The sequence below is a fragment of the Dipteris shenzhenensis genome, chromosome 27, assembly GCF_047967505.1.
Source record: "Dipteris shenzhenensis isolate YYH24624 ecotype China chromosome 27, Dip_SZ_1.0, whole genome shotgun sequence".
In the NCBI taxonomy this organism is placed as follows: Eukaryota; Viridiplantae; Streptophyta; class Polypodiopsida; order Gleicheniales; family Dipteridaceae; genus Dipteris; species Dipteris shenzhenensis.
In genome coordinates, this window is record NC_141622.1 from 30,624,378 (window position 1) to 30,686,777 (window position 62,400).

The window sequence follows — 62,400 nt, forward strand, 5'->3', positions numbered from 1 at the left end:
ACCCATTGGAGATTCCATCTGGCAAATGGGAAAGCATCTCTATGGATTTCATTGTGGGACTACCTAGGACACAGAGGGGGCACAACTCTGTAGGGGTAATTGTGGATCGGTTGACCAAGATGACTCATTTTATTCCTGTCGATGAAGATGTTAAAACTCCAGAATTAGCTAGGCTATTTGTGGAGCATATCTATAGACTGTATGGGTTACCCACCGGTATTGTTAGTGACCTGGATAGCAAATTTAACAGCCATTTTTGGAGGGTTGTGTTTAAGAGGTTGGAAACTTCATTGAACATGAGCACCGCGGATCATCCACAGAGTGCTGGTCAAACTGAAAGGGTCAATCAAATCATTGAGGATATGCTTTGAGCATATGTAAGTAAACGGCAAACTAATTGGAAACAGTATTTGCCCATATTAGAATTTGCATATAACAGTGCCAAACATTCAGCTACAAGTTTTAGTCCATTCATGATGATGTATGGATTTCAACCTAGAGCCCCAATGACAGTGGGACTTGAAAAAGAGAAGGTTCAAGCGACCAAAGACTTTCTTGAGGACATGAATCAAATGCTTAAGTTAGCTAAAGATAGCATAAGAAGAGCTCAAGATAGAGCACAAAAATAGGTAAATGTCCGAAGTTATCTCCCAAGTATTGTGGACCATTCACTATACTTAAGAGGATTGGAGAACTTGCTTACAAATTAGCCACCTGAGGGATGTAGAGTACATCCAGTTTTTCATGTTAGTAGGCTAAAAAGAAAATTAGGAGATGATGATAATCTCATTGGAAATGAAGTCCTAGTTGAACTTATTGAACCTGCATCTTTACCACATGAACCAAAAAGAATTTTAGATACACAAGAAAAAAGAACGTGACATACTATATGGAAAGAATATCTGGTTAAGTGGAAAGATAGATCTGAAGAGAGTTCAACATGGGAAAAGGTAAGCAGTCTCCAAAGGAGGTTTCCCAATTTTGTTTTTGAGGATGTAAACAATTCTTAAGGGGGAGGGAATGTTACGTCAACTGTAATACCGTGACATCGATGTAACGGGGAAACCATGAGGGATTGACAATACTTACCTATGTGGCTAATAGGGTCTAGGGGGGAATCCTAGGCCTAGGTAATTAATGAAAGGGTGCATTAGTTGAACCTAAAGAGGGGTTTAATGGTAAGGTCCACTTGGACACATGGCACCATGAGGGATGGCCACTTGGGAGGTATTGGGCTAGGAGGGAGGATTCTAGAGGGAGCCAAAAAAAAGAAAGAAGGTGGAGGAGGCTCCATGAAAAAGGAATCCACAGTTGGGTGGAAAAGGAGGAAAAAGCCCTCGAGTTAAAAAGGTCGTAACACTCTCTCTCTCTCTCTCTCTCTCTCTCTCTCTCTCTCTCTCTCTCTCTCTCTCATGCCTCTCTTAATCTTTCTCTCCCTCCCTCCCTCTCATACTTCTCTCTCTCTCATCCCTCTCTCCTCTTGCCCAAAGGATTTCTCATTCTCTACTCTATCCCTCCCTCTCCACCAAGATTTGTCATTCTCTCTCTCTCTCCCCCCTCTCATGCCTCTCTTAATCTTTCTCTCTTTCCCTCCCTCTCTCCCTCCCTCTCATACCTCTCTCTCTCTCTCTCTCCTCCCTCTCTTCTCTTGGTGGCCATGGTCGCTAGGATTTGTCACTCTCTCTCTCTCTCTCTCTCTCTCTCTCTCTCTCTCTCTCTCTCTCTATCATCTCTCTCTCTCTCTCTCTCTCTCTCTCTCTCTCTCTCTCTCTCTCCCTCTCTCTCTCTCTCTCTCTCTCTCTCTCTCTCTCTCTCTCTCTCTCTCTCTCTCTCTCTCTCTCTCCCCCCCCCTTCCTCCCTTCCTCCCTCACCCCCCCCCCTCTCTCTCTCTCTCTCTCTCTCTCTCTCTCTTCCTCCCTCCCTCTCTAATCTCTCCCTCCCTCTATCCTCTGGGGATCATGGCCCCCAGGATTGGTCGGTCTCTCTTAATCTTTCTTTTTCTCCCTTCTCTCTACTCTCTCCATCCCTCTCTCCTTTGGCTATGGCCATGTAGTTCTCTCTCCTAATCTTTCTTTCTACTCTCTCCCTCCCTCTCTCCTCTAGCCATGGCCATGAAATTCTCTCTCTTAATCTTTTTTTCTACTCTCTCCCTCCCTCTCTCCTCTAGCCATGTAGTTTTCTCTCTTAATCTTTTTCTCTCTCCCTACCTCTCTCCTTCCGGGGGCCATGGCCGCCACGATTTATTATTCTCTCTCTTAATCTCTCTCTCACCTCCTCCCTCTCTACTCTAGCCATGTAGTTCTCTCTCTTAATCTTTCTCTTTCTCTCTCTCTCCCTCCTTCCTCTGATAGCCATGGCCGCCAGGATTTCTTTGTCTCTCTATTCCTCTCTCCCTCCCTCTCTCCTCTAAGGGCCATGGCAGCCAAGATTTGTCTTTCTCTCTCTTAATCTCTCTTAGTCCCTCTCACTCTCTCCTCTCTCTCTCTTTCTCTCCCTTAAACTTCCTCTCTCCTAATCTCTCTCTCTCCCTCTCACTCTCTCCTCTCTCTCTCTCTTTCTCTCCCTTAGACTCCCTCTCTCCCATGCGGCCAAGGCAGCCACTCTCTCCCTCTCCCTCCCTCTCTAGGAGCTATGGTAGCCAGGATTTATCATTCTCTCTCTTAATCTCTCTCTCTCTCTCTCTCTCTCTCTCTCTCTCTCTCTCTCTCTCTCCCTCGCTCCATTTCTACTTTCCTCTCTCTCTCTTTCTCTCCCTGGCGGCCATGGCCCCTACGATTCTCATTCTCTCTTTTAAGCTCTTTCTTACACATCCCAAATAAAGGCTTAAATAAGCATGGAAGTATAATGATAATCCTTTAAACATGTTGCAATGTAGTTATAGAAGTATAATGATAAGGCTTTAAACATGCTGCAATGTACTCATATTTTCAGGTTGTTCCCCAATGGTAGCAATTAGGCGCTATAAATACTCTCACCCTGAAATGCTAGCAGATCAACCTTTGTATATGATTCCATTTTGATTGCTGACTCCAAATCAAAAATCTCACTAAGAAACAACATGCAGTTGTAGGCAACTCTCCACCCACAACTATGCCCATCTTTTTGCTCCACTGGTAGACGTCATTTGAATTCTACTTGCTCTTGTTGCTCCCTATTTGTTCTGACAGCAAATACTAGCTAATATGTAGCACTGTCCATCATGACATATGAAAGATATTAATACATCATGATCATAAGACACAAAATAAGAAAGTAACAAAAATATTAAGAGAGCAGTTACCTTGGGGAGTTGGCATGATAGCCTGCCATTGAATTCACAAACCATAAATGATTGACTTCAAGGTCCCTAGCGATTAGACTCCAATGTGAGCTACATGACCAAATTAAAAACCATTATTGTTTAACACAATCTTGCCAAACAAATAGTAAAAATAAGGTTGGAGTTGATACTATTCCTCATGATACAGCATAAAGATGACTCGCACCCCATCTAAATTTAAAGGGTTTAACAAGGTACAAACATCTTAAATAGTCTTTTGAGGACAGCTAAGTATAGAAGAAAGGAGAGAATCGAGCATGTAGACATGATTCTGCACTGCACTAGGGAACTGAGATATAACTACATACTGCACTAACAAATAAACTGAGAGTGCTCTCAACGGAAGCAAGAACGGAAGAGGGAGAGAGGGAAACAGAGAGCCACACAAGTTTTGGTGGGTGCAAAACCACCCTAATCTTCTTTTTCATTCATTTATATATGTGTTTGAGTATTGTACATAACCGGGGTAAAGGCACAGTGACCTTTAACCCCCACAACCTCCCACTTAAAGGACAATGTGCCTTTAAGGGAGAATAACTAGTGAGCATACTATCCAATGCCCATCAATACATGACAATACTCAAACCGCTAACTAGGTAGACTCTTCTTCAGCATATCTACAGGGTTATCATCTATATGAACCTTGACAAGCTCTATGCGCTTGTCCTCAAGTACCTCCCTGATGAAATGGTACCTAACCTCAATGTGTTTGGTCTTTGCATGAAAGACCGGATTCCATGCTAGCTGAATAGCACTCATGGAATCACTATGCAATGTCGGTACACCTGTATGAATCCCCAAATCTACCACTAGCCGATCAAGTCATATAGCCTCCTTGCAACCCTCTGTGGCTGCAACATACTCAGCCTCTGTGGTAGACAAAGCAATGCACTTCTGTGCACGAGACATCCACGACACTGTACCACCTGCAAAGGTGAACACATAACCAGAAGTGGATCTCCTACTATCCACATTCCCTGCATAGTCTGAATCTGTGTACCCAAGTACATGCATGTCTCCTCTACCAAAGCTGATGCACATCTCCTTGGTACCCTTCATGTACCTCATGATGCACTTAACTGCCTCCCAATGCCTCTTTCCTGGATTAGCCATATATCGGCTAACAACTCCCACTGCAAATGCAATGTCTGGTCTAGTAGCTATCATAGCATACATAAGACTCCCAACTGCTGATGCATAAGGAACCTTGGCCATCATGGCCCTTTCCTCATCTGATTTGGGACTATCTGTATGACTCAGTTTCACATATGGAGGCAATGGAGTACTCACTGCCTTCCCTCCCTCCATATTGAAATGCACATACTCTTTTTGTGAAAGCCAAAGGAGTTTCCTACTCCGATCACACGTGATGCACATACCAAGAATATGACCTGCAAATCCCAAATCCTTCATATCAAAGGCCTCATGCAACTTGGCCTTTAATGCATCTAGCTCATAAGTATTCTTGCTAGCCAATAGCATATCATCCACATATAGTGCCAAGATTATCAGGCTATTATCCTTAGCCCTTTTAGTGTAGAGGCAGTGATCAATTTCACTCCTTCTAAAACCCTGGGACCGAATGAAAGCATCAAACTTCTGATACCATTCTCTAGGCGCTTGCTTAAGACCATAGAGACTCTTCTTCAGCTTGCAAACTAAATGCTCTTTGCCCTTTTCTTCAAAGCCTTCCGGCTGCACCATGTAAATTTCCTCATGCAAATCCCCATGCAAGAAAGCTGTCTTGACATCCATCTGCATAAGCTCCATATCCTCTGTTGCCACTAGTCTAAGCATGCATCTAAGTGTGGTCATGTTCACAACTGGAGAGAATATCTCATCAAAGTCCACACCCTTCTCTTGCTTGAACCCTTTAGCAACCAAACGGGCCTTGTACCTAGGCACATCATCACCTGTGACCTTCATTTTGTAGACCCATTTGCATGGCAATGCTTTCTTTCCATGTGGCAAAGAAACCAAGTCCCAAGTCTTATTCTTCATAAGTGAACTCATCTCTGATTGCATAGCATACTCCCACTTGCGTTGATCTTCATGCATCATAGCCTCTCTGTAGCAAGAAGGCTCCCCGCAATCAGTAAGCATCACATAGTCTACCCCTGGAACAAACTTATCAGGCGGTCTAGACACTCTAGATGATCTTCTCAAAGGCATTTCAGCTTGCTGTCCCACCTGCATATCAGCCACATTTGGCTCATCATTTCCATTAATAGATGATCCATCATCTACCCTTGATTGTATACCTATGGAAGTACTTGCTGGTACCATTTCTTGCACATTTGGTGCATGGACAGCTTGCTGTCTATCAACATATGCAAGTGGATTCACATCTTGGAAAGTGATTCTCCTCATTTCCACATCCCTCATGGGTGCCTTATGCATCTTCTTCTCATTGAAGACTACATCATGGCTGCGTATGATCTTCTTTGCTTCTGGATCCCAGAGACGATAGCCCATCTCTCCACTTTCACCATAACCCAGAAAGATGCATTTCCTAGACTTAGGATCTAGCTTCTTTCGAAGCTCTTTTGGCACATGTACATATGCCTCACACCCAAATATACGCAAATGAGAGTAAGAGGGCTTCTTGCCACTCCATGCCTCTTCAGGAATACCACCATCCAAACTCTTGCTAGGTGATCTATTGATCACATGCACTGCAGTCTTCATTGCCTCAGCCCAAAAACCACCAGAAAGACTTGCATTGGAAAGCATGCATTGCAACCTTTCTTGAATGGTACGGTTCATCTTTTCTTCAACTGGATTTTGCTCTGGAGTACGAGGGGATGTGAGCTCCCTCTTAATCCCACGTGTATCATAGAAATGCTGAAAGTCATGAGAGAGATACTCTTTACCATTGTCACTCCGTAGGCATTTAAGCGTTCTACGTGACTGATTCTCAACCAAGGCCAGCCATTTCTGAAATACCTGGAACACATCACTCTTCCAAGCTATAGCATAAGCCCACACTTTCCTAGTTGCATCATCAATGAATGTCACATAGTATTCAGTCCCGCCTAATGACCGTGTAGGCATGGGACCACATACGTCTGAATGCACCAAATCAAGCTTTTCAAACTCTTTCTTTCCCCTTCTTTTATGGGCTGATTTAGTCTGCTTCCCATAGAGACAATGCTCACAAAATTCAAAATCAAAGAAACTCAAATGCGGTACATAACCCAAACGGCATAAGAGTTTCATTCCTTTCTGGCCCATGTGCCCCAACCTGCAATGCCACAAAGAAGTGCTTGGCTGCTCGGTTATTGCAACAACATGATCCAATAGCCCTGATACATGTAAGGGATACAAAGTCCCACACTTGGCACCCCTGGCCAATAGCATAGAGCCCTTCTGAATTTTCCAACTCTGAAAGCCAAAAGTGGTGTGAAAACCAGCATCATCTAGTTGACCCACTGAAATAAGACTCTTGGTCAGCTTAGGCACATGTCTCACATGTTTCAAAACAACTGCAGATCCATTTGCAAAAGAAAACTTTATGTCACCTGCTCCCACTATGTCACATGCATAGTCATTTCCAAGATGCACACAACCTGTCTTTCCACTGTCATAAGTGGAGAACCATTCCCTATGGGGAGTAACATGGAATGAAGCACCAGAATCCAAAATCCAATCCTGGGAATATGCATCATCTGAAGTGGTAAGCAACTCTGCAGATAAACTAGACATGAAGAGAACATCATTGTCACTATCATGTGTGACTGCATTGATCTCCTCGACCTTCACTTTTCCTTTGTCCTCCCTTGGACTCTCTTCCTTTTGATTTGCACCCCAATTTGCTTTCTTTTTCTTATCCTTTTGCTCTCTTTTCAGCTTGTAGCAATCCTTTTTCATATGGCCCTTCTTGCCACAGTGGTAACACTCAATGTTTCGTGCCCTAGATTTGCTACGAGACTTCCCTCTTTCTTGGGACTTCCCCCTGAACTGTGATCTTCCCCTTTGTACATTTAAGGCTGCATCCTGCTTGTTGCCATCCATAGACTTCCGTCTAATCTCCTCAGCCAATAAGCTACCCACAACATCATCAAATTTCAGTACTCCACTAGGTGCAGAGTTACTGATAGCTGTACGGAAGGTATCCTATGAGGATGGCAATGAACATAAGAGAAATATTACCTTAGTCTCCGCATAAAAATTCATTTTCTAAGCCTAAAGCTGGCTGAAAATAATATTGAATTCATTCAAGTGAGAAGCAATGGAGACCCCTTCCTTCATCTGCAGCTCAAACAACCTCTTCATGAGGTAAACTTTATTAGAGGCAGTTTCCTTCTCATAAGTGGCACACAGTTTCTTCCATAAATCTTCCGTAGTCTTCTCATTTACTACTGTGAAATAAACTGACTCTGCAAGATGAAGTCTAATAGTAGACTTTGCTAATGCATCCAACTCATTCCAATCATCCTCAGACATATTTGCAGGCTTAGCTTCAATCCCTGCCAAGGGTTTAATCTGCTTCTTTTGAATAAGCACATCCCTTATTTGTTCTTTCCACAAAGAAAAGTTTGTCCCATCAAACTTTTTAATGCTGAAAAACTCCTTTTCAGACATGGAAGAGGATGCCATGATGCAAATGAAACAAAATCCCAAATGCTAGTGCCTGCAAGAGAGAATCACACCAAATACCAGGTGCACCCAAATGTGTATGCCACAATTGAGTGAAATATCACCAAAACTCAAAGCTCAAAGCATCAAAAGATGCATCTGACTCATGTGCATATACTATGCATCCATATGAGCAAATCTGGCCCAAAAGAAAATGCCAATAAGTGCCAAATGACTCAAGCATAAACACCGGTCCACTGGCATATGCATCAATAATATCTCATCCAAGAGAGCATAGCACTATCAGTGCATCACCTGCAATGTGTCAAAGCTGTCCCTCAGTATAAAATAGCATTCATGTGCAAAGCGTCCATAAAAATAGCATCCCATATAAGGACCATAATGCATCCAAATGGCCTATAAATCATCCACTGCAACCCAATGCATACCACGAATGAGCGCACACTGCTCAAACTACAACCAGAGTGATCTGCATAAGGTATGCTCAAGAAATCATAGTCCCACGGTAATGACTGCTGCTGAAAAATAGAACCTGAGATGCATCAAAACATGGGCACCATTGCATAATCGGACTCAGCAAGAAAATCTACAAATATCTCTCTTCTACCAGAACTCCAAAATCCCAACCGATGAGTGAGAAATGGGAGTCAACACTTATCCACTGCCATGTGGCATAAATCTAAGGTTTCAAAACCTTATTATGAAAAATGCATAACAGAGAGACGAAATCGAATACACAGAGATCTATAACTCTGAAAATCCTCCACCGAATTGCGCAAGAACTGACAAGTAGGGGTTTTTGGGCGTCCGAAACGCAATGGGATAGACGGTTTTGGAAACCGTGGTCTCAATCACTGGGTCCAACACACGGACTGAAAAATATTTTTGGAAACAGAGCTGTTTGTAAACTCCACCGGAGTGCGAATGATGAGCAACATAGAAGTTTTAGGACCTCCTGAGTCCACCGGAACTGACAGATTTGCAAATGGTTGCTCCAAACTTGAGTTCCAACACCCGGGCAAAAAACGCAGAAACTGACACAGTGAGTCAGAAATCCAATGAAATGATCCCAGATTCAAGAATGAAGGTGTTTCCAAGCTCCTGAAGTGAAGTGGACACCAAAAGCAAGCAATAGCTGCCTCTACAAGTCAATACGGAGTCTCTGTCATCGAATGGAACAGGGAAAAGCTCAAAAAACGACTTTTTCTTTGAAAACACTTAACAGGCTCTCAAAACCACTTTGCAAAACCAAAGTGACTTTTCCAAAGGTTCCTCCAAGGTCTCTGCACACTCGGATGCAAGTAAAGTCACCCACAAAGCTTCCCACAGAGCTTCTCCTTCCTCCCTCAGAGCTACGGAGCTTCAAGCATTCATGCACGCTTAGCTAGATCACCCGAGCTCTGATACCAGTTGAGAGTGCTCTCAACGGAAGCAAGAACAGAAGAGGGAGAGAGAGAAACAGAGAGCCACACAAGTTTTGGTGGGTGCAGAACCACCCTAATCTTCTTTTTCATTCATTTATATATGTGTTTGAGTATTGTACATAACCGGGGTAAAGGCACAGTGACCTTTAACCCCCACATAAACAAACGTTAGCTCATTAGATTTAATTAAAAGATTGAAGTAGCAAAAAAAAAAAGATAGTATCAAACCTGAGGATGGCCAGGATAACATTGTCATTAACGTCTTTTAAAGGGATGGAGAGGATTGAAACCTCCTCTCTACCAAATCTCAAATACTAAGGTTCTTGTTTCAAAATGACCCTAACTTCAAATGAGCTTTCCATTTTATCCAATGTAGCCAAATTTGCAGAATGGGTCTATGTCATAGCTTGTATTCTATGTTTGCGGTTATTCTACTTTTCTATCATGTCTTCAAGGCTCTTCTACTCATGGGATTCTTCAACCAAAGTTAGAGGTGGTTGCACTGTTGAAGTAGGAGGGAGTGCCTCCATATTGACTTCATCTATCTCTTCTCCCTCTATTGCCTACAAACAAACATGAAAGGTTAGATTCATTATCTTTAAATTTAAATCTTATTTAAAATTTGGTATTTAATTTAGAAATAAACAGTTCATACTGCTAAGTATTGTTGTTGTGGCCTTTTTACATAACCTTGTGAGCCATAATTATCATGGAAGGCATCATCATCTTTCTCTCAATCCACAAACCTCTCTCTAATCGGATCATTCAAGTCCATCTCTTCATCATCATCATGTGGCACATTATGATCTTTGAGAATCATCCATGTCATCAGTCTCCTTGTGCTTTACATCTTTTTCATAGCCAGTGGTTAGATCCGCTGTAAGCTGAAAATAGGCCATGAAATGCTTGTTTTCAATAATATTTGTGGAGCTCCCATTTCGAAGGAGATCCTCAAATGAATATCCCATCCCATCCTCCACAAGGTGACCTCCCAACTTGCTGGTAGCGAATTCCGCACAATGATAAGCAAGACACTCTTACTTTTTGAGGGGCTTCCGTTTTTTTTTTTTTAATGTATGGACTTGGGAATATCTTGCTCTTCTAGCATCAATTGCAAATTTTTTTAATTCCCTCTTATGTTCTTTCGTAAGAGGTTGGGACTCTGCATACACAAGAAGAATGATTCAAGAGATTGAATCGCTATGCCACATTCTCTCTTGCCTCTCTTTGCTGCATAAACACCACTATAGATCTTCAAATCTGATGAATATGCTCGCTCTAGAGTAACCTCCATGGCTTCTTTGTCTTGTTTATCAAAACAAAAATGACATTGTTACAAATTGCCACTTTGCTAAGGGTAGTATATACTATTCTATCAATGAAGTTATGGATCTCATCATCACTAGAAACTTCATTGATGAAGAATAGTTGTGGCTTTTCTCATGCCTACTCATTCTTGATGAAGTCATCTTCTGAAATTGACCTATAGTTCATAAGCTTTCCAGACTCTGACGTAACCTCTAAACTAAATTGAAAGCTTTGGAACATATTTGTCAGCATTTGAATCTCGCTGATCAATCTTTCCACATATGCAACCACCTGTTGTGGGATTTCTTTTCTCATGTAAGAGGTACTACTTCTGACCCATCTTCATCCTTTTTTATCTACTTGTTTGCCCATAGCTTTACCTTGGGTGTTGACAAAGACACTATATGCTTGACCACATTATAGTCAATGTTACAGTGACTCAGTGGGATGTCTTTCTTTGTCAACAAATACATAATGGCACTATTCACTACATCACGCCTCACCTATACATTGATGCATTCCTCCAAGCAATGGTCTTTGTCTTTCTTTCCAAAAAAGCATTCTTTCTTTAAAAGTGTCTGTGCTACCATGGATGCATACTTGTAAGGTAGGTACTTTAGAGGCCTCCACATCCTTGTGGTCAACTCCTTATCCATCATCTTTGACTTTTTTGAGATAAACAAAGGAGCTTCGTAAGCCAACTCTCCACGCTCACATGCAATGCACACTTCAAGCATCTCATCGAACACTTCGAGAGGAAAAAAAATGATGGAAGTGTAGTCGGCATATCTGTCTTTCACCACCTTAAGGCTTGTCATATTTTCTTCTCGCTCTTGAGTTCCTTTAGGCACAACTACACTCAATGAAGTATAGAAGCCTGTGAGTCTGTCGGCATCTACTTTTGTGACCTTTCTCTTCAAATCAGGGTTTGGAGAACCAAATGTTGTCCATACAACCCTCGCCTTCTGTAAGACCTCTAATGTTGAGGATATCTTATGTTTTCCATGAACATAACAATTAAGTCTTTTGGACTCAATCAAATACTTGATCTCATGCTTGAATATACAGATGGTTGTAGGATAGCAGTGGAATGAAGATATCTTTGCAAATTTTTCTGACATGAGTTTTTTTGCCTCCTTTGCTTCTTTGGCAATCTGATTACAAGCATAAGCCCAATGTTGACCATCAATGCACTACAATCTGCAATTAAAGAGAAATTTCTTCTTTGCTTCCTTCAACATATTCTCACCTTGTGCCTCTTGGCCCTTTTCATGTGGAATATTTTTAAGAGTGTCATTAAAGAATTGAGTGAAGGTTTCTTAATGTGTAGGCCTAGTAAATGTAACTTGATCCAAAAAACTATTTTTGATTAGACAAAACATCATTAGACACAGGACCATGTTGCTTGCCACAAGTTTCTTTCCATCTCTCAAAGCCTCATATATTTGCAATGCATAGAATTTATCAAGGTTCCTGCTATTAGTAAAGACACTTGCAACTTCCACATCTCTGGCATTCACAAACCATAGCCGTTGACCCCAAATATATCCCACATCATCATATGTTACTGCTTCATTAAGACATAGATTGGAGCTGTTTGTAACTCCATAGGATAGTTGCTCACTGGCTTGGTGGAGCAGAGGAGTGGCAAAGGGGTTGGAATAGTTCAGAATAGAGAACAGACTCAAATCGAATTACGAAAATCAGAAAAGAACCTGGAATGTAGTCTGTCGATGCTCCCGTCTCAGACCAGCACGTAGGCAATATACTGGTTAGATAAACCAGTTTGTGAAGGCCAACTATCCAGACTCTAGAGAGTTTTCGAGCTCCTCGCTTTGTCTACAAGCCATTCTGAAAGGGGGGCAGTCTTCGAAGAGATCAAAATGAGTTGCTAGAAGGGCGAATCGGTCCTCACAGTTCCTTCTTTACTATATCTGCTCACCATTATCAATGCAGTGTCTCAACAATGGCACTTTGCAGTGTCTCACGTTACAGATTATAATGCATGTACATCCATATGTACATGCTCCATCCCCAATAGTCTAAAATGAAATAGAGGGTCTATCAGAGGATCCAAAGTACATATTACTCTTTAAAAGATCCAATGGGTGTATCAAGTTAGTCCATATAGAATGCTCATAAGGTCCCAATAGTTTGCAATGGTCCCCAAGGGTAATTGGCTACTAAAGTATGCCATCCTCGAAAGGAGTGCTGCATTGGATCCTCTCAGGTCAAGCAAAATTGGATTGGCTCCCTCATGGTGAGCTCCCACTTACTGGCCAAAAAATGTATGTGCCCAATGAGTTCACGAGTCCCTCTCAAAATTCAAGGCATTCAACTAAAAGAAAGTGGGGGCAGCTAGGGTCCTTCACGTTCACGGGCAATATACTATGTACTTATATATTACCAATAAATTTCCCTGCGGCGTTGAATGCAATCTATACACTAGTCACTAGTCCCGAGGACAATATGTCCTTAATATCAACACGTGATCTTTGTATATATATGGCCCCCTTCAAAATGATCAATTTTTCATATGGTCAAGGCCATGTTTCTCCATTATTTTACTAGAATAACTCTGTATTAAATCATTGCCAAAAGCAACATTCTCCCATTGAATATAAATGCATCCAATGTTCAAGCATACACATCATCACCCAACCATTAGTTGGAGGAGACCATGATCTCCAAGGGAATGTGTGTGTGTGTGTGTGTGTGTGTGTGTGTGTGTGTGTGTGTGTGTGTGTGTGTGTGTGTGTGTTTCCCTAGAGTCAAGTGAAAAGTGACAACACAGGTGCCACTTAGGTAGCATGATGAAAAGTAGCATATGCATTCATGTTGCCTAAGTAGCACCTGTTCATGGCATATGCACAAGTGCTACTTAGACAACGTTTTAAGAGGTAGGTGAAAAGTGGTAGTGACTATTTGTGGTACATGCACAAGTGTAGGAGCTGCCTAGGTAGCATACATGGTATAGAATGCGTGAAGATGCTAATGTGGATTTGGTATTTAATGGCATGTGGTATGTAGACTACGTTTTAAAGAATCCAATTGTTGCATGTACCCCTTGGGAGTATAGTTTTGGTGCATCTTGATTGTTCGGCTCTATCCTTTGTTCCATAGTATTGGAATCTGTACTTTTGGACCTCTGTATTTCTATACTCGACAAACTATAGGTCTCAAATTTAAAACAAACTTTATACACTTTGTTGGAATTGATTGTTGTAGCTTGTACGCGATTTGTGATCTACTAGCTTGGTGTGGCCTAGTCTCTCAAACTTGGGCTAGTCCTTAGGTAAATTATAGAGTGTTAATTGTAGAAAGGGCATAATACAAGAGACTCATGGCCACATGATGGGATCAACCTAAGCTCTTTAGAGGTGCAACGAGTAGAGCTAGTTTAATCCTTATATCCACAATGACTCTATTTTTTAAATTTATGCTATCACATGCAACATTCTCTCATCTCTGTCCCATTTCCAACAAAATTTACATAAGAATTTGATACCTACATTGCTCCTCAAGCTCATGGGCTTAACTCCTTGTTCACCTTTGGAAAGGTCGCACATTCATGTGGTAAACGTTTCTTCTCTCACAATAGGCCTAGAGTATAGCCTTTGGTCATGTACCAACAGGTCGCACATTCACAAAGCAAATCTATCCTCTCTCCCAATAGCCAAGCGTATAGCCAAGCTTTTATATCACTACAGCCAAAATTTTAGATTTCCTCAAACACAGCGCTACTACTTAATTAAGTAGAAGGAACACAAAAGCACCACAAAAGGATGCCACACCGAACAACTATGTACAATCTCCTCTCTAGCTGAGTGGATCACGCTTCCCCATCTAGAGTATTTGTGATCTTTATATTAAAGCAGATATGGGTATGGCAACTCTAGTCTGACCACCCGCCATTTTATGGAGTTTTAGCGTGGTGAGCTAGAGGCCTATGGGTCGAAGGCAAGTCCCACATGCCTGGGTCCATCAGGGCCCTAGTATCTTCTCTGCTCTCTGGTTTCATGTTTTGCAGAGGATCCACACTTGAGGTGGCACCGAATAAATAAGGCGAGGGGAAACAGTTCTGCATGAGATGTCTGGTGGGTATAAGCGCCTCACACAGAAAAGCCCGCTCTCAAAACAAAACAAATATCTGATTCAAAATTATCCCTTTGTCCACAAGTACAAGGGATATTTTTACATTGCCCAATAGGGCTTAAGTTATCATAAATGCTTTATGTCTTCTCATAACAAACATTCCCCATGGTATTAAATAGCAATGCAAATATAAAACTTGGTTGTGATGCCTCAATTGGCATCTTTGCACGATCTCCAATCCTCATTATGGGTTCCATCACCTATACTCAAGATGACATCATATGTAGTAACTATCGATTAAATGATCACCTATCAATTATTCCCAAGACAATTGTGCTTAGCGTGCAATAATCGAACATAACACCGATAACACTAGTGACATCAATATCAACATGGAATCACCCACATTACAAACCATCTAGCATGGCAACCATAGGCTTAGCTAGGCATCTGAACTAAACCACACCACGTATGCATTTCCATGCAATTCTTCACCATAGTGTTCAAGACTATTATATCCTAAGATGTAATAAAAGAAATAGAATTTACATAGCAAATAGTTTAATATAATTGATAGGTGTACACGTATAAAGACTAATCAATCAACGAAATAGGGGTAGATAGAAAAATTAACCAGTTTAAAGAAAATTAAAACTTCAACAATTGACATGTGTGTCTGTGTGTGTGCATGTGCATGTGTGTGCACATCCATGTAAGCATGGGTGTACATGTACGTGCATGTGTGTGTGTACATGCGTGCACGTGCACGTGCATATGCGCACGAGCGTGTGCATGTGCACGTGTGTATGTGCGCATGCATGCTTGCATGCACACATTATAGTGCACACATGCATTATTACACATATTGGGACATTATAAATTCATATGGTGGTAACTTATGCAAACCTAGAAGCCCAAATGACATATTGAACAAGTGTTAAGGTCGGGCAATATTGAGCTAGGTTTGTAAATTTTCATGTATCTTAGGATCCACATTTGGTATTTCAGCCTTAGTATATTTTTCCTCCTAGTTAATTGCCCCATGGATATTTAAATGCCCACCTAGAACCTAGAGGAAACAAGAATTTGATATTTATATATGACCTCTAGAATTCAAAATCGACCAAGATCACCTTCCACCTAAATACAGTCTAGTAAGTACCAAGCTAAAAGAATCATAATGCTATTAATGTGGCATTAATAGAGAGAGAGAGAGAGAGAGACAGACAGATTTATTAATGTGTGCAGAAGACGAAATGGGTCTATGAGACAAGTACAAACACCAAAAAGTGACTACATCTAGATAGCTGGAGAATTGGGGGAGTGCAAAAGGCTCAACGCCTCCCAAGTTATTATAGGGCATAGATACGTTTTAGTACTATCATAAGGTGGCCTTTGTAACATCAGTTTAAGACCGAGAGTCCTGCAGTTTGAAATTGAAGTCCCTAATCAATGCTTGGCCATCTTGATAGCTACCCATTTGTCTACCTTGCGTGCTTTTTTTACTTTGGTGGGCAAGCTCCTCGAATGTGCAAATCTTTGTACACTTAAGCTTATGTTTTTGTCCGAGGAATCTTAACTCTTGCTAACTTTCCCCTCCTATGCTTGTGTGCCATTTTGACAAATATTACATATATCTTTTCCATTCCATTCGACTTGTGGTACTTCCTTCTTAAAGCATGATTAGGTCATATATGTCTTTCTCCTCATCATCATGAAGATTGCCATCTTTCAATCCCCCAATCTGCGAAGCCATCTTATTGTATGCTCTGGTTTCCTACTCTTTAACTTCCATATAGAGAATTTCTCTATTAACTTTGTTGCTGGCATCATTAACCATTAATGTTTGATTGACCTCAATTGATTGGTAATCACATCCTTAATTGTGGAGACAATTGTCAATCCCAATGGAATGCATTACATTTGTGTATGACCTCCACAATAGTTTCCTACTTTCCATTACTCTCCATATCCTGCATTTTCCTCCCGAGGGCAGCAAGCTAAAGTTTGAGCTCTCTGATTTAGTGTTGCAAAGGATAGATTTGCTCCAGTGCGTACGAGATGATACCCTATCTATATGTCTGCATAGGGGGCTGCAATGCAAGGTACAAGGGGCTTCTTAAAGGTGTCAAGAAAGCAAATGGGAGCTCGATAGTGACTTGCATAGATTTTGAGTGCCCCCTAGTTGGACCTAGCCTCGTGATGGATTCAACCCAACCTAGAGTGATCTAATTGGATTGAAATTGAAATTGAGCCAAAAAAGAGGCCTACAAGCTGAGTGAACTATGACATACAAAGAAGGTGAACGAAATTAGAGTCCGGCAACATCCTGTGATGTCACTTCGCAACAAACTCTAGACATTGGAGCTTGGAGCCGGTGCAACAAATTGTGGCAACTTTTTGAGTACCCATGACACTACAAGTGAGAGACAAAGGGAGGGAGGGAAGGAAGACGACTGAGAGGGAGAGGAGAGTGGCTGAGACATAGGAGGACAAAGTGAGGAAGAAAAAGAGAAGGAAAATGAGAGTGGAGGAGGGGGGGGGGGGGGGGGGAGAGAGAGAGAGATCTACACACACACACACACACACATAAAGAAAGAAAGATATATTAACATTTGCAGAAGACCTCATGGGTTTATGAGAAAGTATTTATGAGAAAGTATAAACACCAAAAAGTGACATCTAAGAGAATTGGGAGTGCACAAAGCTCACCTCAACAGGAGTTATGATAGGGCATAATTACATTCTAATACTATCATAAAGGTGGCCTTTAAAACATCAAGTTAAGATGAGCCTTTAAACTGAACTAAACTAAAGGTGGCTGGCTGAAAGAATAAAAACTCCCAAGTAGAGCTAAACGAAGTGGAGTTGGCACCGAAAAGCGAGTTATAACCTTTGGGGGAGAGAGAGAGAGAGAGAGAGAGAGAGAGAGAGAGAGTTATAACCGAAGTAGAGCTAAACGAAGTGGAGTTGGCGCCGAAAAGCGAGTTATAACCTTTGGGGGGGGGGAGAGAGAGAGAGAGAGAGAGAGAGAGAGAGAGAGAGAAAAGCCAAGAGTGCACGATGCACTCCCTAGAACTGCTGCCATTACCCTCCTGGATGTTCCCAACTTCGAAAATAAAGTTGAGGAGATTTGTGAATCCCAACTTTGTATAGAAAGAGTCTATTCTCAAGGACATCACACTCACATCAGATATACGATTGTTATCTTCTCTTCATACCATGAAATGCATCAAAATTAGTGTCAACAATCTTCTACAACATAGACATGCAAGCTTCAATCATTTACACAATGATCGTTGATAGTTTAAAAGCTTGTTGAATCAAGCACCACCAGATGATTACAAATCATTCTTGACATGCAATTACTACTTAACGCAAGCTCTAAGAAACTGAGTAGTAGGTGCAGGTGTCAGGAAACATGACAATGCCTAAACAAACTGCACAGCAATTCAAGTGGTTCACAGCAACTCAATTGGTTTAAAGAACACTTAAGATAAAAGAATTTAGGAGAGATTATTGTATCGAAGCCACATCAAAGTAGTGCAATACATGCCACATCAAAGCTAAATCAATGTGCCCTGACAATATTGAATATTTATACATTCCCTTGATCTTACACTCTGGAGTCACATCCAATTAAAATCTGGCAAGTGCATATCCTTTTGAGTTGCAAGGCTATTTCCATAAAGTGTCATCTTCACAAAGGTCAACACAATTGCAGGATCCTCAACATTGCTTGCTGATATTTCTTTCCTAATTGGGTGTTTTCATTCTTCCACCTACTGCTATGCGGAATCCTCCCACCAAACTGGCATTGCTTGTTAATATATCTTTACTTAATGGTTGTTTTATTCTCCAACAAGTAATTACTGGAGGAAGGAGAGGAGAGTAAAAAACAAACAAACAAACAAACAGAACCAAAAACAAAACAAACTAAGCACAGTCGAAGTTCACACAATAATCCTCTCAAAAGATTTGGTTTCAGAGTACTGCATCATGCACTTTAAAAGCAATCAAGTAAAGCACCACATATGAATATTATTCAGACTCCAGAGCAAGCAATGTTTCTCTCTCAAAATATAGGCTTTCCAATATTAAAGTCAAAAAACTTTTAATAGCTATGAACAATCTTCCACTTGTACCGAAGACGGCAACAAGTAATTACTGGAGGAAGGAGAGGAGAGTAAAAAACAAACAAACAAACAAACAGAACCAAAAACAAAACAAACTAAGCACAGTCGAAGTTCACACAATAATCCTCTCAAAAGATTTGGTTTCAGAGTACTGCATCATGCACTTAAAAAGCAATCAAGTAAAGCACCACATATGAATATTATTCAGACTCCAGAGCAAGCAATGTTTCTCTCTCAAAATATAGGCTTTCCAATATTAAAGTCAAAAAACTTTTAATAGCTATGAACAATCTTCCACTTGTACCGAAGACGGCAGCTTGTCAGTTTCCAACTCATTAATTGATTCATCTTTGTTGGATGTCTACTATTGTTAGAACACATTGACAGTTGCACTCACCTAATGTATCTCTGCTGATGTTGCATCATCCTGGACAGTGCTTTTTTCCGACTGCAGCAATATATACACTATTGCAATTCCTAATTGCTTCTCAAAAACCTCAATTTTTGAGGCAAGGTTGTGTAACTGCCACAATTGGAGCCACCTCAAATAAGCAGATGATTTTCGAAGTTCTGCTGCATGTATTCACAAGTTCTGGTACATTTTTTGCGGAACAATATCAAAATCCTCCAGGTCGTATCGTGCTCGATCTCTTCCTATCTATAAACCAACACAAAAATAGATATGTCAACAAGTCTGAAAGAGGAACTAAGTACCACCTCACACAAGAACCTCTGCTGAATGTGAATATTCTAAGCCGATTGAAAGCAACTATCCAAATAAACTTGGACACTTTTAAGGCCCAGAAAACTTAGGATCCTCAATTTGAAGTGTAGATTTCCAATCATCAATTATCATGCTGTTAGATCTAACTTCACTCATTTCCTAAAAGATTCCAATAAACTGGCCAAAGAACATAAGACTGGCATTTAGAGACAAACCCTGCTCAAATATGCATAATCACAAGAAATTTGCTCATCCATTGATGTGACCTTTTTCTCAAGTGACATTATCCTGCAAACCAAACAGGCCATAGAATAATTATTTAATGGCTGCTCACACCATAAGAGAGCACTGCTTAATTTGCCCATGGCATCCACTTACTGGCGTATTGTTGTGTCTAATTTTTGAGCCATCTCTCTTGTCTTATACTGCTCAGGGTCTTCTTGGAAACAAACCATACCATCCTTTTGATTTATGGTAGCAAAAATCTCACCATCTTGGATCTGGAAGCAATACCGCAACAACTTGCTCAAACAGTACTCTTACCGTACCTTCTAGTTGTCAAATACACAAAAAAGGAAAGGTGGAGCCAGCCAACGTTTGACAGACAAGGTTTATACCATACGCAAGATATACAGCTCCGCTTCCTTTGAGCCTTCTAACTGCACAGTGTTTGCAATATCTTGAAGTGAAAGTGTCACGAATGTCTGCGTTAGTCTTTGTATGTTCCGTTTATATAATGACGACACAACTTGCTTTACCAAGCCCAAATTGCAGTCCTGAAATATGAAAAACGAATACCAGATTCAGGGATTGCACACACATCCAAACAAATATATGCTCGTGGCAACTACAGAGTAACATTAAAACCTCAAGACAGTAAGTCATGCCTTAGCACTTTTAACTCTCTTAAATGGAAATTCATTTGCTGAGAAAATAATGCAGCCTTCCTCACACGAGGAAAAGAGTTGTAGTATATAATAATCACATGGAGCTTGAGAAGTTAGTGCAGCCTTCCTCACATTAGGGAAAGAGTTGTAGTACATCATAATCACATGGAGCTTTTGCTTTAAGCTAGGCAGCTTATTTAAGTAGAGTAGCCCACCATGCAAGTCAAACATGCCACATAGGCAGAACCTTTAACAAAATTGTACCTGAGTTAATAGGCTAAAAATACAGAGCATGAAAACACCGTACCATCAAACCATAGACACCCCTCTACTTTCACTTCAAAAAAAATTGCATAAAATAGACGCAGAGAAGCACATGTCCATTGTGTTGGTTCATTAAAAAACTGGAGAAAGACAACAGCAAATTCCCAAGATTAATGGGCGTTGAGACTGAAATTCTTATGCCATCATAGACATTACTATTTTTTTAAAAACTCATCATCATTTCTTCAAGAAAGCTATTTGCGACAAACACTCTATGCCTACTGCTGCTCCTACTACATGCTGTCCAATAACCTCAGCGGTCTTGCTACCAAGCTTCCCCAGTATAACTAGGATGAAATTGTGATCAGACATAGTGGTGCTTGTGAGAACATTTAAAAAGCCTCCTTGCAGCATGGTCAAGTCCCCAACATAGAACCTATCCAACCTCCCATCTGTAAAAGATGAAGGAATATCAAAATGTTTCCCCTCTTCGAGAGGGAAAACTTGGTCAAAGGGGAATCTCTATAAAGGCTGCATACCAGACTTTCATGTACAAGCTCTAGGTTGTTGAAATCTCCTCCAACATTACATAATTCCATATTAGATTGGTCAACCGTTTCTAGAATACGATCTACAAACTGGTGCATAAATGTTTGAGACAAGATCCCCACTGAGAGCCCCACCGATATACCCTACCTGCGATGAGCTCACCTTCCTGAAAGAATTGCCTCCTTCCAAGGTGTAGGCTGCATCGCCTACGTGTCTTTTTTGCGAATGCCCTTGGGGCATCGACTATAGAGAGAGAGAGAGAGAATATATATATATATATATATATATATATATATATATATATAGTCAACCCACGCGGACACAGAAGGGCGACAAGATGACCAAATGCTCCTTCCAACCCACAAAGACACAATCCTCATAAACCCAATTATGAAGGTTGTGCATTATGATAACCTCCACTCAAACCTGAGACGGTGTCAAAGATGGCCACGGCCATCGACCGAGGTTCGAGACTGACTTCATGCATAAAGCTCCAATCTTGTTGGCATTTGCCTACTTTTCACCTTTGCATGTGCCATTATATATTTTCATCTAGGCAACGTTTTAAAGGATCATGGCTCTGATCTCCTCGAATGTGATCACCCAGCTCCTTTGACCTCTAGTCAATGTAATAAAAAACCCTTAAGAACTCCAAGGTAGCTTTGCTTAACATAAGCCTCATTAAGTTCTTGATGTCCAAGTTCTCCCCCGTGTTCTCCCCCACCAAGGCTAACTGGTCCCAAACCAATTAAGATTTGTTAAGGAACTCCTCGGCCCCCTCGCTTTCTGCCATCTTCAATGCATAAAGTTGGTTTTGCAAGTTTAAGATCCACGCAGAATTATCAATCTGATATAGGTTCTTTCTTATGATCCAAGTAGCACTATCTACCATGGGATCACATTGTTCTTTGTGATAGTGTATGAGCACTGCAAAAGTGTGTGTAGCTGTTCCTCCCATACCTGCAACAATGTTAGATCTGTTGGTACTGTTGTAACCTAGGGTTTTATTAAGTTCTACCACCTTCCACAATCTCCATGAAGTAAGGAGACTCATGCTATTAACTTCCACAGGGGCTAGTTAGGTTTGTCAAGCTTGCCCTCCCAGAAGTTAGGGATGGGAAGATATTGGTTGATGCCATTCCTGCTCTTCAGCTTGCTACAAACATAAAAACAAAAGGCTAGAAAACTTGCTGTCAAGAAAACAGAGCAAAGCAAACTGCTAAAATGGCTGACTGGATCTGCCCTTCTTTGCTGCAGCTCCTTCTCCAGAACTGCCAACTGATTTGGAGGGGCTTACTAGCTGCAGATCCACTTATGACTTCACTTAGTCAAGCCTTCTTGAAATCGGGGCACTTCCTTGGTTACGTCTTCAACCAAGCTGAAGATGGGCACAATACTTTGGGAATTCCTCAGTTTAGGTATTATTGATGCATATGAAAAGTATCATGCCCATGAGGTATGTACATGTTCGCATAACATACCTCAAAGTGTGTTTTTTAATGGTGTGCATAACACTTGGTAGAAAATGGGGTTTATGGCAACTTCCACAAACCAAATCATATCCTATGCACATGATACTTTGCATGCAACTGAAAATAGGTGGTATTGATGTGTGTGAAAAGTTCTGTGTCCATCTAGTATGAGCACGTTCAAATAGCACACCTTAGATACAATTTTTTGATGGTTGTGCATAACACGGTGAAAAAAGGGTTTGTTGAGACTTCAACCATCCAAATCATATCCAATGGGCATGATACTTCGCACATGTCCAGCTTCCTTCAAGAGTCGAGAGGCATGAAAGGTGAACTTGATCTGTGATTTCTTCAGGTCATCTCTCTCAACTGAACCACTTGGATCAAATACCATGTGAGAGAATTCACCATGCATGTAATCCACAACAACAGAATCAATCTTTCACCAAGTAGGTCATGGAGAAGAGAGAGATAGAAGAAAGAAAGTAGAGCTGTATAAACACAGTTCAATCAGGCTGAAAATAGAGCTCCACCTCATGTACAATTCCTGGAAAGCTTGCACAACTCAGGAATTGGAGGAACCAAGTGCAAGTGTGGACAGTGCACACAACAGCCCCAACTGACCAGCCAGCTGACTGGCTGCTGACATGCCACATCAGCGCATGCTAGCACACCAGAGCCATACCGCCACATCAGCACCATACCAGCCCGTACAGCAGAAACATCCTGCAGGCCACAGCAGCACCTCAGGTGCTGTCCATGGGCCCAGAAATAGCAAGAAATAGCACGTCATCATCTTGGGTGGCTGTGTGCCACCTCTGCATCCTTTTGGATACATAAAGACAATCTGCACAGCCATATGCCCCCTCAATGTGCACACACTGAATATTGTTTTGGTCCAATCATGGTTGTTAAGACACTCGTGTCTTATGATAAGACACTTAAGACACTTAAGACATGTGTCTTATCTTAAGACACCTTTAGACACTCGTGTTTTTTTTTTTTTGTGGGTGGGGAGTAACAACACACATTGAGTTTGACTTAGCCATGCTATCATTGATGGTGACTTTGGATCTAGCAGTGGCAGTGACCCCATAGATTCAGATTAGGATGAATCTTTAGAGATTTGAGTCTTGAGAGTCGAAAGCTTCCTTTCAATTATATGTATCGAGATGCAGTTTTCATTCATGTCACATGTGACAAGATTCAATTGTCAGTTTAAACCTTTTAGTACTCAAAACTTGCGAGCTCTTCAGTCGTGAGTCTTAACTTTAACTTTTAAGTCTTGAGTGACGAGTCTTGACTCTTAACTACATTGTACAAGTGCATTGTTTCTTCTTGCATTATTTAAGTATAGCTTATTGTACTTCTAGAATCTAACAACTAGCTATGCTAGCAAGTTGTACATTTGTATACTTACACATATATTAATTAAATATTTATTATTATAACCACAATGGCGTCTCTTACGTGTCTTATCTTTAAGACACTTTAGACACTCGTGTCTGAAGCGTGTCTAACGTGTCGTGTCTTAACGTGTCTTACAACCATGGGTCCAATGCCGAGAAGCTTCTAAGAATCATCATTGTATATGCCTGATGGTTCCCCTAGATCCTTAGTCTCCGAGATCTCCGTATAATTCTGATGTTCTCGAGTCCCATTCGGAAGTGAAACCTTCTACCAGATAACATGACCCGCTTCAAACAATTCTTTGTTGATGCCAGTTATCTGTATGGAGATAGTTATAGGTGGTACTCTGAATTTGTATATCTGAGATAAATATCAGAGCAGTAGTAGTATATAGTAGAGTGACTTTTTTTAAAAGACCCATAAGGTATTTTTCAGGGAAGAATGAAGATTCTAATAAATTGACACCTTGTTCAAGGAAATGGCCAAGATAGTTGAAGCTGCTAGGTCCCGAAAATAAGGTGTTGCTGTAATGAAGTGGAAGAAACCAACATCGGTAAAGTACTTGAGGAGACCTCATGTTCCTCGTGGATCAGCATACATGTATGAAGAGACACGAGAGTTTTTTCCCAATGGTGGGTACATAATAGCTGAGTATTTTTAGGTAGCACTAGAGTATAAGACAAAAGCAGCATCCTTACCTTTTTATAGGGATTCTGTCCATTGGGTATGAAGGATGAATGGTTATATAAATATTATGATGGTACAATGCCAATTAGGCGTTGTGTCCTGCATTGATGTCGCATACCAATGCTACGGGTGGGGAACTCCTCCTTTATCGATGCCATAAATTATTTATGGTTGTTTTTACCCAAACAAAAGCTCCGGTTCTATGATCAAAGACAGTTTGTTTCCATGATTGGGTTCGAGTAGAAATAAATGCCATGGACTTCCTCCATGAGATGAGAAACTTTTGATATCTTTTTTCACAGAATAAATCAAGAGATTTGCTTTTGAAAAAAACATGTACAATTGTAATTGCTTAGACTCAATATTCTTGGTTAAACTTTGTATGTATACAAAAGATGGTAGAGTAACATCCGAAAGAGAGAGAAATTCTATCTATCCCTTGCTCAATATTAGTTTACTAGACTTCTTCAAACATCTTTTTCTTGAAGAAGAGGAAAAGAAAAAAGAAAGAAAATGCAGAAATCTTTGTTGACATGAATGGCAACCAAGTATCCGCAAAGACCATTCAAAAGGTGATGGAGGAGAATGCTAAACTAAAGGCCATTTTATGAGCAAGACGTGAAGGAACCCAAGGGATGCTAAAAGAAGGCTACTTAGAGAAGAAGTAAATAAAGACGAGAACAGAGATACAAGAAGACTTCTCAAAGGATTTGAAGGGAAGGTGATTTCAGGGGAGGACGTTGAAGCATGAGTAGACCATCTAGAAGGTTATTTTGCAATGGCACAAACTCATGAGGCAATGAAACCTAAAATGGCAAAGGTACATATGACAAGTGAAGCCAAGGTTTGGTGGAAAAACCTATAGGGAGTTCTTAAAGGCGATTTTGACTTGGGAGGATCTAAAGGAATTACTCTCGGAATACTTCAACCCGACAGAGTACCAAGTAGAAAAAAACGCAAGGCAAAGAACACTGAGTGTTGATGAATACTACACCCAATTTAGTAGCCCATTGAAATATGCTCCTAAGCTAACCAAGGCAGAAAGGGTGGCTAGATTCACTAAAGGGTTAGTAAACCAAATAAAGCTTTTGGTCAATAAACCAGAGACAATATATGATGTCTTAGCTCATGCCAAGAATTATGAACTGATTGTTAGCACTTAGTGTTAGAAATTACCCAACAGAGGGTACGCACAGCGGAAGACTGATAGTAATGCCCAAGAGCTCACACATTGTGTGTATGGGATGTGGAATCACAAACTTTTGAACTTATGTGCATAAAATAAATATGCAGACTCATCAATAGACAATGAACCAGCCAGATAGAGAAACCACCAAAATAATATATTTCGGTCCAAAACTATGGACACAATACAAAAGAGAGAGATCCAAAGTCCCACCAATGGTGTGGTCCTCTAATCTTACCACAAGGTACTTCTCCTATCTGCTGGCTATCTCTAGACTCAAGCCGGCGTGCTCCACCTCGAGCGTAAGTAGACTTTCCGTCCAGAACGATCCTCTCCACCTTGCTGTCTGGAAACCAGCCTAGGTGGGCTGCCACTCAAGCTCAGTCTACAGCTCCTTCAGGATCACCTACACCTCCTGTGGATAGGCCCAAGGCTTGCCTTCTTGCTACTCCCATCTGCTGTCAGAGGGCTGCTCCAGAGAATGATGATCACAACACCTTGCTGCCCTAGAAGACAGCCAAGGTCCAGCCTCTAGGGAACTCAGTCTGCAGCACACCTTCAACTCTCCTTCACCCCCAGTGTGAGGCCTAAGGGAGTGGCTCCTGGCTGCTCCTGTCTGCTCCTGCTTTTGCTGAGCTGTTGGATGATAAAATGAGGCCTGAGGCCTCTCCTTTTATAGGCCCTCAAGGGCCTGTTGAAGTAACCGACTGGCAGCCCCTTAGTGGCCAACCAGTCTGCTGAAAACCGACCCATTGTGGGGTCCACTGGCCGACCCAGCAGCCCTCCCCATGGGCTCACAAAACTAGGCCCCTTCAGGGCCATTTGCAGGGCCGACCTGCCACATGGCGTTGCGCCACTGGCCAGAGCCCTACTGCCCTAGATTCAGGGCATTTTGCAAGCCTCACACCTGCCCATAGCTTCTGCCATCTGCCCCGCATGCAGGTGCCTTCCTGCTGCAGCATCCTTGCCTCCTGCCAGGTCTATACCAGCCTAGTACAGCCACGTATGCATTCCATACCTTCTCCGTACTGAAGCGCCATCTGTCCTTGCTGGAAATCCCTCCGCAATCAGGCTGCTGCAGGTCCCTGATGTCCACATGTCTGCCCCGTACATCAGGAGCTCCACGACTTGCTAGGTACCCTTCTTTCTTTGTGTGAGGTGCTGCCCATGTGGCAGCCCCCTCCCTCTTTCTTTTCCTAGGTTCACCCTCCTCGCTTTTTTAGTTCGCTCGCTTTTTTGGTTCGGTCACTTTTCCTTGCTCGCTTTTTGGTAATCCTCGCAAGCGACCACAATGTCAATAAGTTGAGTGCCACAGCAGCCTAGCAACATGCCATGTCAGCATATGCTGGCTCGTCAACATATGCAGCCATGTCAGGTGCTGCCATGTGGCCAAAATGCCACATCATAACCTTGGGTGGCTATGTGCCACCTCTGCATCCTTCTGGATGCATGGAGATGATGTAGACAGCCATATGTTATCTAGAACATCCAGCCCATCTCATTACGATAATGGATGGCTGCATACTGATGCTTATTGATGGTCTGAATACTGATGCTTATGCATCTCATCGTAACCTAAATTACCTACTCTCGATTCTCTTCATTTTGCCTTTCACAAATCAAAATCCCCATAGCAAGCATGACTAACTCAAAATCCCTTGTGATCATCCGTCATGAATTCAACTTGCCCATGAGCAGTCTACATTTATGTCAAATTTCAACAGAGAGAAAATATACCTTTGTAAGACTAGAATAAATCCAATCATACAAATTTAGATTTTTTGTTGTTCTAAAGTCCAAAAATATACACAGAAAATAAAAGAGAAAATGAAAGAGAAGAAAAGGCGGTAACAAAAACTTTTTGAAAAACAAAAGAAAGACATACTTAGCAAGCAAAGCAACACTTATGTCATCATCAGTGCCCAAGCATAAGCAGCTATACTAGGTTTCCAAAGAAGCGAGGAGTCTTTGGGCAAACCCAATGCTTAATTAAATACGTCAAATAAACAAAAGAGAAATAAAACAAGAAATAAAGAAGAAAGGAAGAAGGCGACTAAGCAAAATCTCTCTCTCTCTCTCTCTCTCTCTCTCTCTCTCTCTCTCTCTCTCTCTCTTATTTAAAACATAAAAAACTAAATGGAACCCTTACACTTATGTACCGCTTCCGACTTGTTTCAACAAATTATAGGAATCCCCATGGGCACTAATTGTGCTGTCTTTTTAGCAAACTTTTATCTTTTCACTTATGAATTTGAGTTTATGCAACATCGTATTTCTATTAATATTTGCCCTATCATTTTACATAAGCTTAGCCAAGTTAAGCATTTTATAGATGATTTATTTGTACCAGATGTTTCTGACTTTTAAGACTTTATGTACAAAGAGGCTTGTGCTTTTGGAGAAGGAATCTATTCTCGTGACTCTTGTGAATTGAACTGCTCTTCAAGAGGGGATTCTTGTGCTTTCTTAGATCTTGGACTTTCTCAATCTTTCGTAGGATTAGATGTTGACATATATGGTAAACGTGAACAGCCTGAATATAGTGGTTTACACACTGTAAAAATGCCTTACATTGACTCAAACATTTCTGATTTGGTAAAAAATGTAGTCATTTCTTCCCAATTACATAGATTTTTCCGCCTTTGTGCAACTAATGAGTCTTTCATCACAACTAAGGAGTCTTTCATATGACCTACAGTGATGTAAAGATTATCTAAAAGAAAATCTATCCAAGAGCAAACCTCTTCGACACTTAGGGGCTTATGTCATGGAGGGGAAAAAGGAGGGAAATAATGATGGCTATTTTGGATGCTTTTCCTTGGAAGAGCATAATTTGGATGTTTTTCCTATGATCCATGACATAATGATCCAAGGGAAAATGGACATGCTATAAAGAAAATGTCACATCAATGGTTCTCAAGAGTGTGAGAAATAGCACCTTGAGGTCTAGAGCATGGAGTGCTATTTTCCATGGTCCCAACCCATTTCCCATGATGCATTTGCACAGCATAGTAGAAATAGCTATTTCTTATGTATTTCCCTTCCATGACATAAGGCCCTTACTACTTTTGTGTATCTTTTCTTTTTAGAATCGATGTCATGATCTTTATTATTTAGCCACAGAGAAAAAAGCATACAATGTAGATTGAAACCCTCACTATATTCAGTTACAATAATTCTAGAAACCTCATTCTCTCATCTTGCCTTCCACTAAACATTAGCTGCACTTCTTGTCTGAACATATGGCTACTTATAATTGAAACCCAAGATAGCTATGCAAGCATGACTAACTCAAAATCCCCTGTGATCATCAATCATGAATTCAACTTGCCCATGAGCAGTCTACATTTATGTCAAATTTCAACAGAGAGAAAAGTATACAATGTAGATTGAAACCCTAAGAGCATTCAGTTACAGTAATTCTAGAAAACTGATTTCTCATTCACCAAGGTTAAAAACATACAGATTGCAGTTATGAGACAACGAGGAAACAAAATATTGATATAAAGATACGATAAATGCTGGTATAACCAGAGCATTTAAAATCATGGAGGCTTCTATATTATCATACGATTACCTTTTTAAATAAGTCTTCATGAGTTGCAACACATTGTTTCAATTCAGCTATGTTTCTGCTATTAAAGGAATTTGCAAGGTCGAGGTAATCCTGAAAGTAATAAGTGGTGAAAAGGTAAATATCAATAGGACAGCTTCAGTAAGCCAAACCATGAAGTAAAACAAAGACAGCAATATACACAACTATACCTGAGCACATGTTTTTAGATATCTTTGAGATACAGATGGCGTATACTTTGGGAAGGATGGAACCTGCATAAGTTAAACATCAGCCTTCTCTCTCTCTCTCTCTCTCTCTCTCTCTCTCTCTCTCTCTCTCTCTCTAAGGAGAGGAAAAGCCTTTGGGCTTTCCACTCCACACATGGTTGAGGCAACCCATCTTCGGATGGATATTACCAAAATTTTGTGTTCGATGGATGGAAAGTAGGTTAGCATCCCCCTCAATAAGGACGGGAAAAGCCTTTGGGCTTTCCACTCCACACATGGTTGAGGCAACCCATCTTCGAATGGATCTTACCAAATTTCCCCGCGAGGCCTCCTGCAGACGTTAATAGATCTCTCTCTCTCTCTCTCTCTCTCTCTCGGAAGAGGAAATATAAAAATCTGCAATATTTATAGTATTGCAAACATGAGAACATGAAGGTAATGAAACAGGATTTCATGAAAACATCCATATGGAACACAAAAAAACAACATAGGAGGCCAGAGATTTGGTGGGATAGCATGCTACACCAGCAAGGTCTGGGAGAAAACAGTCAAGATCATAAGGGAGGATCCACATAAACAATATATGTGGTTAGGGAAACATCCGATTGGCAGCATGTTACTTTGAACGTCCGCAATCACCCATCTACAAACAATAGTCACATATCACGAGAAGAACCACGTGCATTTGGGATAAGACAGCACCAGGTTTTCTAAAGACATGCAATTATTATGACAGGAGACTTCAATGCAAGAACTGGCTCATTTGCACTGCATTATCACAATGGAGAGAAGAGACCCCATATGGATGGAAGAAATGAAAGATGATGATGAGGAAAGATGGGGCTGGAGAGGATATCAACAGACATGGAAGACACCCACATGGGGAAACTACTTCTCACACTATCTGGATTTTTTGGGCTGCAAACATGCAATGGCACCGCATTTTTCAAAGACACGGGCAGACTACATGTAAACCCCTCAAGTGTAGTTGACTACGTGATCATAAGGCCGGCTGCAAGACACCTAGTACAGAACATCAAAATTGAAGAGGAGACTTCGTAGCCTACTGCAAAGGAATATTACTAGGCCAGGAATGCGAAACAGCAAATGAAGCTTGGAAAACAGCAGATATAGCTGAGAAAGAGTGCAAAGCTAGCATACAAGCAGGTGGTAAGAAACAACAAAGGAAGTTTTCTCAAGAGCAAACAACATGAAAGTTTTGAGGAGCTTAAACATAATCCCAGAAAGTTTTTCCAAAAGTTGCATGGCAATAAACCTCAAGAGAAGAAAGGATCATAGGAAGACACGATACAATTTGTCAAGAATCTCTCTGAAAGAGCTGGGGAAGAGAGGGTCAACCATAATTTTTCTGGGGAGAGGTCTGAAGAAACGAGCCAATGGGAAGAATAGAAGCCGAAGAAAATGCTCACCAAACTCTAGAGAAAGGATTTCCCTCAGAATGGTAGCTTAACAGGATTGTACTGATCCACAAGGGAAGGAAAATTAAGGTGGCAAAAAACTACTGCACAATCATGGTGAGCAGCCAAATGGCCAGTTTATGGCACTATCATTGTGCAAAATATCAGCAAATGGGCAGAGGCCCACAAGGAGTTAGAGCACCATCCCAGGCACGTTCCATGTAAGAAATCCTAGATTTACTATATTTAGAAATGTGCTAAGGAACAGAAAGGAGACTGAAATAGCAAAGAACAAGGAATAATTGTATTGCTTGAGTGTCTGTAGTGTCTGTAGTGTATCATCCATACAATTGGGCCTCTCTTATATAGAGAGTGAAGAGTCACACATGAAAAGGTGTGTACTCCAAAGTGTATGTGCATGAAGAGGTGTGTACCCCTTGTGAAGGGTGTGACCCTTGATGAGAGGGTACATTACAATAGGAGTGTCTCTTCAATAGAATGTCTCTTGTGAACGGTTGTGCCTCATAGGAAGTGTCCCATCGAAAGGGCATACCCTTCCACAAGTGCCCATTCATCAAACCATCCATAAGTCTAGATATAGAGAAAGGAATACGTCACAGATCATGACGTCCCCTCCCACTCAAAATAAGACCCTGGTGGAGATAATGAACTGATGTAGAAAATATCACGGTAAATTCTGAAAATACTGCTGTAAAATGTCAGGGTACTGCTGTAAGTCTTCATCAGATTGCCAAGTAGCGTCGGAGTAGTCCACATCTCGCCAAAGAACAAGGAATTCTGTGATAAGTCGATGTCGAGTCTCTCGCTGTCGATGGTCCAAAATACGCTCACGAATAAGAAAAACATAATCGTCTTCGATTTTTGGGACATGATCACCTGCAAGAGGAACTGCTTCATCGCCTGGAATGTACGTCTTTAGCCAAGAAATATGAAATGTCGGATGGATTTTACCCCATGATGGTGGTAATTCCAATTTGTAACTTAAAGGTGAGTTTTTCTTGACGATCCGAAAAGGTACATGGTATCTTGGTCGCAACTTAGGAAACACAGACTTAACCGTCTTATAGCGATGTGGGGCTACAAATAATAGCACCATGTCACCAGTGTGAAATTCCAGGTGACGTCTATGTTTGTTGGCAGACCGTTGATACCGCTCTTGCGCTTTTCGCATATGATCCCTGACTTGGAGTAGAATGTCTTGCATTTCTTGAACCAGTTGATCAGCTAGGGCCACTCGATGTTGAAGCACAAAATTCGTTGGTACAATCGGAGTGTGTCCATAAGCTGCTTGGAATGGAGTCATGCTGATGGCACTATGGAAAGAGTTATTATAAGCAAACTCAAGGAGTGGTAGATACTCTTCCCAAGCTGCCAGGCGTGACTGAATATAATGTTGAAGCATTTCTTCCAGAACTTGGCTGACTCTTTCACTCTGGCCATCTGATTCTGGGTGGTAGGCTAAACTGAACAGTAGAGTTGTTCCCAAAGATTCAAACAGTGAAATCCAAAAGTGACTGGTAAACTTAGGATCTCTATCAGATATGATATTCTTGGGCAATCCATGGTTTCGGAAGATGTGTTGTATGAAGAGTTTGGCGATGTTCGGAGCCTGTGCACTGCTTTTGCAAGCAACAAAGTGTGCCATTTTGGACAATCGATCAACAATTACCATAATCTAAGTGTTACCTCTGGAGGATCATGGTAGTGTTGTAATGAAATCCATGGAAATACTTTCCCACCTTTCAGTTGGAACTGGAAGAGGCTGAAGAAGTCCTGCTGGAAGTCGTCGGCTTGCTTTCATTTGTTGACAAGATAAGCAAGATGTAACCATTTTGATGACGTCGCTTTTCATCTGAGGCCAGTAGTATGTTGCACTGAGTAACCTATAAGTCTTATTGATGCCTGGATGGGCAGCATAAGGAACTACATGATGCTCTTTTAACAAAAGACGTCGAACATCCTTGTCATGTGGTACACAGACGCGATCTTGATAATACAAAAGGTCGTCCGTATAAGAATAGGATGAGAAAATCTTCTGTTCGGAAGTCTAAGGTTGATCTTTTGAAAGAACTCGTACTGCTGTGCCGAAGTCTTTATCATTGAAATACTTCCCTTTGAATGAATTCGGAACATCCACATATAACGTAGAGATTACCATAGCTGATGCTAGAGTTAACCTGCTGAGAGCATCTGCAACTACATTGCGTAGTCCTAGAATGTACTCAATGGTCATGTGAAAGTTGGCCAAAAACTCAACCCAACGTGCTTGTCGAGTGTTCATGACTGGCTGGCTGAGTAAAGATATACTTTAAAGAGTGATGGTCTGTCTTGACCACCGAATCGGCTCCCATGAGATAATGTTTCCAAGAGCGATAAGCATGTACAACGACAAGAAACTCCTTATCATAAACCGGGTATTGGGTTTGGATATCAGAATGTTTATGGCTGTCAAAAGCAATAACTTTGCCTTCTTGCATCAAGACTACTCCTGTAGCAATGTCGGAAGCGTCGGTCATGACCTCAAATAGAAGGTTTGGGTCAGCAATAGCCATAACTGGTATGGTAGTGAGTGCTTGCTTGAGTTGTTGGAAACTATACTCTGTTTCGGGAAGCCACTAAAAAACTACTGTGCTTTGCAATAATTCGGACATAGGAGCTGCGATTTCGGAAAACTGATAGACCTTTGTATGGTAGAAGTTTACCAATCCGAGAAAAGAGCGGACATCATGAACATTCTTAGAAGTAGGCCAATTTCGGATTACCTCGACCTTCTTGGGATCCACAGAGATGCCTTGAGCTGAAATAACATGTCCCAAATATTCGAGTTGGGTCTTGAAGAACTCACTCTTCTCAATGTTGATGTAGAGAGAATTTGCGCGGAGAACTTCAAAAACTTGGTGAAGATGTTGTTTGTGCTCATGTAGGGATCTGCTGAAAACGAGGATGTCATCGAGGTAAACGATGACGCACTTAATGAAGAAAGGCCTAAAGATGTCGTTCATTAGTGTCATGAATGTGACCGGGGCATTGTTTAACCCAAAGGCATGACCAAACATTCATAGTGTCCATACTTTGTTCGAAAAGCTGTCTTGTACTCATTGCCTTCTCGTATGCGAATTTGATGATAACCTGAACGAAGATCAATCTTTGAGAATTGTGTTGCGTGTAGAAGTTGATCAAAGAGGTCATCGATGCAAGGCAATGGATACTTGTTTTTAATAGTGAGCTTGTTGAGGGCTCGGTAGTCGATGCAGAGGCGCATTGACTTATTCTTTTTTTCCACAAGTAGCACTGGAGATCCGAAAGGACTGCGACTGAGCCGAATGTGACCTTTGTCGAGTAGTTCGGTCACCTTTCTTTGGATTTCTTCATTTTGAGTGTAAGAAACCCGATAAGGAGGTTTCGACGGTGGATTACTGCCGGGAATAAGTTCGATTGGGTGATCCACTAGTCGTCGAGGTGGTAACTGCTTTGGCAATTCCTATAGAAAAATATCCAAGTAGGGCTGGAAAAAAGGTTGATTGAGGTATTCAGGAGGATCCTTTGTTGGTGTCTTCTCTATTGCCGTAACCAACAGAAGTGAAGTCTTTACTTGACGTTTACGAACCCACTTCTTTACTTGTAGGGCAGAGGCAACTGGGGTTGAAGGAGAGTCCCTAGAACCAGTTAGCTCAATAAGTTTTCCCTAGTGGACAAACTGGATAGTATGGCTGCGAAAGCTGATTGATGGATCATAGTCGTAGAGCCATTGTTGTCCAAGTATGACATCGTACCGAGAAAGAGGCATGATGTCGAAGTTCAACTTGTCCATATAATGTTGGATGCGAAAAGACAAGTTTTTGATCCTGGTGTTGCACAAGAAGGTAGTTCCATTTGCGAGTTTAATTTGATAGTCCATGAGACTAGGACTGGTGGTCAACCGAAGTTTGTCGACCATAGAACTAGCCAAAAAGTTATGAGAGCAGCCACTGTCGATGAGGATAGTGACCGTTGTTCCACGAATCGATCCTTGAACACAAAGTACTTGAGTGGCCAGGGAAGGTTTGGGGTTGCTGGCAAGGCTCAGGTGGATGGTATTTGCCATTCGAACAGCTTTGCCTTTCTTGTCTTGTGTTGGGGTAGCATATTCTATTTGGGAAGTGCTAGGTTCCATATTGAAATTTTGCTTTGGTCGCTTCGGACAATCGAACCATCTATGGTCGCATGTACAGATGGTACAAAGTCCTTTTGTGCTGGAGTTGTTCTTCTTGTCATTGGCCGCACATTTATGTTGGGGATGACGGTGATGACTTTGTGAAGAAGAAGAGGCGCGATCCTTGGAGGAGTGCTTCTATTGGAATCCAGCATATGATTTCTGAGGCTTGTGGGGATCTTGAGACTGTCGCTGACCTTGATTACCCGAGTTTTTTCTAAACCTCGGGTTATCTTGAGGGCGAGCACCTTTGGCCATAGTAGAGTTCTGTGTTCGATTAGCACTCTGCTTCCCTGTGTTTTGGAAATATGTTATGCGCTCTGCATAAGCAATAGCGCCAGCTGTGGTGGTGATGTTTGCTTTGAGGACATCAATGCGTAACGAGGAATTTAGGCCTGAGATGAAAGCATGAAGGCGATCATCCTCAGTTAAACCATCAATCTCCAGCACCAACGTGGTGAACTGAGAGATGTAGGAAGACAAGGAGCCTGTTTGCTCCAACTGTCGGAGTTTTGAACGTGCTTGGAAGTCCGCATTGGCAGGTATGAACTGCTTACGGAGCACGTGTTCAAAACGTTTCCAAGTTAACACACTTTTGCCGTCCTTTAAGCATCTTTGCCACCATAGGAAAGCTGTATCCTTAAGGAGGAAGGCTGCCAAGGCAATCTTTTTGCCTTCCGTGAGGTCAACAGTATCAAAGTACATGCGCAATTTTGCAAGCCATTGGTCAACTGTTCGGCGATTGCGTTGACCAATGTAGGCTTCCGGAAGTTTAATGTCAAGTCTTTTAGTTTTGGAAGCTTGGAGTAAACGGTAGAGGGCACGGAGTTCAATGTTTTCTACCTCTGGTGGGAAGGAGTCCACATAGTCGTCTGGTTGCGTCACGTCATCCTCTGTATGTGTGGTACTACGAGAATCTTGGAGTTGTTGGATTTTCTGAACCAAGTCGGAGATGCTGTCCTGAAGCTGGGAAATTTGAAGTTGAAATAGTGCTTCGCCTTGTAAGTTGACTTCAGGGGTCTTTTTTGGACTTGAGTCGCTTATTTCCGGAGAGGCTGCACGCGAGCGTTGCGACATATCTGAGGTCCCCGTGAGAAAAGCACGAACCTACGCTCTAGTTTGTACCATTCCTGAAAGAAGATTCGGGCTGCTCCCTGAGGTTGCTCATGTTGGAGGGGGCAGAAGAAGCAGGATGGAACCAGCCGTGGAAATCTAGTAAAGGAGGTCCTGTCTGAGGTAACACTAGTGATGCCGAAATGGGTGCTACTCCTCGTGAGAGTACATGGGTAGGTTGCAAAGTCCACGAATCTGAGAAAGGATAAGGAGTTGCTGTCGAAAATGGAGGATATCCAGGAGAAGGAGTGCCTTCAGAGTGTAAATACCGTCTTGGGGAAGGTACAGCCTGTATAGGAGATATCTGGGAGCTGAAGGAAGTAGAGAGTACCCTGGAGATGCTGAAGCTGAGGGGTAAAAGTCTCTCCAAAGATGGACAGCAAACTCGTGAGGAATATCGGGTTCTGGGTATCTTCGTGTCTCGTGGAACACAACCTGGACTGTGCTGAGGAAGTAATGTAACTGAAGTGCCTCACGCAGAAGGTATAGGATGTGGTCCAAATCACTAGGAGGGCACGTGACACAGAAGACCCACGATGCAAAAGCTCCGAAATGGGCTGGTTGTGCAATCTGAACACGATATTGTGTGGTAGATGATGCCTGAGGTGTCCTTGAAGGGACGGGTGAATTACCAGGGGTTTCCATGCTTTAAGGAAGCAGCTTTCATTTGCTGTAATTTGATAATAAGCGTCAAATGACAATATGAAAGAGAATCCTTAGCAATAGAATGGAAAGAATCCACCTGGCATAGATTTAATCTGCCAATTAGTTGCGTAGAAAAGGCCTGCAGATCTCTGTCCGGAGATCCATGTTGCTGTCCTTGCAAATCCGCATGGATGTGTGAACCAGAAATAGGTGCCGGGTAGACTTTCGAGGCAAACAGGGGCATTGGCAGAGGCTGGGTGCAGAAAAGGCAGATTTCCTGCGTTGATTTCAGAGAAAAAGTGCCTCTGGGGTGCGAGGAGCAGATCTCGGCCTGGCTGGTCAGGATTGGAAGGCAGCAACAGGGCGCTTTTCACAGGCTGTCTGCATCGCAATAGAGGGGCAGAACCGCTGCTGAGCAAAAAGGCAGGTATGGTGGCGAAAAAGGGGGCAGGCTGCTTGTTTGTGGCGAAACAGGCTGCGGGCTTCCAAGGCTGAATTGCGGCAGCCAGGGCAGTGATCTGGCGCTGCAGGACTGGCAGGAACCCAGGGCAGCAAACCGGCGGGGAGGGGGGTCTTCGTATGGCGTGAAAAGATGACGAATCCTGCGTGACAAAAATCCATACGGGCAAGGGAGGCGAGCCTGCGTGACAAAAATCCGTACGGCCGTCAATCGTGGATCGTCATGTCTTGTTTGTGGCTGCCTAGGTTGGGTGGTTGCCAAAAATTAAAGTGTGGGTTTAATTAACCTGTGGGTAGTCCAGGGTAAGACCTAAGATATGGGGCTGGGTTTTCCTTTTTAGCCCCTCTAGGTACCCTTTTTATAAGGTGCTTGGTGCCAAAAGGTGTGCCTATTCAAAGGGGTGTGACCCTTGGAATAGGTGTACCTTTTCATAAAGGGGTGTGCCCCTGTTTTCAAAAGGGGTGTCCCCACACGAAGAGGTGTGTCCTTTTTTCCACGATGGGGTGTGTCCCTTGGGTGAGGAGTCAAAATTCTTCATCAAAAGGTGTGTCCGATGGTGGAAAAGGTGCGTCCCTTGGTTTTGGGACAGCCCAAGCACATGAAAAGACACGATTTTTGTCGTGTCCATTCACATTAACTCGTGATGTGTGGGAGATGGAGAGGCCATTAATGACTTTAGGCAGGGTAGGCACTAAAAATTTTTACGCTCATTCTCTCCATCTCTTCCATGCACAACATGCACGGATATCCTTCTAGCGGAAAGAAATGCATCAGATCAGCGCTAGAAGGTGGGAGGCATTTCCTACACGCAGGAGCGAAATTTGCTCTGATACCACTGTAAGAAATCCTAGATTTACTATATTTAGAAATGTGCTAAGGAACAGAAAGGAGACTGAAATAGCAGAGAACAAGGAATAATTGTATTGCTTGAGTGTCTGTAGTGTCTGTAGTGTATCATCCATACAATTGGGCCTCTCTTACATAGAGAGTGAAGAGTCACACATGAAAAGGTGTGTACTCCAAAGTGTATGTGCATGAAGAGGTGTGTACCCCTTGTGAAGGGTGTGACCCTTGATGAGAGGGTGCATTACAATAGGAGTGTCTCTTCAATAGAATGTCTCTTGTGAAGGGTTGTGCCTCATAGGAAGTGTCCCGTCGAAAGGGCATACCCTTCCACAAGTGCCCATTCATCAAACCATCCATAAGTCTAGATATAGAGAAAGGAATACGTCACAGATCATGACAGTCCGTCCCAGGCAATCATCTGGTCACCATAAGGCAACATGGAGGGAATCAAGAATAAGAAAGATCTTGCCTCCTGTTGCTTTGTAGACTTCAAAAAAGCTTTCGACACAATTCCACAGAAAAAGCTATGGGAAAGACTAGAAAGGCTCCAAGTCCCTCAAGATAAGAGAGACCACTTACCTATACGAGAGATTGTTAGCTGAATTAGCAAAGCCATTAGTAGATGGATGATGCTCTAGAGGCAAGGTCATTATACATAGCGACATAGGAGTCAAGTAAGGCTGTCCCCTCTCGCCAAATTCGTTCTCTTCATTGATGAACTAGAAGATTTTGGAAGTAAATACACAGCAAAGAAGGAATCCAAATTGTGGGGTATGCCCTACAACTGCTCATTTACGCACATGACATAGTCTTCTTGGAAAAAATCAAGAAGGGCATGCAAGCACACTTGGATGCACTGGGTAATTTCTGCTGACACTTAGGAATGCAGGTCAACATAGCCAAGACAAAGTAATGGTGAGCGGGACTTGAAATAAACAGACTGACTTTAATTTCTAAGGGGAGCTTTTGGACACAGTCACCAGCAACAAATATCTAGGGCTGGAATTTGAAGATAACTACAAGTGGAATGCATGTGTGGAAAGAAGAATTTTGGGAGGGCTGAAAGCCCTGTGCAGTTTCCAAAATAAATGTAGAAACGCAAGCCTATGGAACTGGGACATAAGGAAGTTCTATATACCATGCTTGTGCACACCTATGGAACTGAGACATAAGAAAGTTTCTATATACCATGCTTGTGCAAACAATGATTCTCTACAGGTGTCCAGCCTGGGCACCTAGGCTCTCTAGAACTTATTGGAGAAGAATTGAAACCTTACATAAACGTTTACTCATAGGAAAACTCAGGGTCAAGGCACAAACACCCTACCCCGTCCTGTTGCCTAAGACAGGTATAATACCTCTCAGAGGGAAAGTTCTATGCCAATACAAGCTACAAAGACCACTGGACGGCACAGAGAGAGAACGAAATGGTTGGAACTTTGGCGCATATGAAACCTGATTGGAAATTCTGGCATCAATTTCACGATGAAACCTGACTGGCAATTCTGACATCAATTTCACGCACACACGATGGAAGACAAATCTGACCTTCTTTTCCATTCCGACATGGAAAAATCAGTCAACGACTTTGCTTCTCACTCTCACTCTCTCTCTCTTCTTCTCAGATTGGGTTGAGAGCATTATCGGAGAGAAGCAAAGCTGACCCTCTCACCAGGCTCTATATTGATGAGATCACATCCTTTGTAGATCGCCTAGGCAAAGAGGGCTCACTTCTGGCTGACTTGATGGTGCAGATATTGTTGTACGCAGACGACATAGTCCTCATATCATCCTCAACAGAGGGATTGCAAAAACACCTAGAGGCAATGGAGGGGTTCTCCAAAGAGAGAGAGAGACTTGACAGTTAACCTTGGAAAAACCAAGGTTATGATCTTCAACACCTTACAAGCAGTGTCCCGTCGCCATAGCTTCACGTACCGAGATGAGCCAATGGAGATAGTGCAGTCTTACACATATCTCGGAGTAGTACTCACCGGACCAGGTTTCACAATGATTCATTCAGGTACAACACGACTCAAACGAGGACGAGGTGCACTGGCCTGACTAGAGAGTCGGTGCTTCTAGGCACACTTCCAAGACCCTCCGACGAAGGGTTGGCCTTTCGTCACCCTGGTGAGGCCGACAGCTATGTATGCAACACCATTCTGGAAGAGTGACATTTCAATGACAAAGTGGAACAGACTTGAGAGGCTACAGGCGACTATGGGTTCCAGGATGATTCAAAGTAAGCCCTCGGTCCCCCATCAAATTATACAGGCAGAGTTCGCCATGACCCCTCTCTAGGTTGATGCCATCTGTCACACAATGACTTTCCTCCACAAGAGTCTCGGCCTTACCCAAGTGGAGATTATCAAGGCTATCACTGGAGTCTTCTAGGCGAGTGGTAGAGAGCGGTGTTAATACAGCATGGTATGCACGGGTATCCACATCGTTTGGTAGTCACGGCATTCAGATGGACAGGCGTTCCCCCTTTCAGTACAGCATGGATCCACAACCCGAGATGATCCCGCAAGATGAGATCTACTATATCATACGATTGGACCTCCTCCAGCTACATGCATCTAAGACCTAGGATGGAGAGGCATTCCCCACCAAGATCCACTTCTACCATGACCACTTCCCGAGGGTCTCGGAGCATGGTCTCGTCATCAAACCTTGGTATCTCCAGAACAGGAGAGTCTCACATGCACTGAGGATCGCCATCGGGCAATTGCGAGTCTCGTTACATCAGTTGAGGATTGAGGTAGGGAGAGATGCAGGTATACCCAGAGAGCAAAGGATCTACAGACTATGCCACATGACAGATGTTGAGACAACGGAGCACATTTTATGTGTCTGCCCAGTCTACTATGAGATTCAAGGGCTATTGATTATGTGATGTTGTACTCTTGATTATGGGCTATTTATGTCTATTGTGACACCCTTTTCTATTTGCTCTAATTTTGGAACAACAAACAAGATAGTTTGATGTTTCAAGAGGGGGGTATGTCATGGGGACGTGGTGGTGAGTGCCCGATAGTACTCAGCTGTCAGGCCGTCGGGGACTGGGGGATCTGTCATCGACCATCGCGCTCAGGGCTTCCTCCATCTCTTCCTTCGAGAAGGGTCTAGCCAACCTAGCACTTTGGGAGTCGGAGATTTGGCTATCCATCTCCGAGAGGGCCTCGTTCAGGCATCCGAGCCATTGCTCGTTTTGTACTGCAAGTTCACCCACCACCAAACTAAGCTCAGTTTGGAAGACCTCCACCATGTGCCAAAACACGGGGTTAATGCCCAAAAGGTACCTAGGATTTCATGTGCAATAAGTGCAACTCCTAGTGCTATTAGAGTGGTTTCAATTTCTAAGGTCGTTGGTTTGGTTTAGTGGGGTCATTCTTTAGAAATTGGACCCCTAGAGAACCTATAAACTAGGGTCATTGGTCCCTTTGCATTAGGGTTGTGGTGTGCCATCTGACCCCCTAGGGGCATAAAAAATCCCACGCCTCATTTTGTACATGTGTCTGCATGTGGCTTCTCAGCTTGCCTTGTGTCACCCCTGGAAGTCCCTGGAGCACTTCCTTGCCTTTCCATGCTGATTTGAGACTTCTCCCCTACCAGGGGCAGCTTCATTTCTCTAGATGGTGGATTTCTGCACTCTTGCTGGCTGAAGTCGAATTTCAAGCTTTCTTCGTGACAGTTCTCCTCCCCTTGGTGCCCCCTGTTGCTAGCATGCTTCTTGGACCTAGACGCCTTCATCCTAGGCCACTTTTGAAGCTTTTCTCGACTTTCTTCGAGACACAAGTTCTTCTTTCCTGCATCTGAAGCCATATTCTTGGGCGCCTCTCGACCTGCTCCTGCCTAGTGCAAGGCGCACTGAAAACGGGGGTGTTTGTGGGCTGAAAACTTCATTCTTGTGGACGTATTCATGGCTGATTTGCTGCAGCTTGCTGGATGTTCTCTTTTCTGGTCACAGTCCCCATTTCAGAGCAAACTGAAAAGTATTGTTGTGGTCTTCCCAAAGAGCTGAGGGACTATTGCACCAAGACACACATTTCCAGCATGTCACAGCTGATAGAGAATGCCACCACAGCTTACTCACTCAAGCAAGGCAAAGTCTCAAGTTTCAAAAGCAACTTGAAGGAGGAGCCAAAGAAACCACAGCAAGCTGGAAAAGTCCCTCTGAAATCAAAGTTTGTGGCTAGACAAAGGAGAAAACAGCAGCCGTCTTCTCTCACTCCTGAAGAGAGGAATAAATTGTTTGCTGAAGGGAGGTGTTTTCTCTGCAAAGAGGCGGGTCATAGGGCAGCAAATTGTCCTAACAAGAAGAGGGAAGAACCTGCAGCAACTCGGGCCGACTCTAATCAAGGCACTAGAGAGGACCCCAGAGGCAAGAAACCCAAGCCAAGTGCTGGCCACATTCTTGACATCATTGGGGGTGAGCATGATGAGAAGAAGACAGAGATGTGTAGAGCATGGGGCAAGCTACGAGATCAGCATTGTCTGTACTTCTTTGACTCAGGAGCCAAAGCAAATTTCATTACTCCTGAACTTGCAGCTCAGTTGGGTCTTCAACCAGAGGAGATCGGTCCCCTTTGTGAGGCCAACATGGCTAATCCGGAGCTTAGTACCCCTGTCACTCCTATCATAGGGAAGCTACAGATTCACATTCAGGGATATGTGGACTATGAGGATTTCTATGTGATGCCTTTACCTAAGTGTGATGTTTTGCTGGGGATGCCTTGGATGTACCGTGTGCATGCTATCATAGATACGCATGATAAGAAGCTTACCTTGACTTATAGGGGTAAAACACAAGTCATAGATGTCAACTCGAAGGAAGAATCAGTCCTAGTTGTATCCGCTTCGGCGATTTCTTCTGTAATTAAAAAGCATCTTTCAACGTATTTGATTTTTGTCAAAGAAAAAGAACCAGTTGAGAATAACTCTAATTTTTCCAAGCTGGAAAAACAGCAAACTGAGTTTTTATTTCAGTTTCAAGATTGTTTTTCAAATGAACTCCCAGAGGAGTTACCTCCTGAGAGGCTAGAAGATCATACCATTGATATCATTCCTGGCAGTTCTCCACTTAACCGACCACCATACAGGGTGAGTGCGGCACAGCAAGAGGAGATCATGTGTCAGGTGAATGAATTGTTACAGAAGGGGCTGATTCAGCCAAGCTCTTCTCCATATTGTTCTCCTGTCGTCCTTGTGCAGAAGAAGGATGGATCTTGGAGAATGTGTATTGACTACAGGGCTTTGAATAAGATCTCAATCAAGAATCGATTTCCTATTCCACGCATTGATGACATCTTGGATCGATTAGAGGGATCAGCCATCTTCAGTCGCATTGACTTGAAGAGTGTTTACTATCAGATACGAATCAGGCCCAAAGATGTACATAAGACTACCTTCAGGACCACTTTTGGGCTTTATGAGTTTCTTGTCATGCCATTTGGTTTGACTAATGCTCCTTCTACCTTTTTGTTGTAGCCTTTTCATGGAGAAGTGCCACAAGATATGCCAATTGAAGAGCAACTTGAAGTTGATGAGCAAGATGAGGTCTTGATTCCTGAGTAGATTGTGACACATAAAGATCGGGAGGTTAATGGTAGACTTGCCAAACGCTATCGAGTGAAGTGGAAGAATTATCATGCGAACAATGCGATCTGGATGGAAGACAGTGAATTGGCAGATTCACCACAGGTTTTATAGTTGTACCTTGAGGCATTTGGTCTCGAGCCTATTGCGGTAGCGACTCATGCCGGTTCAACAAAGCACAGGTCTAGGGCATTACCAGATGCTCATGGGGGAAGGTAGCACCTCCGCACCCACAGTGCAAACAGGCTCACATGATATCTAGAGGTCGCTTGGTGACACTGCGGTTTCACCGGAGGCACTAATGCTAACAATATTTTTGCCGTGAGACTTATATGATGAGTGATCATGAAACTTCAGGTGGTTGATACACTGACATACGGATGGATCTGCAGTCCTCCTGTATGTACATTGTATTTTTGGTACTTCATGTGATGTTGTACTATTGATTATGGGCTATTTATGCCTATTGTGACACCCTTTTCTATTTGCTGTAATTTTGGGACAACAAACAAGATACTTTGCTGTTTCAAGAGGGGGGTATGTCACGGGGACGTGGTGGTGATGGTGAAGTGTCTAAACTAACCGTCACTGAATTTAGCCTAGGGAACCAAGCTAGGGGCCTTAGTTAATGCCCAAAAGGTACCTATGATTTCATGTGCAATAAGTGCAACTCCTAGTGCTATTAGAGTGGTTTCAATTTCTAAGGTCATTGGTTTGGTTCAGTGGGGTCATTCTTTAAAAACCGACCCCCTAGAGATCCTATAAACTAGGGTCATTGGTTCCTTTGCATTAGGGTCATGGTGTGCCATCTGGCCCCCTAGGGGCATTAAAAATCCCACGCCTCATTTTGTACATGTGTCTGCATGTGGCTTCTCTGCTTGCCTTGTGTCACCCCTGGAAGTCCTTGGAAGGCCCTAGAGCCCTTCCTTGCCTTTCCATGCTGATTTGAGACTTTTTCCCTACCAAGGGCAGCTTCATTTCTCTAGATGGTGGATTTCTACAGCTCTCCTCTTGCTGGCCGAAGTGGAATTTCAAGCTTTCTTCGCGACAGTTCTCCTCCCCTTGGTGCCCTCTGTTGCTGGCATGCTTCTTGGACCTGGACGCCTTCATTCTGGGCCACTTTTGAAGCTTTTCTCGACTTTCTTCACGACAGAACTTCTTCTTTCCTGCATCTGAAGCCATATTCTTGGGCGCCTCTCTTCCTGCTCCTGCCTGGTGCAAGGCGCACTGAAAACGGGGGTGTTTGTGGGCTGAAAACTCCATTCTGGTGGACGCATTCATGGCTAATTCGCTACAGCTTGCTGGACGTTCTCTTTTCTGATCTTTTCTGTGCTGGAAGACACTCATAGGCAGCTCCCTCCTACCAAAGTTTGCTGCAACCTACTTCTGGAGCTGTTTCGGGCTGAAACAGGCTCTTTTTGTTGGCTGAATTCTCACTGTCTCTTCCTACTCTATGCTACAACCACTCCTGCTGAGTTCTTGCTTGGTTGGATGCCCTGCGGTTGGCCCGGGAGAGGATTGGGGCACGGGGCACTGGTTGTGATACTCTCTTCCTGGGGGTGCAGTGGCTAGCCTTGGGCTCGGTAATGGCTTGGTTGTGGGTGAATGCATTGCGTGGCATGCCGTCTGATTGGTCTACTTGCGTTATGCATGACTTCAAAAAGGAACCAAAGGAATAGCACTGGGAGTTGGACACTAGCACAACCACGGGTTGGCGTTGGACTGGGTTGCACCTGTGGGTGAGCTCTTAAGGGAGTCCCTTTGTATTTTGAGCTAACCAGTTTAAATAAATACCTCAAGGGGCGCCAAGTGTTGGGGCCAACAGGTGTCACTCTCTATGTTTCTGAGTAGGGGCATTCTAGCCTCCCTTGTCTTTAATGGTTCCATGATGCTATGCAGTGAAGTATTATGCTCTGAGTTTTGTTTGTGGACAAAGGCAATCTTTTAAGTTAGCTGTATTTTTCAGTTTTGTGAGATAGTAGAGACAGTTACACTGCCCTTTGTGATCAAAGGCCACAGCCTGGGCATGTACTAGGAGGTCTAGCTCTGAGCACCTGATACTCTTATGCTTTTTTGCCACTCTACTATTTTGCTTACTAGATTAGCACTTTAACTTTCAGCAAGGGCCTTAGTGAGCCCTTTGCTTCAGCCCACATCAGCTTGTATGACTTACTTTTGGTTTTGTACTTTTGTCTCATAGGCCCGTGATGCCTCCTGCAGAAGTTAATACATCTTTCTTTCTTTCTTTTTTTCTCACCAACAAATTGGATCTCCCCTAGGCATTTTATTTCATGGATGAAAGATTATAGAGTACAATATGCGCAGCTCGCACGCTGATTACAAAAACGTGGAAAATTCAATTACAAGGAGTTGAGCTCCCCTCTCTTGGCAAATACCATGTGTCATAATCTAGCTACTATCTTGCTCAAGCCCTTGGGTTAGGTCTTTCCAGACCTTCTAACTCCCATGGTCACCTACTTTGGTAAAGTTCCCCCTTGGCTCCATGAAAATAGAGTATTTTGATCCCTTTTGGTACTTGCATCATTTTAATGAAGCACACCATCATGGTACCCATTAACCATTGGCTTTTGAATGCAGACATCGTCGCTAAAACACATCTGTGCATATAACATACATTAATTTCTCTGGTTGACCAAGGTCATCCCTCTTTATCATAATTAAGGAGCTTTGACTGACAATCAGGACGTCTTAATTATGGCCAAGTCTCTCCAACCGAAGTTGGACTCTCTTGGTTGATTGAAGTCAACCCTCTTGGCCTAAGCCAAGCCTCCCTAACAGAGATCAGCACTACTTGACCTGAGTCAAGTATCTTTGACTGAAGTCAATTCTTTGACCACTTAAGAAAACTCTTTGACCATCATTAAATAAATGAAGAACTCTTTAATTATGACCAATTAAACAGTCAACTGATACTTTGACTTGGGGTATTTACAACTTGGTGACATCCCCTCGGCTTCTAATCAGTGGACCTAAACTGAAAAGATGCTTTGTAAATATCCAAAACTTATGGATAGTCAAACAACATGTCTTCATCCATCTACTTGGCATTCAATGTTTAATTTTACAAGGTACTCGTAAAATTTCTTGCCCTGAGAGCCTTTGCGCAGTGGACTCAAAGACATCCTCCAGCTCATCCACTTCCAGTGGATCTTCTAATACAGATTCTATAGGCTCCGACCATTCATATTTCTTTAGAAGAACCACATGAGAATCGTCCAATGCTCTGGCAGTTTCAATTTGTACAGTGTAACCAAAAAACGTGTTTCTGGCATGCGAAACACTTAGAAACGTTTCTCTAGATGAAGCGTTTCGTCGAAATGGGCAAAACGCCCTACTATAGGTTGTCACTTATGGCTTGACACTTTTCAGAGTGCTCAATGTGTATTTGTGTATTTGAGAGCTCTTTTCAGAGAGAGAGAGAGAGAATCTGAAGATAATTATTTATCTTTTATATATAATTCATATAAAATACATTTTTTTAACCCGTTTCTAGACAAAACGCCTGGCAAAATCTTGTAGCGTTTCTAAAAACGTTTCTTGTCACACTGAATCTGTATGCAACATCATTAATCTCATCTGAAACCCTGAAAGGGCCATAGTACTTGAGAGATGACTTGGCATACACTTTCTCTTTGCCCTTAAGCTTACGGAGACTGACTTTTTCAAACTTCAAAAGTACCCAATCGCATGTCCTAAGGTCTAGTTTCCTTCTATGCTTATCTACAGCTTTCTTTTGTTTCTCTTGAGACCTTTCCATTGCTGTCTACACTTGGTTGAATGCCGTTTGGAGGTCTCTTACATACAGATCAGCTGCAAACATCTCGTCTTTGGTTCTCAAGATTGGTAGCCAAATCACCTTTCCATAATAGACCTCAAAAGGGGCTTTACCTGTGGAGGTATGAACTATGTTATTGTATGCAAACTCCACAAGGGGAAGGTACTTTTTCCAATCTGATTTTTGGTCAATGCGTAACATTCCAAAAGATCTAACACTCTAGAATTTGCTACTTTACTTTGACCATCTGTCTGAGGATGGAAAGAAGAAGAAAATTTTAGATTCCTCCCCATATTATCAAATAAGGCTCTCCAAAATAGGCTGGTGACTATGGGGTCTTGGTCATTGACAATGGACTTTGGCATTCCATGGTGCTTAAAGATCTGTGCCATAAAAATCTTGGCCATATAATCTGCCTTTATGGTTTTGTGTACTTGAATGAGATGGGCCTGTTTGCTGAATCTATCAATGATAGTCCATATCCCATTATTCCCCGACTTTGATCATGGCATCAGTAGGCCAGTTGCCTTCCGTCTATCATACTTGACCTTTTGACAAGTAAGGCATTCCGTAACAAACTCGTATATATCTTTACGCATAGCTGGCCAACAAGAATACCTCTCCAAAGCTTGAGTAGTAGCTATAATTCCTCTATGCCCAGCACATGGTGGTGCATGGCATTCTTTCAAAATTTTCTGGCTCATCTCTCGGGTGATGCATAGGCAATCATCCTTCATTAAATACCCATCTTTCAGGAAATATTGACTTGTGGACTGCCCCTCTCACATTGCTGCAATATTTCTCCAAAGTCTAGATCAGTGGCATAGTGCTCCCTCAACTCTTCAAGATCGCTGTGATAGGCAATAGTCAAATTATTAACCTGGGGTCTTCGAGATAAAGCATCAACCACTCTATTATGAGCTCCCGGTGTATGGACAATCTGAAAATACTACATTGACAGCATATTTCCCCATTTAATGTGTTTGTCTGAGAGCTTAGTCTGAGTCAAGAAGTATCTCAGACTTTGGTGGTCAATCTTTATAGTGAAATCTGCACCCAAGAGAGAGTGCTTCCATGTATTAATGGCATGAATCACAGCTAGCAATTCTTTTCAATAGATTTCGAAGTGTCTTTCAGCATCCCGTAGTCACAGGCCACTACATGTCCATTCTGATGCAATGTACCCCCAACACACTCTTCACAAGCATCACAATCTACATCAAAGGGTTAGTGCAAATGAGGAGCTGCACGAATTGGCTTTGTAGTCAGCTTCTCTTTGAGACTGCTAAATGCTGTCTTTTGAGCAATACCTTTTCTTGGTCAAATCATGAAGCGGAGCAGCAATATCAGCAATGTGCTTGATAAATCTTCTGTAATATGAATAGAGGCCCAAGAAACTGTGTACTTCATGCATAGTTTTCAGCTCTGGCCATTCCTAGATGCTTGGATCTTTGCAAGGTCCATCTAAATTCGTTCTTGGAAATTATGTGCCCAAAGTGGTGAGAAGCAATCTTAAAATTGTTCAAGAAACTGAAATCTTTCTCTATCAGCATCATTCAAATCAGCATGCATTTCTAAATCTCTTTCTTTAATGAAAGCCATGTATGCTGAAACTGCAAACTTTATTGCCTTGCCAACAGAAACATTAGATACAATGGGGATGGTCTCCCTACTATTCTTGGCAACGATACGTTGCGCTTTACCCTTATGTACCAACTCAAGCACTCTTTTAGGAAGAGAGAACTTCACTGCCTTATGATGAAACCAAGGCATTCCAAGATCTACATTATGATGCATAAGAGGCAAAATGAAGAAGTCCTATTGATCTACATAACACAAAGCTTCATGGGTACCCTCTGCCTGTTAAGATGTACCATGGGGACTTTCGGCCTGTTACTCCCTTGATTAGGAAGCTTCGTGGGTCATTTTGATTAATACAATGTTCCAACATTTCAGTGAGTTATCTAGAGTGATTGTTTATTGAAGATGCCTTTGCGATGGTGCGTTCTGTTGTCTTCACATTTACCATTAGCAGCCGCATGTGCTTTAAGAAATTGCTCATATAATTTGGCTCGTTACTAACTATATATTTCTCCCATGCACTGTTATTATGGCATCCTGTGTAACAGAATCATTGTCTATCCCTAGTTGCATTGTCTACATACAAAAGATGTTTCCTAGAAATGATGGAGGGATGTTTGTCTCGAGAATCTTATTCAGATGCTTGTTAGGTTGAATATAATTTGGCTTTTTACAATTATATTCAACCATTATTTTAAAAATTGACTTTTTACAATTAAATTCAACCATTAATGTCACGACTCTTGGCTTCTTCTCCCTTGTAGATAATCACTAATTTGAAACATAAATTAATTTAAGCATTTTTTCAAAGAAGGTTGAAAAAAGAATGGTAAATTTTAGAGAGGAGATGCGACATCAGGTCAATCGGACCTGATCCTCCCTGCAAATATCAGGGGTATACTTTTATTATTTGACGCGGCAGCCTGTGGCAGACCATATGTCTCCACCTACTGTGGTCTGGATGCCCGTGACAATCACTATCCCTAGGTAAGACTGTTCATACACCCTAGATCCATTTACATCCTGAATCCAACTGGACTCGATCCTAGATTTTCCAATCCCAGTTAACTCCCACAGGAGATTAACATCCCCCTTGCTCTCCCCTTACTCAACTCTTTAATATGTAGCCAGCCTGTAACAAGATTGGCAGCATGCATTTTCACCGAATACTTTCAAGTGCCTAGTTTAGAAGTAAATTACCAATTAAAGCAGTCAAAAATCCTCTGCCAACAACCATAAGAAAAAACAAATGCACTCTAGGATTGCTCTTGTAACACTACAATATATCCCATCGTATTAACTGAAAACGATTGCACAGAGAGAGAGAGAGAGAGAGAGAGAGAGAGAGATCATTTACACAACAGAAAGTAAATAAGGTCATCTAGAGCAAATAAATCCACCAGAAGATTATAAAGTAGTGAACCGTAACAAATACAGCAGCTGTTATTACCAACCTGGCCATTGTGAATCAGAGAAACAAGAACATATTTTTTGTAAGCTTCAATAGTAATGGCATTGAGCACCGTTGCAGGAGCGGTAATTGCCTGCAACAACACAGAAAGCCAGTGTCTACCTTCAGTTGCTACTCTATATTATATTACTGCAATAAGAGATCACTTCAACGATGTATGCATGCATGAGCAAAAACAGAAGAGGAAAATTTCACATAGCATCCTTCTATGTGTTCTTTTCAAGATGATTCAAACAACTTAAATTGCGACAACCAGAGTTGCAGTTGTGATTGCAAGAAACATTGACCCACGCTTGAACTAAGTGCCACTTGGTGCAAGAAAAGGCCGACATATGAGTACATATGCGTATCTTATGAAGCTTCTTGGTATTGCACCATCAACATAGTCCAAAATTGAACATTGAAGGGTAAAAGACCCTCTCAATATCCACTTAGATTTAGATGCTCAACATCTAAGGCCCTTTCATGAAGACAAGCAAACGGGGAGTAGAATAGGTAGCCATCCATGGCTGAGGCAAGGACATGGCATGAAAGCCATGCAAATGCATAGCTTGGAGGGTCCATCAGATCTGCATCACAACCAATGGCAGCTGAGGAAATGTAGAACTGATGACATGGTATACAAGAACAACGTGGCACAGTCAATTGCTGAGATGTGGCAAGTCGGCTGCTGATGCGGAATACGTGTTGGCTGATGGCATGGCGCAGTCGGCTTGATGATGTAGAATCGGCTGGCATGTAGCAGTCAGCTGGCTGCCACATAGCATGCAAGTTGGCTGACCAGCAATTGGGCACCTCCTTCCAGGTCACGTTCTTTCCAGCCCACCGCATGGCTATTATAAGATGGGATTGCATCCCCCGTCTTCATCAAGTCCTCACTTTGAGTTTCCCACTCAATCGGACACTTGGAGCAGCGTCTGGGAGGCTGCTGACACATGGTAGGTGAGTGTGGCTACTAGAGTATTTGCTGTAGCTTCCTCAGTCTGATTTGGACAACTTCTATATGAGATCTACCTTGTGCACCGTCATCCATATGTGAATGAGCTTTGAGTTTATTGCTTCCGCTTTTGTGCATATGTGCATGGTAAATCTCTCACATGGGATGGGATCACCTTTCTCCTTCTCCTTTTTGCTCCTACTCCGTCTTGCTAGAAGACCTAATTTCAATGTGTCATTCACAGTAGCAGAAGGCAACCCTCTCCCTCTACTTCCCCTTTCCTCTTCAATCATCCCCCCCCCCCCCCCCCAAAAGAAAAAGAAAAAGCCCTTAATGTTTCTCAAGCCCTTCCTTCACATGTTACGAAGTGCACAAAGGAGTGGATAGCATGATACATGTTGAAAGCATTCCAAGGCCTTGCCGAATTGCTTCAATCCAATGTGTAACATTCCCCTACAAAGGCAAAGCATATGCAAAACAAAATTTAGGACTTTTGAAAACATTGAACAACATTATTTTTTCCACTCAAAGATAAACTCAGCACTCTTGTCCTTTGCAAGCATGCATTCTAAACAACAAGGAAGCAGAAATTGTAGGTATTTCACGTTGCCCAAAGCCATTATAAAGGCAGAAATCTAACCCGTAATAGCAATACAGTAAAAAGTCTCTTGGGACAAGACCAGTTTTCTTTTGGTCGATTTCAAAAATTTCTTCCTCCAAAACACTCAATGCTGCCTTGTAGCATTTTGCAAGAAGGCAAACCAGGAAGAAATCTGCATGAAGAGGAGTCAGGTATTCTGGAGATGGTTGAAGTTTCCGAATTGCTGTCTGTAACGGAAGGATGGCCCGCATTGGTGTATGCAACTGCATAGCATGTTCTTTTAGTCTCCTGCAAAGTATATTGACTGCAAACCCTCCCCCCAAAAAACACAAAAACAAAAACAGGAAGGAAAGACTCAGTGTGGCTGCAATGAAAAGAATAAATAGTATCTCTTTTTACGTCAGGAAAATATTATACAGCTCATCAAAGATCATCAAATTGGAATCATGAAACTCTTGAAAAGTTCTAGCTGGAGCCACATGAAGCAGTGATCTCTTCTTCTCCTCAACAGAAACCTCTTTTATTAGGGCAGTCAACATACGTAGTAGCCCTAGCTGAAGCTGGAGGGACTTCTGTCATACAACCCACACTTATCTCGGCAATGCTTCTTGGGGTAACGAACTGATAACCACCTAGCAATGTTGATTTAGTTTAACTCAATAAACCCATGTACATCCAATGGGCCGTTTCGTTGTGGGAAGATCTATAGTAAGGAGAACTGCCTCATTGACATATAATTTCTTATAAAGATTTTTCCATGTGTTCCCAGCAAACCTGAATCTCACTTCATGCTACATAATAGGTACACAACAGACATTCTGTCTACATATAGCTTGACAAGACTGGCCTTACTAAAACAATGTAGTCACAATCTCGTACTATATTTGCACAACTTTCATTGTCATTCAGCAGGATTTGTATCAGCTAAAAGTACAACAATCAAAAGTACTGTACGCTTGCTCTCCCAAAAAAAGAGGGACCAATGCTCATGGATAGCTGATTCATAAGCATTAGTAAAAAGCACTTTTTTTCTTGGAAATAAAAAAGGAAGGAAAAGAAAACAGAGACCAGTATACACATGACAGAGTTTCAGAAGGTACATTTTTCTGGAGCCAGTCGAATTTGATCCACCATACAGACACTAATGAAATTTGATGCTGTGTTCAGAAAGTTCTCAGCTTGCTCCTTTGTCATGGAACCTCCTGTTTGCGCCTCCCTATACATAACACCCAAAACAGTAGCCTTAATGTGACTGAGCCAAAAAAGAGAACTTGCAACCCCAAAAAAAAAGTTCCCATATATAGAATCTAAGGACCATGCAGTGTGCACTTCAATGTTCTGCCTGCATGTAACTGCATGCATGTGTTAAAAATCAACCAACAGAGGGTACGCACAGCGGAAGACTGATAGAATAGCCCAGGAGCTCACACAGTGTGTGGGGGGTGTGGAATCACAAACTTCTTAACTTATGTGCACACTAGTAAATAGACAATGATCCAGCCAGATATAGAGCCACCAAATCAATATATTTCCGCCCAAAGCTATGGACACAATACAAAAGAATAGATCCAAAGTCCCACCAGAGCATGGTCCTTTGATCTTACCACAAGGTACTTCTACTATCTGCCAGATATCTCTAGAAAACTGAGCCCACGTGCTCCACCTTGAGCATATGTAGACTCTCTATCCAAAGATCTAAGCTCCTTGCTGCCCTAGAAGACAGCCAAGGTCCAGCCCTTGATGAGCTCGGCGGTCTGCAGCAACTCCTAGACTCCTGGATGTAGGCCTGAGGATGTGTGTACAGCTGCTCCTGCTCCTGCTGAATGATGTATGCCAAAGGGCTGCTTTTACAGGCCTCTATGGGCCCCAAAATAGCCAACTGCTCTGCCTCAATTTGGCCGACTCAGTCCTGTCCCAACCAACCCCACAGTCCCCCATACATGGGGCTGTGGGCTGCCCTTTTGGGCGTGTGTGCTGGCCGACTCAGTTGGCCAACCGACCAGCCTATTGGGCCCTATATAAGGGCAGGGTGCTGCCCTTTTGCAGCCCCTCCCTTTGCTGTAGTACCTGGCCCATCGGATGCCCTGCACCTCTGCTTTCCTGTCAGCCCGTGGTCTGCCCTAGCCAGCTCCACTCCTGCGCATTCTTGCTGGATCGTCTCACCTTCTAGTGCTGCTCCAGATCCAGGCCAGATCCATGCCGTTGCAGCCACTATGGCTCCACCACAAGGATTCTAGGTAGGTCTAGGGCTCCAGATTCTGAGCCCCCTCAGGGATGAAACAATGAAGTGGGATGGGGGTGGGGAAGGGCTGCCTTTATAGGCTGCCCTGCACCCCTCCCTAGGGAGGCTTTTATGGGGCAAAGGGCCTGCAAAGCCAGCCCAAATCAGCCGACTGAAAGTCAGCAGTTTGGGGCTGGTTGGCCCAGCCCCAGCCCCCTATGAGCCCCTTGCCTTCATTCCTCAATCAGCTCCCCCAGCCTTCAGCACTCCAATAGCTCCCTTCCAGCCCCTTGTATGCAGCTCCTGAAAACCTCCAGATCTGACCCTGATCAGCCTAATCTTTTGGCCTCAGTTCAGCCTATCGGGAAGGTGTATTCGCAGCACAACAGTTGGGGATTTGGACCAGCAAACAGCGTGAGGTTGGGTACTGTTTCAGCAGCTCTTTGAAGTTCTCTTTTGCAGTTTTGCACAGCTCACTTCTCAGCTCTACATCTCAGTCATATCTCAGCTCTCTCTTAGATTATTACTCCTAGCTTTTACTCTCTCACTCACGCAGTTACCCTGCATACCGGTAGACAGCACAAGTCTCTTCCTTGCCTTGCAGAAGTGCCCTACATCGTCAGTGTGGACAGCATCAAGGTCTCGGTATTGGTTGGAGTTGCCTGGTCATTGGGTCTACAATATGTGTGCACAGTGTACTCTTCAAAAGCGCGTTCCCGTGCTCTCTCAAAGAGTGTTATTTGTATCTTTCAGTTCTCCAAGTATAAAGCAAATTCTCCCCTGATTGGGGGAGGGGCCCTCAATGGGTACAAGGTGCATAATGCTAATTCCTTGCTAAAGGTTTAAAGAAGGTCTTGCTGTGATTACATGATCAGATAACACGTTGCATGTTACATTGGTATCAGAGCTCTGACCAGCTTGACTACCCGGAGTGTATGATTGTGTTGAGATCCGAAAAGAACACAACCAGTGCCATGGAAGGTTTGGGGGAAGATGTTAGATTTGAAGACTGCGAAGAGGAGAAAGACAACCAGAAAGAAACGCTTCCGCCTAGTGCTGAAGAGATGATGGAGAATCTTTTGGAGTAGAATCAGGTCCTCCTACAACAAATTGAAAGCAGAAGACAGCTGGACCAAACAAAGTAACATCTGGAAGAAAGTAGAAGACAGCTAGACCAGACAAAGAAATGTCTTGAAGAAATAGAGGCAAAAAAGCCTCTGGGAGAAAGAGGAACCACAGATTTTGAAAAACTGCAAAAATGAGGAGGCACTGCGACACGCTGAGCTCGCCCAAGCAAAGAGGCAACAAAAACTAGACCGAGAGGCGATGCTTCTCCAGCACAAACAGATGTTAGCCACTATGCAAGCCAGTTTGAACGCGGCAGCAGTCACTTCGTCATCAACAAAAGAAACTCCGCTCACCCGGTCCACACCAAATTTTGTGAACTATGATGGTAAGTGTGACCACTCAACTATCCTTCAGTTTATTCATCAGTTTGTCGCTCATTTTCCATTAGCACGAATTCAAGATAAGCAAGACAAAGTCCACCTAGAAGCCCCTCATCTCATTGGTGAGGCAGTTGCCTGGCGGCAACATTGGACTAGTATGCATACTAACCCAACAAATTTTAAGACAAATTTTGTTTGGGCAATGTTTGTTACCGATCTCAAAGCTCATTTTCTACCGCAACAGTATATGCTCAACCTGGAGGATGAGTTTTCTCATCTCTCCCACAACTGGTTGCCTGTGTTTTCTTACAGTATCATTCATTTTCGTGTCCGGAACTTCGACCCACCCAATTACGAGCGAGCACTCACTCTCGCCCAGAATCAAGAAATGATGCTGAACACGAGAAAGCCCAAGCAGGTCCAGAAGGATTCCAAAGCCCCATAGCAGTCAAACAACCCAAGCGGGTGAGGATCAAAAGAAGGACAATCAGTACCAAAAGAAAGACGGCCAATCTTCTAGTCAGCAGAAGGAGTCCAAGCCTAAGATGACTCCAAATGAGAAGGCTAAAGCGGGCATTACAGGAGGCTATTTACAACCCGGCGAACACAAGCAATACCACCAAGAACATCGTTGCTTTCATTGCCACCACATTGCTGGGCATGGCAAGAAGGATTGTCCTAAGTGGCTTGCCGAAAAGGCTGCAAAAGCGCCTACTTCTTCCGTCGCCAATGTATTGGCTCTTCCAACCCCGCCACCAGCCTCAGCTACGAATGCGGTCTTGCCTGCTTTGAACGTCATTCCCTCGGGGCTCTTTCAAGGTAAGAAGAAGGGCGGCCTCTCAAACCAAAGAAGGCGCTTATCCAAGCATATGGCACAGCTCAAGGGCATCAGTTCATTGTCATGTTGGATATGGAGAGTTCACTCATCTCTCCTCAGCGTGCCAAGACAACGGGGTGCACTTTGGTGCCTCACGAGCTATCAATGGATAGATTCACACCCAGCTTGCGCACACACATCACGCACAAGGACATCCAGTTTACTTTTTCAATTCAGGTCATTTTTACGCAAGATTTTATACTGCCACCTTTTATGGAGTGCAACATGATCCTTGGGATTCAGTGGTTCCTTGAGCATGTGCGGACACCTAATTGACGGCAAGATACCTTTACGATTGTGAAAGGTCTAAATGAGCCCGCCGTGATACACGGTATACCAAGGAATCCATTAATATCCCATATCCAAGCAAGTCGTGCTGTCCGCAACGGTGTAATGTGCACTTGTTTATATCCAATGCCAGATCTCAAAACTGCATGACTATCCTCACTGACTGCCAAGGAGTCGTCAACCCTCCGTATTGCCAATAGCTACACCTGCTACTCCAACTGTGAGGGTATGCCCTCCTACTAGACATCAAACTGGTCTAGCAAACTCCTGAGACGCCGTTGAGTATCATGGCCAATGGAACTAGAAACTGAGCCCACTAGTCCTGAACACTCTTGACAAGAAGGTGAAATGTAAGTCCTAACTAACTAAAGCTTATGTGGCCAACTAGGCTCCAAAGGTGGAAGCCCTATAGGAACTGACCGTAGCTAATAAGAGTCTTGTGAAGGGTGGAAGACGCAGCACACCTATCTATTGCATCTAGGTTGTCTCCTTGGTGGAAGCCCCAAGACTGTGGGAACTACACAACTCCCTCGAGTAGAGGCTCATCAACTGGCCTCCAAGGATGGAAGACCCATCATTCAACTATATGCTCCCCTGATAAAGCTGATCCAGCTAATAGAGCTCCCTGGGTGGAAGACCCATAAGAACTAAGAGTCTTGAAGGGTGGAAGACGCATCACACCTATCTATTGCATCTAGGTTGTCTCCTTGGTGGAAGCCCCAAGACTGTGGGAACTACACAACTCCCTCGAGTAGAGGCTCATCAACTGGTCTCCAAGGATGGAAGACCCATCACTCAACTATATGATCCCCTGATAAAGCTAAGACCCATAGGAACTAACTGGATATGAGAAGGCTAACCAAAAGGTAGTCCAAAACCCCTTCATTCAAGCTACAACTACTTTTAAAGAATAAACGAATTCATTTTATTCTCTGAGCTCTCCCAGACAAGCATCTAAATATATATGAGATCTATGGCAAGCATATATTTGAAGGCAAATGGGTTGCTTCCTCATAGGCACGAGCAACCAAAATGGCATCCTATAGAGTGTTTCCTTCATTTGACCGAGGATGGCTCCATACAGCACCAACGCATATCAGGATTCACCTCCAGAGTCCAAAGCGATACGGATAGCCCATGCCATGGGCCACTTTTGGACATCATCCATTGAGGCACAAAGAGAGGTTGACTCCACACAACACCACTGCGAGCTGAACTTACACACTCTGACAGATGCCCTGATCACTATGAAATCTGAGGTTCATATCACTACGGACGTGATATCATTGATTATGTCAATATCACTACTTGTGGACCTGGAATCCCTATACATGCGACCATTGATTGCTTCGTATCACAGATCACCAGATATAGACGCAGACTAATGAGACCTACAGACAGACAACAGGGTTGTATGGCTCTTATAACATGTTAAATGCATGAAAAGAAGGCTGCCATTTTTGCACGTGCAAAATAGAACTAACTATGTAGCTGAAGACTTGCTAGATTGACGCAGGGAGAGAGGAAGCACGACATATGCGTGCACTCACACACAAAAGGCATGCACTGTCAGAAGGTCTCCCATCACTTGGGGCAGATAGCACTAGTGAGATGCCCCCACTGACTGGACAAAGAAACTATACATCTATTTCATTAATTCCATGGCTGGTCTAATCATAATGGTAACTCCTAGATAGTAGGGTCAGTTTGGCCATGAAACCCATCAGTCTAGACTGGAAGATCTGTTTTCGTACTATTTCACTTCAAAATTATGCCTTTTCTGGCTGTGATTGATAAATATCATGGATCCGCTAAGTATCCTAAGTTGTGAAAGCTAAGAACATCCGGAAGTTGACCTCCTTTCCCATATTCTTGAACTTAAGGATCTTGTGTCAACGGTCAAGAACCCTAGAATCAAGATACATGGTCTAAAAACTGAACGATTTCCACTAAATCAGAAAATCTCAATTGTTGGAGATCACTCACACGGCCGTCCGATTCTCCCCGTAAACGCAACACGAGCAGGTTGTGGTTAATTACACTCGCAGGCGATATACTAAAAAAAAGCTCGTACGGCGCACGAAGCAGAAGACACAAAGAGGTTGATTCTAAGGAGAGCAAATGCGATGGAGACATGAAATGCTATTGATGTTTAAACACATGAAGAGAAGGGCAAAGGACGGAGACTTACAAGATGTATAGGTAACCGAGGGAATGCTTGGCAGGATCCAACTGGGAAAGGGCGAGGTGCAATCGGTTGTGTTGTCGGAGGTTGAGATCCTCGCATTGTTTGAGGAGGGTCTGGAGATGGGCAAGGTCATCGGAGGAGCTGGACAAGGCCTGCACCTGCGCTACAAAACTGTCCAAACCGTCCATCGCCTTCCAACAAGCAGCACAGCTCCAAGCTCACCGCCACCAAAGATGATAACAATGAAAACAAAGTCTCTATTTATACACACGCACCCCACTATTTAGGCATTGAATGCATCTGGGCCGTGGATTGGACCCCGTCCGGCAACCTCGCCCGTCCATGATCCTTGCGTGTCACCATTGTTGCCGCAGCACGTGGGTCTATCCCCACACCTTCATCCGACAACACGCGACCACCACCAGCCAAGGTGCTTGCTTGTTCACCGACTGTAGCCAGGCTACTTGCCAACCTATGGGGATAGCGCCATCGCCTCCACATACCCTCTACAAGGTTCTCCCCACATCGACCCGCATCCTGGTTGTTCCAAGTATGGGGTTAAGACTCGGTTCACACCAATCCTGTAGAAGTGGTACTATCTTAATTGGCCCAATAAGAGGCATGGCCTCAGACGCTGACACAAAAGATTTGTGTTCGGCCTATGAAGGCCACCCACTCCATGGCCAACTCTTCCAACCGTTACATGATTGGCCCATTCCATCTCCTCAGCAGCTGCTACACCAATAACCGCCGATTGGTGTGAACCACCACACCCAACGCAATTCTATTTCCTCCTCTATGGGCAAGCAAGTGGTTTGAGCCCACCCTATTTTCCCATGCCCAGCCATGGTGCATGTGGGGCGTGGGTTGGCATGGGCACGCTTAGGCATGCCTGTAGTGGGTTAAGGCTGTTTACACACCCTGTCCAAGCCTCGATTTTTCTCGACAGAGGACAATACACACTGCCAATATTTGGACCATGAAGAAATTGCCCACCCATCTCCTTGGGCAAGTCTCGCCCGCCCATGTATGGCTAAACACCATGAATGCCAAGTTAATCTCTTTTTTGCAACTGGCACATCCAGCGAGCGAGGGCGAGGGCTATGTGTAAATAGCCTAATTAGAGTTTTTTGGGAGGTGTTTTTCTTTCCCACTCAAGCCACACCCCCCGTGGCCTACACTTGCAGGCGATGGGTGCTTTTCCCAAGGGAGTCAAACGCAAGCAACCAACTCAAATGGGCGAACACCCAAACCACCCAAGCTACCGCACTGTAGTGCACAATGGTAAGTTATTATTGTGCTTAATTCTCTAATCATTTTTGCCTATCTCAGCTAATTCCTCGATTAATTTGCTCATCTAAAGGCCCTTAATCTCAACAAGTTATTCCATGGGTACAGCTTGAGGGGCCTTTAGAGTGCTCCTTTTGTGAATTTCCCATGTGTAAGTATCATTCTCTAAATTAGCTTGCTTAAGTTAAAGGTTATGTCAAGCTAAATTAAATCATAAGCTTTGAATAAGACTAGGAGGTGCTCTATACACATAAGGAATACTATCACATTGGTAGATGGACCAATAGCTAGCTGCCCATGAGTAGCCTTGTCTACCTATTTTAGACGACATGGAGCATGATGATTATATCCTCTACTCCCATCTCATGCCTTTGACTTTTAGTTCAAATTTCGAACTAGTTTTCCTTGCTCCTTTCACCTACCCTTGGACGACACCCATTGGCCTTCTTGGTAGTTGGACTTCTTCTTCCCTCTTCCAACAACACATCACCTTTGGCATCACAAGATGGGGATAACAATAGGTGTTCTAGACACTTTCACTTGCTAGGTGACAAAGAAGTACTCCCTAAAAGGCATTCTCTGGACCTATGTGGGAAGCATCCAGAGGGGTGGCAACGATGTAGATCCACCCTTGGATTCATCATTGAGTCCATTACATGGTGGAAAATGGTTCATTTGACAACATTAAGACTAAGGCCATGTCATTTGTTTGGATTTATATTCACCATAGTATGCACTTAAGTTGATATGGCTTGGATATGAGCTAGTTTTAGTTATTGAAAATAAGGAACTTATAGAAGATTTGCTTAGTTATACATTCTAGGAATATACCATTGGAATTCTATAATGAATTTTTAATTCACTTGCAATATAACTTTTCAACTAATCTATCTAGGCAATGCGTCTTACAATGTGAGATGTACTCTTCAATTCAATTCATACGAACTTCGATTCATACGAGATGTACTCTTCAATACAATGTGAGACGTATTCTTCAATTCATACGAACTTGGATTCTTCTATACAGGCAAAGAGATGTTGCTTCTAGAAATCCTGTATGAGTATTAACAAAAAATGCTTTCTCCTAATTCACTTTTTGAAAATTGAAGAAGAATGATGCTAAAAACATAGGGACTTCCACGAGTCTCTATTTTGATGAAACCAATTTTCATTATTCTTGGACCTTTGAGGAATGATGAGAAGTGAGGACCTTATCTAGCAGCCAAGCTGGTCATTTTCCAAGATCCCCAACATTCCCTCGTGTTGAGTAGAGAGATTTGCCTCTAATCTTATTTTCCAACAAGTGTTGTGTCCCCTAAGCTCTCCAAGATCTAAAAATCAACTTTATGTGTTTGTGTCCAAAACAATATATGTATCCTCTTCATCTAGCTATTACATAACACTAAAGTTGTTAACAAGGGGGATATGATAGCCTATTCACCTCGATCAATCTTGTTGCCATTTAAACATGCCCCAACTAATTTTTTGCTCTTCAATGCTGCCTTCTAAGGTTTCAAATGGCCATTCTCACTAGGGGGTGCATTTATTATAGCCTCCCATTCA

The 62,400-nt window shown here is 42.8% G+C and overlaps 1 protein-coding gene, 1 non-coding gene and 1 pseudogene across 2 annotated transcripts; 2 read left to right on the top strand and 1 right to left on the bottom strand.

The window, feature by feature from the left end:
• Positions 1-19,091: 19,091 nt before the first annotated feature.
• COP13 (Proteasome component (PCI) domain protein) lies at positions 19,092-59,774 on the bottom strand. Its single transcript, XM_087398400.1, has 11 exons — positions 59,551-59,774; positions 53,626-53,741; positions 52,565-52,829; positions 52,320-52,377; positions 50,971-51,060; positions 29,826-29,888; positions 29,638-29,727; positions 20,223-20,381; positions 19,984-20,105; positions 19,821-19,893; positions 19,092-19,539 (listed from the first exon to the last, which is right to left on the bottom strand). Exons 1-11 carry the CDS (start codon positions 59,733-59,735, stop codon positions 19,465-19,467), a joined length of 1,296 nt encoding a protein of 431 aa, XP_087254526.1. The 5' UTR covers positions 59,736-59,774; the 3' UTR covers positions 19,092-19,464.
• Positions 28,257-28,751, top strand: LOC147884149 (uncharacterized; annotated as a pseudogene).
• On the top strand, positions 30,042-30,162 carry LOC147884150 (U6atac minor spliceosomal RNA). Its single transcript, XR_015543735.1, has one exon. It is a non-coding gene; the product is annotated as a U6atac minor spliceosomal RNA (small nuclear RNA).
• Positions 59,775-62,400: the final 2,626 nt, after the last annotated feature.

Bases quoted from the DNA above. Each gene is read 5' to 3' on its own strand.
- COP13 (XM_087398400.1), bottom strand. From the start codon at position 59,735: ATGGACGGTTTGGACAGTTTTGTAGCGCAGGTGCAGGCCTTGTCCAGC. The intron at 53,742-59,550 runs GTAAGTCTCCGT...TGTTATGTATAG, and splicing joins CTCGGTTACCTATACATCTT to GGAGGCGCAAACAGGAGGTT. The intron at 52,378-52,564 runs GTTAGATTTCTG...TTGCCTTTGTAG, and splicing joins TTACTGTATTGCTATTACGG to GGGAATGTTACACATTGGAT.